The sequence below is a fragment of the Porites lutea genome, chromosome 13 (assembly GCF_958299795.1).
Source record: "Porites lutea chromosome 13, jaPorLute2.1, whole genome shotgun sequence".
Taxonomy (NCBI): Eukaryota; Metazoa; Cnidaria; class Anthozoa; order Scleractinia; family Poritidae; genus Porites; species Porites lutea.
The window spans coordinates 14,732,519-14,797,518 of NC_133213.1; the positions used below are offsets into that span (position 1 = coordinate 14,732,519).

The 65,000-nt window shown below is 36.5% G+C and overlaps 4 protein-coding genes and 1 long non-coding RNA gene across 5 annotated transcripts; 4 read left to right on the forward strand and 1 right to left on the reverse strand.

The window, feature by feature from the left end:
- The first annotated feature begins 5,609 nt into the window (after positions 1-5,609).
- Positions 5,610-6,503, forward strand: LOC140922414 (histamine H2 receptor-like). Its single transcript, XM_073372399.1, has one exon. It carries the CDS (start codon positions 5,610-5,612, stop codon positions 6,501-6,503), a length of 894 nt encoding a protein of 297 aa, XP_073228500.1.
- Positions 6,504-36,157: 29,654 nt separating this feature from the next.
- LOC140922415 (uncharacterized) lies at positions 36,158-37,837 on the forward strand. Its single transcript, XM_073372401.1, has 2 exons — positions 36,158-36,742; positions 36,824-37,837. Exons 1-2 carry the CDS (start codon positions 36,158-36,160, stop codon positions 37,835-37,837), a joined length of 1,599 nt encoding a protein of 532 aa, XP_073228502.1.
- Positions 37,838-37,860: 23 nt separating this feature from the next.
- LOC140922416 (uncharacterized) lies at positions 37,861-39,696 on the forward strand. The gene has a single exon (XM_073372402.1). It carries the CDS (start codon positions 37,861-37,863, stop codon positions 39,694-39,696), a length of 1,836 nt encoding a protein of 611 aa, XP_073228503.1.
- A 17-nt stretch (positions 39,697-39,713) lies between these two features.
- On the forward strand, positions 39,714-40,403 carry LOC140922417 (uncharacterized). Its single transcript, XM_073372403.1, has one exon. It carries the CDS (start codon positions 39,714-39,716, stop codon positions 40,401-40,403), a length of 690 nt encoding a protein of 229 aa, XP_073228504.1.
- Positions 40,404-46,537: 6,134 nt separating this feature from the next.
- LOC140923695 (uncharacterized) lies at positions 46,538-48,754 on the reverse strand. The gene is made up of 3 exons (XR_012164173.1): positions 48,168-48,754; positions 47,834-47,914; positions 46,538-47,366 (listed from the first exon to the last, which is right to left on the reverse strand). It is a non-coding gene; the product is annotated as an uncharacterized lncRNA (long non-coding RNA).
- Between the last annotated feature and the right edge of the window lie 16,246 nt (positions 48,755-65,000).

The following is a 65,000-nucleotide window of genomic DNA, read 5'->3' on the forward strand; positions in this document are numbered from 1 at the left end:
AACTGATGCATTAAATACGAATTTGGTTCAATATAGAGGAGAAGCTGGTCTCCTGGTTTCACAAATTAGCATATCGAGAAAGTTAGCATCCACAAAATGGCATCATTTAGGAATAAATGCAATTTTTTTGCAACAGAAGCCGGGATTTTTTTAAAGGTGTATTGATAACGTTTCATTTAATGCTATTTTGGGGTTGGGGAGTTAGGTTAGATTTTCTTTAAAATGCTTAAATGTTATCAGTATTCATTTGCATAATGAAATGTAAACGGGCAGTGTGCCATCAAAATAAGGTGGAAAAAATCAGAATTCAAACCGACTGCTGTAATTTTCTTCTCTTGTATAACTAAGCGATAGAATTTTCTTATTTTCAAAACACAATCTTACTGCCATCATTATATTGAGTTAAATTTTTAGTTGAAGTGCGTGTATTTTATTTCTCAACGAAGACGTAACGGCGAAGAAAGGTAAAATTTCTGAAGAAGGCAATTTTTCAAAGCCTTCATTAAAGCACCATTCGTTCGCGGAAGTATTCTTAGTTTCATTTATCATTAACTTGACGTGGGGAGAAAGGCAAAGTTTCGAGATAAACAAGCCAGAGAAAGGATGAAAATGCAGTTTCACAGCAAAATGGACACTTAATTAACCAGTATGTTCCTGAAACGATTAATTTCGATTTTAGAGATACTGTTAAGAAGAATTAAATATCTATAGGATAATTTTTTCACGGAAAAAAATGTGTGCGAAACGTAAGGTCGTAACAACATTCCGCTTCCTTCTTGTCTTCGATGTACTGTTTTACCAAAGGAAAGACTGTCCTCTCGAAGGGGACAGCGAGGCTACAATAAACGCACTTTCATCGTAGAAATGCCTCGATACCTTAAAGAACACGTTTGTGGAACGTAGCACCCAATGTACGTCATTCAGCTCCAGAAAACAGCCTGCAGATGCTGGTAGTGAACGTAAACAATTCACAGAAAATGCCTCTGAGGCACTTCAACAGATCATATTGACGCATGCGCAGACAAAATGCCCTCCTGTTCGTCCCTTACATTTGGCTTAGTATAAGTTTCTTCGAGTTCCTTACAAGTGTTGTATCAATACTCTGCTTTATATCAATGATATTTCAGGTACGCAAGCATAATCGGTCAGCGCGCATCGTAGCAAAACAGATACGCTTTAACCATCAGGTGTGTTTTAAAACTCATCACGAGAAGTCTGCAGTAATAATGATGGGTCTTGTGATAGGGGTGTTTGTTGTTTGCTATGGGATGTATCTGCGTTGTAGTTTTCTACTACTATTCCAGACTACGATAACGTCATCGCAATGCAGTGATAAAATCTACAAAATCCCAGCCGTGGTTTTAAACTCGGCCATTAACCCGCTGGCCTATGCCTTTTTCAAAAGAGCCTGAAAGAAGGAGTTGAAAAGACTTGTCGGCGCTGTGTTTAAAAGAAAATAACAAAGTTAACTATAAGCCGACCCGACTTAACATGCGTAACTCTTTCTTGTAGGATGTAGTAATTTTCAAGGAGTTATAATAACTCCTCTAGTGGGGCTTATTCAACTCCTTACAGTGGAGTTATTTTTTACTCCAAAAAGGAGTTTAAAGAACTCTTTTTCAGGAGTAAAAGTGACCCCAGATATTGAGGAGTTAAAATAATCCCAAAAAAGGAGTTATCCTGTACCTAAAATTTTTACTCCACTTTCAGAGTTAAATTAACTCCAAAAAGAGTAAAAACAACCCATGTAAGGAGTCAAAGTAACCCCATTTCGGAGTTATTTTAACTCCAGACTGGGAGTAAAAAGAACTCTTTTTCAGGAGTAAAAATGAGTTAAATTAGGAGTTAAAATAACCCCCAAAAGGGGTTATCCTGTACCTAAAATTTTTACTCCATTTTTGGAGTTATAATAACTCCTCTGAAATACGGTGTATGAAGGTGTGTGAAATGCTTGAGCTACGACTGATCAATCTTTGACTCTTGGACTCAAAGCGAATTGAAATTTGGAAAAATGGCGCATTAGGAGAGAAAACAAGAACCTTTGGACCCTCAAAGAATACAAAATACAAGGGAATTAGGACTTAGGATCAAGGTTCACAGGTGGTGTGAGACGCAAGTTCTTAATTATCGGATAGAACTTTTTAGTTTTACATCATGACATAGAGTATAATTGTGTTCACACCCTGTTAGCAAAGCCCGCTTTGCTTCACTTGCTCGATTTTGGCGAACTCTAGCAAGACTTTGCATCAATCGAGTAACAAAGATAGCAACATGTGCTGCTTGTTGCTTGGATACAGTTTCGAACCCAGCCTTCATAGCCGTGCGCTTTAGACAGCAGGCTCATCGGTTTTGACCATCGGTTTATCAATCTGAAACGGATACTCGCAATCCGAATACCAGTTTGACGAGAGAAAACACGATTGACAAGTTCAGAGGTTCGAGGTTCGGTGACTTCAAAGGCCTGGCGCCAATTTCCGCCGCACTTAAGATGACAAATTAGGCTGCTCGTGCAATAGTCTTTGTAGTCAACTCTGTTAACGGCGTTAGATTCTGTTGTGAAGTATTTAGAAAGTTATTTTTAAGACGGATTTTTCTCATCTTTTAAGTTTAGTTTTGTTTCATCAAGTGGGTCAAGGTTAGTCTAGATTTTTGTCCGCGTCGGTGTTTTCCTGTTTTGATCCTTTGATTTTTCTTGTACTTATGAAATTATGCTTAGCTCGTGAATTTACTTATTGCATTTTGGGATATTCATATAAGCTTGTCGTCGTGTTTGTGATGTTAGAGCTGACTTTGGCTAACTAGTCTCGTTGAAGTTCCTGTGTTTGGGTTTGTTAACCAGAGTTTTAGTTTTTCAGTGGTTTGTACCCTCTTGCCGATCCCAACCATGTAGGTTCTGTCATACCAAAACATTACCCACACCGAGTTCACCGTAATTTTATTCCCACGGTCAGTTAACCCAAACATGTCCAGCTTTGGCTATAAAAACCGTCATTATGTTTGAACTAAGAAGTAGAAGTTGGTAGAAGAAAGTTTGTGAAAAAGTGGAAGAGTTAGAACAGTAAGAAGATCAAGATTGTTAGCAGAAGTCGAAAAAGAATAAAGGCAAGATGTAAATCAGATTCCTGTTACCTCATCGTATAGCGAGCAAGTTGCTCGAACACACCCCTACAATTTCTTGAATTTACTGAACCGAACTGAAAGATTAACTCAGCTCAGTCCTGCAGGTGTGACTGAAATGATAAAAATCGTCTAAAGTGTAAAATGACTTATTATGGAGAAAGGAAGGTAGCTATCAAATTTATCACGTTTTTCTCCCCGGTTACACGAACGTAAGGCTAATTTTCGTTAAAATTCTGTAGAAATCGTGATAAAGAAATAAATGCAATGATGGTTGGTTGGTCAGGAACTCAGTCAACCGCAAATGGAAAGACGAGTTCTCGTAGCTGGAACGATGTTATAAAACGTTGCATGCCGAATGCAATTTAGCGATACGAAATAAAAAATGCAAAAGAGGACATTTAACTAAACGATATTGTTAGTTGATTGGTAAGCCATAGTGAGAACAGTTGTAAAACATCATATCGACTCGACACGCCAGTCGTCTTGCGCCATGTATATTAAAAGGATTATAAAACAACAAGGTTTTATAAATAACTAAGAAAGATTAGACAAAAATTTCTGTGAAGAGGGTGTTTTTTTGCACAGTTGATTACAACTGTCTTGAAAACTTATCGACATTGTGGTTTTAAAGCCAGAGCGCCAATTAAAGGCTTCCACCAACATAATTGACTTTTGCACGAAAAAGGTCTTGAATAAATGTAAATTGACTTGCAATAACGAGTAAAAACGAGACTGCGAGAATCAAGCTCAAGGTTTACAACGGTCCGGGGCCGAGACGAAATTTCTCCTTGTAACATCTCTTTTTCACATCGTGATCAGTATATTCTTTTTCCTTGCATTAATCAAATAATAACCTTTGCGTGCTCTGTTTAGTAGCTGGAGCCTTTTTTTTAAGCCCATTTAATCGTTTGCATGAAATATTTTATAAACTCTTTATTATTAAACACACAAAGAGTTTGGCCATTCGCGTCAGGTGAGTAGCCTGCGTAGCAAGCGTTTCCGTTTTGTTTCAGGTGAGCATAATCTGCGACGTCGACTACACCTTTGGCTGAAAAGTGAAAGAGCTAAGCACGGAATGCATGATTCGCATACAGGTAACGTACAAAGCAGACAAAGTATTTTCATTTTTCATGACATCGAAAGCCATTTCTTCTTCAGCTTTTCAAGCGAAACAGACTACTAGGCAGATTACATGCTGCAGGCTCATATATGTCTTGTTTAATTGATATGTAATTTTATTTTCTCGCTTCTGATTGGTTAACGACAACACCAGAAACTTACCCTGGCGAACAGCTTAGTAACTCGCTGTAAATGATAAGAGACGGTCTTTTGTGCTGCTGAAGTACGAATATACTGTCATTTCATTGATCAAGATTTGTCAGAGGTAGGAGGTGAGAGGTAGTCAGAGCTTGTTTCAGTAACTATAAAATTCACTTGCATCGAGATGTTAAGAAAAGCCGAATACAAAACCTTGTTCGGTCGACGTAACTTGGAATAACCGTCGCAATTCGTAGTGTGGTAATTAATTTGCACTTTTGTCGTAATTTCTGCTGCAATTTAAAATGAATTGAAGATGCATTTTTTTTTAATCAGCTAAGGTCGCGGTTCCATTTGTTAGAAGTAACCGACTAGACTGGTTTTATTAGTTGTAAGAAGAATTCCACTCAAATTAGGACTATCCAGCCAGATCAAAAGAGAAGAAATTAATTCATTAATGTTGAGTTCGGCAGTGGCGAAATTAAGAAAAAATCTCGGAAAAAAACCTGTTACAGAACTTTATTTTCAAAGGGACTGATCTGGTCTATGAGTAACTGTTCTGACTTTTGAAAGAACACCTTATGAGTTTAATAACAGAACCAACTCTTGCTCACGTGACTGACAGGTCACATCGGGCGCTTTCCATTCACTCCCTTTGAAAGTTCCGTAAATTTCGGTTAGAAATCAAATGGAACGGACCATTTCTGTTCGATCCGACCGCAATATTTGGGTCTAGTTTGAAGGTGGTCCACTTTGACCGGTCCGCTCATTTCGGTCGGTCGGACCGAAATGTGCCATTTTAATTGACAAAATTGTTGTCCCCAGTACCACTCTTTTGTACGATCAATGACCAAACGCGTGATGGCTTGGGTCGGGTCGGTATAACCGGAATGTGGAGTTCCGTTAGACACGTGGAACTTCCAACATTTCAAACCAGAGTTTTAGTTGAATAGAAAGCGCCCATCCTTTTAATTACACGGTTAAGTTTGCTCCTTTAACACGCGACAATCCTCATTGTCCTACCAACTGTGTTGCGACAGCTCGGTTAATTACCTACTGGGAAAAACATCGAATAAGAAATTACTAAATTTATGACAAAGTAGGACAATAAAAAGAAATTTAGCCTAGTAACGTACATCTTGAATAACTGAGAACCCCCTGATGTTTTTGCGAAGAGGATATTTTTCTTTCCATTTGTAGTTAATAAGAACTTACCTTAACTGTTTTTGCGGATGGAGACCTGGTTTTGGATTCTTGGCTGGGTTCTTTCGTTTCTTGCCATCGCTGGGAATGGAATAACAATCTACCTCGTCTGCAGCAGAGGAAATCTCCGCACCAAAACCAACGCGTTTATTGTTTCACTTGCAGTAGCAGATTTGTGTGTTGGTTTGGGCGTTATTCCTTCTCTGTTAGCTTGCGACATTACAAACACCTGCTACTGGCCTAAGGTTTTTCCTTCATGGATCGATGTCATAAGGTGGCTGTTTAGCTACTTGTCTGTTTTAAACTTGTGTTCTCTGGTGCTCGACCGTTACATCGCCATCATAAAGCCTTTTAAATACATAACTTTTATGACTCGATCTCGTGTTATTCAAGTGATAACTTCCTGTTGGATAGCGTCATTTACGATGGTTGCGCTCAAAACCGCACTTCGACTTTGCTGTGAGACCCCTCTGACCAGTATCGTTGCAGTTGCGGTTTTAATGATTTCCATGGAAATCATTCCTTGTATTCTGCAGATACTCTGTTTTGTGTCAATGTTACTTCATGTATGGAAACATGATCGGTCAGCACGCACCCTAGCAAAACAATTACGTTTTAACCATCGGATATCTTTTAAAACCCATCACGAGAAGTCTGCAGTAATAATGATGGGTATTGTGATAGGAGTGTTTGTTGTGTGCTACGGAATATATTTACGTTGTAGTCTAGTAGTACTATCAGACACAAATGCATCATGTAAAGATGAACAATACAAAATTCCTGTCTTGGTCTTAAACTCGGCCATTAACCCACTGTCTTATGCTTTTTTCAAAAGAGACATAAAGAAAGAGTTTAGAAGACTTATCGGTCAGGTGGTTTTTAAGAAAAGTAACCAAGTAGAGCCTTCCACTTCAGTACGTTAGATCATTTTTGAAGGACCGAGATCTTAATATTAGTTGGCAGAACTGCCTTTGATAGCGGATTGTGTCAGGTATTGCAGGCGGCAGTTTTTGGGCCGGCAAATCCCTGGCGGTTTGTCTCGAATCATAGTTCGGAAGCACTGGTGTTTAAGGAGGGTACGAGAACCAAACGTTGATAAGAGTCAACCCAGTATATATCAGATGCTCTCTTGAAACAATTCCGAGGTTTATCAAGCCAACGTCCACAGAACTGGTAGACTAAATTTGTAAATTAAAACATTTTTGTTTCAGACCAAGTGACAGTATTTCTTTTTCCTTACTTTATTTTCTAAAATAACTTTTGTAATCAACTCTAGATCTGCTAAGTAGTTTCCTAGAATTTAAACAAACATGGAGTAAACGTTTTTGTTTTTGTGAGAATTATAGTATTTTTTTTCCTTTCCGTGCAAACTGATGGTTAATTAAGCTCAGTCCATACCAGGTGTGAATGAAATATTCAAAACTTTCGAGCCCGATGTGTTTGATCATATTTATGTATGTATTGATATCTATATACAGGCAACATGGAGAGTTATTTCAGATACCCTATGGCGTGGCGAAAAGCCATCTTTTTCTCAGAAATCGCCTGAGGGAGCTTGTACCTTCCTTCACTGTCTAAATAGTCCAGTTTCGAATTCGTCGCGGCCGCCACTGAATGGAAGCACTGAGAACTCGTTTAAACAGTGCTAGCCTTGACATGAGGTAAATATATTCGCAAATTCCAGTCAGAAGAAGACCTGTGTACAACTGTGTCTATTGTTTAAAACTCCAATTCAGGCACCTTCTTCTCGCCGGTATTTATAAATATTTTTCCTTAAAATTGCAAGTTGTAAATTGTAAATTGTAATTTGTTTACCCACGAAGCACTTAGGAGTTCTTATAAACTCGTTTAAGCGTGTCTGTGCGTTCTAGATAGAATTAGAATTTGGAAGTGTTGGTTTTTGAGGAGAGGGGAAAACCGGAGTATCCGGAAAGAAACCTCGCGGAGCAAGGGAGAGAACCAACAACAATCTCAACCCACATTTGAAGTCAACGCCGGGATTTGATCTCAGACAGGAGCCCATCAAATTTGATGGGCTCCTGACCCAGACCACATTGTTGGTGGGAGGCGAGTGCTCCCACCACCGCCCCAACCTTGCTCCCTAACTGGCTCGAGGCTAACCTCAGTCCATACCAGGTGTGAATGAAAAATTCAAAACTTTCGAGCCCGATCTGTATGATCATATTTATGTATGTATTGATATCTATTCTCTATTTTCCAATTCCCCATAATACACTCTGTTTGCCCCCCAAATTTTACATAAACCATTGTTTTTAAATGCTCCTGGGAGTATTGCATTTTCCCAAGAGCATTTTAAGACAATAAGTTATGCAAAATTTGGGGGGCAGACAGAGTGTATTATGGGGAATTGGAAAATAGTCAATATACAGGCAACATAAAGAGTTTTTTCAGATACCCTATACCCGAAAAGCCATCTTTTTCTTCCTACACAAGTTTTAATGTAGTTTTTAATTGCCTTAAGTTTAACTGAGAACAGTGGAAGCTTTTGTAAATAATTTGTGATAATCGTCTTAATCTGCAGTAGCGGATGTAATTTGTATATGTCAGTCTGAAATTTGCTTTTCTTGTCTCTTTAAGGTGGCTCGACTGTTTTTTTTCGACATTAACAAAGGTATCGGAAAAAGATTTACCAGAGCTGTATTGTATGAAGATGAAAATTTGTTATGATGTATGTTTTATCGACATTTCCGGAGTTACCGTAATGAGGCCATTACGTATTTTACTTACCTTTGTATTTCTCAGTAACAGGACTTTTTCTCAGATATCGCCTGAGGGAGCTTGTACCTTCCTTCACTGCCTAAATAGTCTAGTTTCGAATTCGTCGCGGCCGTTAAATAGAAGCACTGAAGACTCGTTTAGACAGTGCTAGCCTTGACCTAAGGTAAGTATATTCGCAAATTCCAGTCACAAGAAGACCCACGAAGCACTTAGCAGTTCTTATGAACTCGTTTAAACGTGTCCGTGCGTTCCAGATTGAACTGGAATTTGGAAGTGTTGGTTTTTAAGGAGAGGGGAAAACCGGAGTATCCGGAAAACAAACCTCGCGGAGCAAGGGAGAGAACCAACAACAAACTCAACCCACATTTGAAGACGACGCCGGGATTTGAACCCAGACCACATTGTTGGTGGGAGGCGAGTGCTCTCACCAGAGCGCCACCCTTGCTCCCCAACTGGCTCGAGGCTAACCCTGTACAAATAAGTCTTCGGCGCTTTTATTCAGCGGTCACGAAGAATTAAAAACTGGACTGCTATGATTTCTGAAAAAGCTCCTGCTACTAAGAAATACAAAGGCAAGTTAAAAACGAAATGGCGTCATTGCGTTGCTATCGCAACTCCGATATTAATAAAACATGTGTTATAACAAATTTTCATCTTTATATAGTTAATAACATCTGTACGTAACATTTGTCTGATATCTTTGTGAATGCTGAAGTCAAGATTGCAAGCGTGCTAAAGCGTGTTAAAATAAATCCTTTTGTTTTAAAGTGAAAGCGTGTCGTGCGCGTGCTTTCACCTTGCACTAAAATCCTGTGGAGGGTCACAAATACTCAAACTTAAAGTTCCTTTTCGGCTTGGTTCGACTTGGTGTTTGCTTTTTCACCCACGAGTTGGTGTTAGTCCATTCGTAAATAGGGTATTCAATTCAATTCAATTCAATTCTTTATTTCACACTATATAAGATATTTACATAAGTGTACGTAGGTAGGAAAATAAAGTAGCTGATAAATAATAATTAACTAAAAGACATTTAGTTAATTTGTGTACAGTGTCCAAAGAAGCAAGAAATGCATTTTTATTACGCCTATCAAAATTTGTCATACTCTTATTCGCTCTACTCAAACGAACGAAAAGATTTTTTCTGTAGACTCTTTTTTGTGGTGAAAGCACTCAGTGTGAGTTGGTTGCAACTTTTGGATAGGGAGGGATTTGGGAAGTTTAGTTTAGTATAGGGTAGAAAATTCAGCTGAACCAGGAGTAAAGACTAGGTGTCCCACTGTGCACTAGGCCCAGTCTGCGCCGAGGTGTTGTCATTCGACACTAGGTCAAACCTCGGCATACATGTGCTTTTATCGCTTGTTATTTTCGCCTTTATTTCTCGGATAAGGATCGTTTAACTAGACTCACATCGAAGGAATAGAACATTACGGAAGCATTACGGATATTTCAGCAGTTTTCAAGGTTACGGATAGAGACACTTGCTTGTTTGTAAGGATTTCTTGTACGGTATTGTATTCGAACGGTGTGCTGAGCGTAGTTGATCGGATCGAATAAAACGTGGAATTGACATCGAATTGACGGCTGTTACAGTTTGACCTAGTGTCGAATCACATGGAAGGAGACAAGGAAGAAGATTTACAAGGGAAAACGGAGTTCCCTGATGAAGAGAAGCTTTGCACTTGGCGCGAAGTCGATATGGATCTCGATACAATCTACTCGTCACCTCGTGCGATATCGCCGCTGACCGGTTTATTGGCTCAAGAAACTCACATGGACGTGCGAAAACGGATTCCTACAGAAAGGGGTAGGCAATTTGAGATTCAAAAGTTGAAGGAAAATCGGAGAACTGCACTTGCTAATTTAACTAAGCAGATGAACTTAGTCTCACCTTTGTTAACGGATTTTGAGAACGAAAAACAAGTGCGTACGGAAGTTGTTCATTTAGATCAGCTATTTGTTAAAGTGCAAGAAGCACATGACGCATATCTCAAGGCCTTAGATAATGATGATGAAATTAAATTAGCTCTTGAATGGTTTGGCACTCGTGATAAGGATGTGCTCCAGCTAAAGCAAAGGATTATTGGCTTTTTGGATGATGCAGATAAGCTACGTGGCGGTTTACGTGATACACACTCAGTGAAATCTAAGTCATCTCGTCGCTCAAGGCACTCCCTTTCCTCGGTAACATCTGCTAGGTTAAAGTTAATTGAAGCGAAAGCTAAAGCTGCAGCGTTAGCGGTTAAGGCATCATTTCTAAAAGAGAAACAAGCATTAAAAATGGCTACTGAAGAGCTTGAACTTAGGCAGCAAATCGCAGAGGCAAAGGCAGAAGAAAAAACTTATGAGAAATTCGAGGAGGAACAAAATATTGACGGAATGAATGAAAACTTGGAAGATGTTGAGGTTAAACTCACTTCTACTACCATCTCACCTGGGGTACAATCTAACGATCACGCTACACTAAGGGTGCCTTCTGTGAAGTTCCAAAGTTCAGCTATTGTTGTTTCAGTAGTATAGTAAAATGGGTAGTCTTGCTCACTGTTCTGTTATTGAGAAAAAACAAACTCAACACACTAAAATCCCAGAATACGCAAAAGACTTTAAAAATGAATGGCTTTACATAAGAGGGATTAATAAGAAGTGTGGGGAGTTTATGAGAATTCTTGGAGACGATGATTCTTTTAAAAAAGTTTTTTACTCTTCAAGAGCAAAAGAACTTATTAAACACTTTAAAAATGTTTTGGAGGCCCAAAAAGTTGGGAAACTTCAAAATATTAGTGATTTTTATTTTAAATATATTGATATTAGTAACATAGAATGTTTAGAAGAACAACTGGATAATTATAGAGATTTATATGTAGATCGAGATAGTTATGAGTTTGATGAGGAATCTTATGATTTAAATATAGATATAGACTTTCCAGGTTTTAGAGAGCTTTTTAAATTGATTAGTTTATTTAATGATAAAATAAAAGAAGAAGAACCTATTTTTAGTTGTATTCCTGATAGTGAAAGTGATAGTGAAAGTGATAGTGAAAGTGATAGTGATTAATGATCTTTTTAATCTTATAACATATTTTTTTGTTATAAGATTACTACTTTACTAAATATATTTATTATTAGAGGTTTTTAATAATATAACCAACTAATAAAAATGGAACCAAGATCAACAGAAACTACTCCTACAAAAGAGGATTTAGATTTTATAGTTGATGATGGTTATAAACATGATGAGGATCCAGATTATATTCCAAAAGAAAAATATGTTGTTACTGGTCCTGAGTTTAAGAGATTAACCAGAAATGCTAAAAAACTTGGTGCAGAATCACTTGATTATTCAACCCAAAAAAATAACAAATACATGGCAACACTTCCAGGTGGAAAGAAAGTTCACTTTGGTTCACCAAAATATCCAGACTACACTATTCACAAAGATAAAGAGCGAAGAGATAAATATCTTTCTAGAGCTACAAAGATAAAAAATAAACAGGGAGAATTAACTTATAATAATCCTGAATCAGCTAATTTCTGGAGCGTGAATTTACTATGGCCAAAAAAATGATTTTATTTTATAATATAATCATAATATAAAATGGAGAATGTTATTTTATCTAATATAGATGAAAAAATAAAATCAGGATTTTATCTTGATAAAATTAGTATTGATGCTGATGGAGTTGAAGCTTATAAAGGAAAAGATAATGTAAGGTTAACTTTTATGAATGGTATATTATTAGATGATGGTAATATGGTTGAAGATGGTGGTGATTATGTTTCTATTTATTTACCACTTCCTCTTAGATTTGATGAAGAATGGTTTAAGAAATATAAAGAAATAAATTTAAATGTAGAAACTATTAAAAATTGTCATTCAGAAGGATATTTAAAAAAGTGATTTAAAGATTAAATAAATATTAATAAAATGCAGTTGTCAAGTTACGAAAATATTACCCAAGAGAATATTATCTTTAATGAAGCCAAAGAGTACAAAGTCAAAGATAGCAAGATTAAATACAAACGTATTCCAATTGAAGTCAAATATCCAAATAACAAAAAAGGACCACTTGTAGTTGAATCTCCAGTTCTTTTCAGTTTTGGTGTTAATGAAAAGAAAAATCAAGAAACAGGTAAATTAGTTGGTTATAGTATTCCAGTATGTCTTTGGGCTAAAGATAGTGAACCTAATAATAAAGAAAAAGCATTTTTTGATGTTATTAATAATGTAACAACTCTATCTCAGAAACATTTAGAGAATGAATATGGACCAGATCTAGCATCATCTCTATCTTCACCATTTTATTATAAACAAAAAGAATTCACAGACAAGAAAGGAAAAAAGAGAACAAAAGTTGATGATTCATCCGCACCAGTTCTTTATGCAAAACTTATTTACTCTGATAAATCAAAGAAATTTCTTTCACTATTTAAAACAAAAGGAAAGAAGGATTTAAATCCTTTCAAATATATTAATCAATATTGCAATGTTAAAATGGCACTAATAATCGAAGGAATATTTATTAGTAAGACTGTTACATCTTTACAAATAAAAGTACATGAGTGCTATATCAAACCATTAAAACCTAGGGAATCTTTACTAACAATTGAAGAGGAAGAGAGTGAGGGTGAAGAGATAACTGATCAAGTAGTTGAAGACTTAATTTTATCTGATGAAGAAGAAGATGAGTAAATAACTATTTTTAATACAAATATTGTATTAAAAATCAACCAAATCCTTCAAACTAACCCATGAGTTAAATTTATCAGGATAACCACTCCATTTTACTAATGCCATTTTCTTTTTATTATCCCTCCTAATAATCTTTTCTATTCTAAATGTTTGTTGTTTTGCTTTTTGTAATTCTTGATTGTAAAAAGAACCTTTAATCTCTTCTCCCATCAAATCAACAATGCTATATGTAATAGGTTTTGTTGGTAAAACTTTATCAATTACAAATATTTCCTCTGTCCAGTTTGGTGTGTAACCTTTATCAAATACCTTTCTCTTATACTTAGAAATTCTAACACGATCACCAACCACAAATTTTGATTTACCAGGTTTTAAGTAAATCAAATCACCATACAAATTAGACCAAACTTTACGCTCATTTTTCTTTTTACTTGCTTCAACAGGAGTCATTTTAATGCTAGAGTGTCTCGAATTATTGTAATCACCAACTAGTTTATCTATCTTATCCCAGTAAACAGTGTTGTTACTCACAGTAAACATCTTCCACATTCTATTTTTCATTGTTTTATTCCATCGCTCAACAACACTTGATTTCTCTTCATTTTCAGTGTGATATAACTTGATACCCTCTCTTTTCAAAAAATCTTTGAAATGTTTACTGATAAACTCAGAACCTTTATCAGTCCATAACATTTGAGGTTTACGTTTACTTTTGAATATGTCCTCAAATGCTTTACTAACAGTTTCAGTTTTTTTATCTTTCAATCCCTTAATCCATCCATACTTGCTAAACACATCTATAACCATTAGCAGATACTTTATCCCTTTATTCCATTTACTAAACTTTTGCATTTCAACCAAATCAGAAGCCCAGATATCATCAATCCCATTTGAGATTACTGATCTCTTTTGAAAGTTTCGTGTGACTGGTTTGTGAAGTTCGTCGGCTAATAGTTGAGACCAATCACTACTCAACGCCGACTCGCGTTTAAACCCATTCCAAGTTTTTGTTTTGTATTTATCATAGTTCTAGCCATAGCATGTCCCCATTGTCTTTTTTTCCAAGGAATGGAATCTAGTGATTTTATCATTTTTCTATCAGCTTCATTTTTACATTTTACTTGTTCACTTTTTGGTTTATTTCCACAAACTGTGTAATCCACATCATGTTGCATACTAACCGCATCAGTTGGTCCTGTTGGTTGTTGGTAAATTTCTAATATATTACCCTCATCATCATGACGTAGTTGATTATGAAGAGGATTACCAGGGCCAGTATAATTATGGCCTGGTAAAACGAAACCTTTACTGGGTGCTACTTTGAGAATAGCATTGTGAATATCTATTCCTCTTCCATCCAACTCTGGTCTATCAGTTTTATATTTATTTTTTGGTCTAACTTTTGTTGATAACTGGTCCATAGCTGTTCCAACAGAATCTTGAATAAATGGAGTGAGTTTATTAATTCCATAATTTACAGCTTTCTTCTGAAGATTTTTATTTCTCATTAACTCGCTTGCTACATATCGCCCCATTTCAACTGCTTTTTTACCCATCCAAGGTAAACCGTAATGAACAAATCCATCAACTGCTGTGCCAACTACTGTATCAAAAAGACCTGAACCATATTTATTTTTAACTTCCGCTAAAGATTTGTATATTTTGTTGGTTCCTAAACCATCATTAAAAAAATCTTTTACATGAGCATATCCAATTTGTTTGCCATTTTTCTTGACAATCATTATGGGATTACCTTTTTTGAGATAAAATTTTTTACCACCGTAACGAAAGACCCTTGTTTCACCCGTCCAGAAATTGGAGGTAAATATACCATCTTCTGAATTAACAACACCTCTAGCAATATCACCAGACCAATAATCTTTAAATGTTTGCTTTGTTTGAGGAAACAAGGTTTCTGAAATTTTTTGACCTACATTTATTCCTGTTTTGATTGGACCAAAAGCATCAAAAAAACCTTTGCCCGCCATCACTGACGGGCTGCTTAGTTTTTTGACTTTCGTTTTCTCTTTTTTCCACTTCCACTTCCACTTTGAGAAGTTGATCCAGTTTTCACATATCTAACTTTTTTATTTCCACAAACTGCGCATCTGCAAAAGAATTGAGTTCTACCTCTTTTATCAGTTTGGTAACCACTTGGCTCTGTACAAGGAGTTACTCTTTTATCTACAATACAATATGATTCTTTCATTTAACATACTGTTTAGATAAATATGACTACTAGATCTAATTTTTTGAAAAGTGAACTTCAAAAGATATACAATAACCTAAATATGAGTTATGAATATGCTGATTTTGCTAGATTGGAAAATGACACTAGATTTATAAAAGTATTTGAGTTACTTATGGAAATAAGTGAGAAATCAAATACTCTCAATAAAGTTGTAAAAGGTAATTATCTGTTTATATAATAAATGGAAGCCAAATTCTTTTCTGAGATAGAAAAAAAGATGGATGTTAAAACACTCAAAGATTTTGAGAAAGAATTAAGAAAAAAAATAGTAAATGAGTTTGAAACTCTTAGAAAGAGTAATGATGATCTTTCTAGAATACTAATGGCTGGTGAATGTGAGATGTGGGGAAAAATTCAAAATGAGGAATATTCTTGGTTGAAAATAGATAGTGATAAAAAGAATAAACTTTTTCGTCTTATTGAAATTTATTTAAAATTTGATGAAATAGTTGAAAGTGTTAAAGATTTAAATAAAAATGTTGAGAGTGTTAAGAAACTAAAGGATACACCAGCGGATAGTGAATAAAACTAATTTAAAAAATATAATTATTATATAAATGGCAAACATGATGGAGAAGAAGTTTTCTAATAAAGATTTAGGAATCGAAATGAATTCTTATATTGACAAACAGCAAAATGTTTGGTTTCGTGGAAAGGATGTTGCTGAGATTCTCAGTTATAGTAAACCAGAGAATGCTATTGAGAGACATGTATCCAAAAACCATAAAATACGTCAAATTACCTGGTACCCCGTTTCGGGGAGTCAGGTCCAGAACCCAAAAAGCTGCCCCGTCAAAACGACGGGTCAGGGTAGATGGTGCACGTTTATCGACGAGGCTGGTTTTTATGAACTTGTATTTAGTTCAAAATTAGAAACTGCCAAAAAATTCCGCGATTGGGTATTTACTACAGTTCTTCCATCTATCCGTAAATATGGCCAGTACAAAATGTTTGACAACCCAAATAACAAAATGTTCAAAATAGAAAATGAGACAGACCTTCACTACAAAGTAGTTCAACTGATTAGAAATTATTATCCAGATTCAATATTAGTAGCTGGATTGGGAGAGAATCAAGATACAGAGAAAAAAAGACTAGATTCATATAAAAAAGGATATCAACGAGGACAACCAGATCTAATGATTCTAGATTATCACAAAGAATACAAAGGTCTATGTATTGAATTCAAATCACCAACTAACAATTACTGCGTATCAGAATCTCAAATAAAGATGAAAGAGAAGTATCGAAATAACGATTACGCATTTATTCTAAGTAATGATTATGATAAGATCAGCAGAAATATACATAAGTATATGGCTGGTGTTCGTATTCCTTGTAAATATTGCCCAAAAGCATTTTGTAGTAAAAAAACACTAAATAAACATTACAAGGTTATTCATAGAATTGAGAAAAATATTTAATTTTTGATATTAATTTTAATATCAAAAATATATTACCCTCCAAAGTATGCCTTTATAAAATCGCTGTTGTCGTTATCAAAATGTGGGTTATGTATTACATCTAAAATACTATTACCCCTTAATTTGTCTCTCAAACAGATAATATAAACACCAATAACCACAGAGAACAGTATTGCGATTTTGTATTTCATCCATTGAGTAAACTATACGTTTTCCAGAAGTATGAAAATACTTTAATGCTTCATTTGGCATTAATAGACCGAAAGGATCAAAGTACTCAACTACATTGTCTATATTTCTATAACAAACCCAATGTGTTCCAGGACCTTGAATATCATCGAGATTAATTATTCCACATTCTTTTTTTATCTTATGAGGTAGTCCATCCCTACTGTAAATTCCTCTAAAATTTTTAATACCAAGTCTTTTTATCCAATCCATAAGGTCAAAGTTGGATAGAGGTTTAATTAGAAAATGGTGCCGAGAATGGGAATTGAGTTGAATGGGCTGTTTTTTCCTAGTAGTAGTCCTTTTCACCTGGATTTGGGCTTTTTTTTTTTAACCCCCATTCCAATTGGATTGTTCCATGTACCGATAAAGGGTGGTGGGTAATAAGGATAACCTTCACCATGTGTTGGTGGGGGAGGAGGATGTGGAACGTAAACATTTGCTGTATTAGATGATCCACTTCTATCAACCTGCAGTCCAGATCCAAACATCTTTGATACCAGGCTAATTGCCATTGGAATTCCAATAGATGCAAGAGTTCCAAGAAATCCTCCTTCTATCTGTTTACGAGTTGGTTTAATAACTAATCGCCCACCAGATTGATAAACTTTATTTATTAAGTCTATTTGTGATTTGGTTAATTCTCCTTTAATACTTGGTAACATTGGGATAAACTGTGGAGGGATTGTAATTCCTTTTCCAAATATTTTATTTAATCCAATTTCTCCAAGTGCAGTAGCAGCACCAGTAGCCAATGCAGGAACAACTTTTGAAACTCCTTTTATCGCATATGGTAGAACTTTTGCTCCAAGAGATGCGAGTGATGAAAATAAGTTTCCACCATGTTTTACAGAACGTCTAATCTGTGTTTTACTTATCTTTATATCTGATCCTGTACCATTTGCAATAGATTTTTTTATTTTAGAAATTTGTCTTTGAGTAAGCATTAACTCATCAGAACCTCGAAGATGAGTATGTTTTAATCGAAGAGTTAGTGGAGATTTATTTAATATTGCAGAAGCCAATTTTGACTTTTGTCCATCTGTAAGCTTACAGCTTACTTAAGTGTTACTCCGTATTCAATATAAGATGTTATTTTATTTTAATATTTAGATAATAAGTGGTTTAGGAAGATCAATTACATCCCATATACTTTTCTTAGGTTTATTATATTTTTTCAATGTATTTTTCATAATTGTATCTTGTTTAGTTTTCAAAGACTTTAATTTTTTTTCTTTCTTAGCATTTTCTGTTTTTAAAGTTTCAAGTCGGTCTTGTAGCTTTAAATTCTTTAATTTTTTGGCTTTCCTAGCATTTTCTGTTTTTAAAATTTTAAGTCGATCTTTAGCTCGTTGCTTTATCAGCGAATGATTTAAACTAGTAACATAAGGCAAAGTTTTTTTAAACTGAGTTTTACTAAATTTTAAATCAACTTTTTTATTAAGTTTTTTTGCAACTTCTACTTTTTTGATTTGGGTATTTGTAAGAAAAACTTTATAAGGTTCTTTATTAGATGTAAAGTCTAAAGTTATAATATTTTTTTCTCCAAATTCTTTTATTTGTGATGGAGTTAAATTTATAACATATTCAAAGTATTTATTTTCTTTTAAAAAAGGATATTTTTCTAAAGTTACTGGTGGATATATATCAAAAGGATTTGCCATTTTTTATTTTATTTTTAGATTAAGCTCGCAGCAATAGTTTTCCATCTTGTTGTGATATTTCTGCTATTCTTTCATGTAAGACTAATGCGTAAATATTATAATCAGCGTTTGGATTAGCAGTTAATTCGTAATGAAATGCTAATTTTGTAACACCATCTTTGATATCCATTTTTTGTTTTGTTAGGTCAAAATAAACAAAAGGAAATAAATTTTTGAAATTACCTATATTAAGTAATGTTCCACCTTGATAATCATTATTTGCGTAGACGTATGACATTACATTTCTAAAAACTCTTGACATATCTGTAGAAGGTTTAAAATGAATATTTGGGTATTCGTTTCCATTTGCAACTTCCAGGTAACAATCTCTTATATTAGCATTATTTGGTAGATTAAAAGTATCATATAAAAATGGATTTGCTGTTTGTGAATCAATTCTTGCCGTGTTAATTCCAAAAACAAATACATGCCTTGGTTTTGAAATAGCATTTGTAATTCTAAAATGTCCTGTCTGTTGCTGTGAATTATTTGATCGCTCTACTACTTCATTCAAATATGTCCATTTGTAAGGTTTAAGATAATTTTCCATATACAACTTTTGCCCTTCTGAATTAAACGTAAGTTTTGGAATAAAAAGTTGTAGTCTTGTTATAATAACTCTACAATTATCAACGGCTTGAAAAATTAAATTTGCATCTTTTTCAATTTCGATATTTAGCTCAATTTTTGTATTTGGAAGCAGCTTGTCTTCCAATGCTTCAAAGAAAGAATATCTATTAAGAGGAATTTCACAGTTTACTGTGGCTGATGTACCTAGTAGTAATTTTCTTTTATGAAAACCTTTATTATAAGTTGCTTTTCTTTTAGCTAACTGATTTGTGCCACTAACTTCAAATTCTCTTTCCTCTGCATTTCTTGATGTATCAAGAAAATAAAATTCATTTGCAGCAACACTCCTAGCATATGAAGGATTATACTCAAGAAGATTTTTAATATTTACAACATGATTTGCGTAGTTAGAGCTATAAACTTCTCGACCATTTGCTAGGATACTTAATTTTTCTATAAATGTGTTACTACCATTTACAATTCCGTTATGGTCAGCAATCGCTAAATTTCCTCCATCTGCCAGCTTATTTACTTTAAAATCCATTGACAGCCTTGCGTTATACCAATCAAAAGGAGTAGTTTCTCCTGTGTTATCAGCAACAAATCTAAGACCTGTTTTAGTTTGATGAGCATTATTTGCTGGGGCTGTATCTAAAGACTGTTCCAGGTCAAAAACAACATCCTCATATCTATCTAAATATTTTGGGTTTCTAAAAGACTTCATTTTATTTTAATAATTATATAATTTTCTCTTACGTGTTGAACCTCCACTAAGAAGGTTAGTTAATGTTTGATCTATTTCTTGTTGTCTTATTTTTTCAACATTTTTATTAAAAGTAACTTTTTTTGCAGGGGGTTGGGTGGATTTTACCTTCCCTTTGGATAAAATTTGAACTATCTTATCACCAGCCTTTTTACCAGCATGTTCACCAGTTTTTGTTGCAGCTGCTGTCACTGCTTTTTCAGCACTTTTTTTAGCAGCTTTTTTCATTGTCTTTCCAAATATTTTTTTACCAACTGATTTAAACACATCCATCATTCCTTCTCCATAAATATGTTGTCTTGTATATCTTCCCAATTCAGGGTCAAGTTTCATTTTAAACTCTGATTGTCGCATCATTTTATTTTAATAGTTATATTACATTGAATGGAGTATCAAAGTCATAAACCAATCTATACCATTAAAATTTACTGGTCTTCCAAGTGAGTCTGTAACATAAATTCTCATTTCATCAATGTGAAATGAAGAAACATCACAATACAATGGCCTTTTAGGTTCAAATGTAAATGGATAAGACCTTGTGAGATTGTCTGTTGGTATTACAGCAATGGTATTTGTATTTATTCCATTTACAATACTATTAGTTATTGCGGTTGTTAATATTCAATACATCAATCGAGTTTGTTATATTTGGTAGTTTTGTTCCATACTCTGTTTTTGTAATAAGTTTCTTTTCAAATCCAATTAGGTCTCCAAATTCTGTTCCTCTTAGATCAAGTTGGTAACTACCATCAAGTGATATGAGAACTCTATAGGTAGATAGTATAAAAGTTAGATTGATTGAATAAGTTTTTTTCCCACCCGAATCTGTTGAGTGATGAGACTTTTGAGACATATATTGATGAATGTAATCATTAATATCTGAGTAGGAATACATTCCATCTGTAAAAGTAATTGTTTGCCAGGTAGATCCATCATGAGTGTATTTGATTTTATTGTTTCCATAATCACTTCTAATATTATACCAAGAGTAAGTCATGGACAACCGATCAAGAGCAAGTTGATGTTTCTTTTCAGGGTCAAGTTTTAGAGATGGATTAAACTTTATAGTAAAATCACCAGGTCTGTTTGTTCCTCTTTTTTCCCTGTTTATTGAGGAAATGTGAATAGCTCGTTCTTCCATTTTTATTTAATAGATATATAAGTTTTTAGTAAATCATTCAGTTGTTTTTTTGAGATTACTTTCATTTGGTTGAGAAGATGTGCTATTTGAGAAAACTCAGGTATTACACCATTATTCCCAGCAAGAATTGAACCACCGAGTAATTCAAGTCTGTCTAGAAGTTGATGCGGGTTGTTAAAGTAAATACCTTCTCCTACCTTATATTTAAGAGAACTTAAGTAATCTTTCATAGTATTTTTATATTTCATTAGTATTCCTTTTTCCATTTTTTTAATTTCAGTTTCAGTTTCATACAGTGGAGATGGATTTTTAGCTTTCTTTCTACCACTAATTTCACCAGTTAGTTGTCTTATATTACCTGTTAAATCAAATAAAAATAGTTCTAAATTATTAGGATTAATTTCAAAAAAATCATTTGGTCTTGGGTATCCATATTCTCTTAATATACCTAGATCATTCCCGTCAAAGTTTTTTTCTAAATTTAAATAACTATCTTTTTTAGAACTTCTACCTGGTATCCAACTTTTATCCCAACCTTCTTCATTATCATAATCACCCAAATCTTCTCCAACATATGGTAATTCTCTCATATCAGCTAACCGATTAAACTGTTCAAAACCTTGAGTAAGAGCAAGTTGATTTTTTTTAAGTTGTGCTATATTTGCGTTTTGCTGCTCATCAATACTTTTTTTAATGCTATCTTGAGATTTAATAAGTGGTTTAAATGTCTCTCTGAAACCTTCCCGAGCATCTTGTTTTTCCCATTTTGTTATTTTTATGGTGTCTCTCACCTGTCGAGTCAAAGCATCAGCTTCAATCTTATTTCTTGCAAGTTTTTTGTATTCTTCTATATTCATTTTATTTAATCAATAGATAAAATGGAAATACCAAATTATGATAGTGGTGACAACTCAAATAAAAAATATAAACAATTATTTCCTTACATGCCATCAAACACATTTCGAATGTTAATCTGTGGAAACAGTGGAAGTGGTAAGACTAATCTATTGTACCATATGTTAATCAAACCACTGTTGTATTACGATGAAATTTATCTTTACGCGCGTAATCTAGAACAGGATAAATACCAAAAGCTAATTCAAAAAATGAGGGAGATAAGTCATAAACTGGGATGTGAAATACTTCATGTAAGTAATGATGAAATAATCCCAGCGTCAGAAATGGATTACGAAGACAACCAAAAACTTGTGATATTCGATGACTATGTTTGTGATAAAAACCAGAGACAACTGATTGATTATTTTATTCAAGGACGACATAAGAATTGTTCAGTGGTGTACCTCAGTCAATCGTTTTATAAAACACCAAAGGACATTCGGCTGAATTGTTCTCATTACTGCCTGTACGAATTTCCATCATCGAGGGAGTCTAATAGAATATCATCTGAGTTGGGAGTTAATAAAGAGGTTTATAAAGAAGCAACTAAAAAACCGTATTCATTTCTATATGTTGATAAACCAAAAAAACGTATTGCAAAAAACTTTACAGATTATCTAAACAACAAATAAAATGCAGCAACCTGTAACAAAGAATTATGTTTATGATCTTTGCGATTACTTAAAAAAAGATGAAAAAATTTGTATGAAAGGAGATCTTGATCTTGATCTTGGTGGTAATAAGATAGTTAATATTAAAGAACCACTTTCAAACTTCGACACAGTAATTGAAGAATATTTCGATAAACTCTTTACTTATTTTAATGAAAGAAAAGATCAATTATGTAAACAATAATTAAAAATGGGAATATTTAACGAACAATCTTCAGATCATACCTTTGCTAAGGGAATACAAGGAGCACCAGGAGTTGGTTTTAATCTAACTTCAAGTGGTGATTATGATATGATAAATAAAAAACTAAGAAATGTTGGCGCACCTAGTGTTAATTCTGATGCTGCTACAAAAAAATATGTTGATGATAATTCCACTGGAACTCCCTCAACATCACGACTAACAGTTGATTCAAACATTGATATGAAGGACCGCTTTCGTATTTTAAACCTCAAACATCCGGTTGACTCAGATGAGCCAGCCACAAAACAATACTCAGACAGTCGTTTTCTTGACAGAAATGGTTCACGAACAATGATTGGCAATCTAAGCATGAATAATAATAAAATAATTAAACTTGGCACACCAACAGCTAATGATGACGCCGCAACAAAAAAATATGTTGATGATAATTCCACTGGAACTTCCTCAAGACTAACAGTTGATTCAAACATTGATATGAAGGACCGCTACCGAATTACAAATCTTGTCGCACCACAGGATTCTAAAGATCCAGCAACAAAATATTACGTAGACAACACATTCCTTGACACAGATGGATCTTACCCAATGAAAGGAAATCTTAATATGGACAACAATCGAATATTAAATCTTCCTGCTCCAAATGGTAGTAATCAACCAACACCATTAGCTTTCACAGATTTGAAGTATCTCCATGTTGCTGGAACAAATAAAATGACTAATAATCTAAACATGGATAATAAAAAAATAATTAACCTTAGGCCACCAACAGCCTCCACAGATGCTGCAACCAAAAAGTATGTCGATGATAAAACTTCTTCTGGTGGAAGTAGTGGAAGCAGTTTAGATTTAAGTAATTATTTGAAAAAAGATGGTACAGTAACTATGACTGGTAACCTTAATCTTGGAAGTAACAAAATAGTTGGTCTTGCAACTCCTACATCAAATACAGATGCTGCAACTAAAAAATATGTTGATGACAACACAGTTGCTCCAGATTTAAGTGATTACTTGGAAAAAGATGGTAGCGTTGCTATGACTGGTAACTTTAATGTTGGTAATAATAAAATAGTTAACCTTAGTGACCCAACCATAAATAAACAAGCTGCTAATCGCGGATGGGTTCGTAAACAAATAGAAAGATTTGATCATCATTCTGGAGATGGAACAAGTGGTGTATTTACTATAACAGATCCAGCTGCGGCAACAACTTTATATTTACAATATATCTCAGGTTCATCCTTTGATGATTTTATTTTTACAACATCAGCACCTGGTCAACCTCTTGTAGGGTGGGCACCAACTGCTAACACATACATTAACAAAATAGAATTTCAATTTGGTTCGCGAAATGTAAACGTTGACTTTTTGTGGTTTATTCCCAGAGATAGCTCTCATTCCAATTCTAATTTTTGGGTAAGTGGAAATCGCACTGGCACTTGGTCATTAATTATTCACAAGTCTTGGAGTTATGATATGTCAGGAGTAAGACTAAGAACCCATAACAATTCAAATCACACAGCTATCACTTGTCGGCTATTCACTGATCTACCCAAAGCAATAACCAAACCACTTAAGAGAATAGAAATAAACACACCTAAAATTGTAATAAGTGGGGTTGTAAAAGCTGATGTCAACCTTGGTGATAATAAAATAAAGAATCTGGGTGTACCAACCCAAGACAATGAAGCAGTAAACAAAGGTTATGTCGACAATCTAGTTCATCTTACTGCAGTTCAACCAAGTCATTATAAAGATGAGTTTGCTTATCTCATGTCAAGTGGATCTCAATGGACTGATGAAATAGATGTAGGAGCTAGTTTACTTATAAAAAGTATACGAGATTTACCACCAAACAAAGGTAATTTTCATGACTATAACCACAAAGTTATTTACATGAGTATAATAAAAAATTCTCAAGGTAAATATATTTATAAGATGGGAATAAATTTTTACAGACTAACTGCAAATACTGATTACACGTTGTGTTTGGAAATACTCAACACTAATTATAATCTTTGGAATAATACTCAAATAAGTGTTGACAAAGGAACTTCAACAGGATTGTCAATTGGAAATGTAATTGTAAAAAAACTATCCCATAAGTATACTGATCCAAAAGGGCAAATACAAACTATGTACTACCACAGAATAATAGTTAATTTCCGAAAGTTGTCATCTGGGAATAAGTTCTTTCTTCACATTTTGGTTGATATTCTTCGTGGTGGATATAATCTGAATGCATATCCGTTATTTTTTGAAGGAGTTTACATCATTGCTTATGGAATTGTGGGTACATTTAGCAATATCGATCCAGATAAAGTTTACGACTATCACACCGCATTTGATATCAAACCAACAGAAGTGGTGTATAATGTTGATATAAATGCAAATCAAAAAAAAATATTAAACATTAATCTCGATAGAAGCAATAACAATAGTGCTGCAACAGTTGCAATGGTAAAAGAACTACAATCAGGGACAAAAGTAGTTGACACACTTGTTTAAAACGGGTGCTTTTAGTAAACATTTAATTCATCTATTATTTCATTCTTTTTAAACGCCGTAAATCCCCTCACCCCCCGAATCAATGTTGTCTGAAGTAAAAAAAAGACTTGAGGGTCCAAAATTCAACATTGATTTTGGGGGGGAAGGGGTTGGGGTAGACAGGGGAATGGGATAAGTATATCCACTATGCAAAAAGGGGCCATTTTACGGAAGTGTGCCAACACTTTTGTCCCTCATTGTCTGAATGCAAAATTGTGCTACTGCACACAAGTTGAGCCGTGCATGACACTGATTTTAACTGAAATTAAAGAAATCAAAGACATAATTATGTTATTGGTGGTGGGGGTGACATTGACTTATTCACGACCGAATTATAGGGCCAATTGGAATTACGTGATGACGTAATAAAAGGGCTGCGATATCCAGAATTAACGTCGATATGGTTTACAAGCTAAAAACTAACGCTGAAACTCGCGCACATGTACAACTTTTGATGAATTTCAAGGGTACGCGTACTGAAAATGTTTTTAATAAAGTGAATATTTCTCGTTCTTCACTTTATCCGATGGTTAAGGCGCAAACAATCACGGGTAGGGTAAGGATTGACACGTAGTGGGGATAGTCACTGGCCGGCCACGGAAATATGGAGCGTTAGTGCGGAGCGGCCGTCACTGCGTTCAATATCGAAACTACGGAAAAGTGAAGGTAAATTCATGGCCAATTCAATAAAAAACTAAGGACAGCGTAGCAAACATTGCGAGTGTCCACGAAAACAATTACTTTCAATCCCACCTCGTGACACCATGAGTGACATGATAACGCAACGCAAATAGCGTGACATGAGCGCATATGTCTGTGTATTTGGACTGTATTTCTCAAGCGAAACCCTGTGTTTTTGTCTATTGTCGGCAGAGAAAATGAAAAGAGAGCTTTGAAACGTGAACTGGTATTTGACTCTCAAAGAAAACGACAGCTCAAACTGAGGAAAACACTGCTTCCTTCGTGTTACAACGGTTAACCACGTTTCGGAAAACGAAAAGTAAAATGAGTCTGTTATGACCTCTTAATGTCCATATGTATTCTCGTGGTTAACCGTTGAAACTCCTTATTTGCACCACATCGCTGGAATTTTTCTTGCCAAGAATACGTATTGCGAAGTACTTTCTACATAGCGGAATCTTCTTTTGCCTTTCGTGAGGAATTAGCGCATAAAAAAGGAAAATTTTCCAGCGCACGGCCGTCATTGATCACATGTTATCCCGCTTTCCTTGTCATCAAGTGAACTTCTGGGCAAAAGTAATTGCTGTTTTGGCGATGACGCAAACTGGTGTGTCTATCTTGAAAACAATTTCTTTGGTATTCTGTGATTTACGAGCTGGGAAATGAAATAGTTGTCCATCCAACATCAATAAAAAAATTATGCCACTGAATAAATGGCAGGCGGTCATCTAAAATCATTACAAAAGTACATTCCAAAACCTGGTCTAACCTGTTCGACGCCTACCTACGCTAAAGGTTTGGATCACTTAGGTTTGAAAAGGTCTCCAAAAAAAACACACATCTATATATATAGGACATAGCACAAACGGCTGGCCCATCATTTATGAGGTTCATAACCTGTATATTGTTCACGTCCTTTCACTAATGGCACAAGTCAATGTCAAAAATAATGCATGTCCCCTCAGTTACTCTGCAGTACTTCATTCGCTTAAGTTAATCATTTACCAGAACAATTTCCATTGTACCTTAGTGTTTCCATCCTTTTTCCACTATTGATAATACTTGTGAAAACATTACATCCGCTGCAACGGCATTGATCATAACACAAATGATTTCCTCTCGACCCCACAGGGTATCAGGAACGCGCGCGGAAGTACAAGATTAAGTGATGACATACGCTTCGTACATTTTACTCTACGTATACTACAAATCAGGACGAAACTTTACAAATTGTTGTTTCTAAAAAAAACAATTTGGCCCATAGAGTAACGTCATCGCACAAAAATTCAGCAGCGTCAAAAATCTAGCCGGAAAACACAGATACATATTTCAGACAATCAGGGACAAAAGTAGTTGACACACTTGTTTAAAACGGGTGCTTTTAGTAAACATTTAATTCATCTATTATTTCATTCTTTTTAAACGCCGTAAATCCCCTCACCCCCCGAATCAATGTTGTCTGAAGTAAAAAAAAGACTTGAGGGTCCAAAATTCAACATTGATTTTGGGGGGGAAGGGGTTGGGGTAGACAGGGGAATGGGATAAGTATATCCACTATGCAAAAAGGGGCCATTTTACGGAAGTGTGCCAACACTTTTGTCCCTCATTGTAGCTCCTTTTACTAAAAATGTTTTGTACAGAAAATATTTTGATGAAGTTTTTGATTTTACTGATGCAAATAATTACAAATTAAGTAGAGGAGTATCTGGTGTTGTTTTTAATTATTTGAAATCTATTACTGGTAATTCTATAAGAGATATTGGTATACCTAATAGAACCATAGATGATATAAAAGAAAAAGGTTTAAATATTAATAATTATAATATTAGTTTTTCTCCTCCTATTGGTATTACAAAATATACTTTATGTATTGTTTTTACTCATTGGAGAAATAGGAGTTTTACCCTAACTAAATATTTATCAACAAACAATAATATTTTAGTAAAATTGGATTACAATAAATCAAACAAAAAAGTAACTTTAACTGTCAACAAAACAACTCAAAATTTTACCATGCTAAGTAGTTTTAACGAAAAATTTATTGTTTTATGGTTAGCAGAAAATCTTACTGCAAATGTTACAAAAGTTTCAATAAGTAACTACAGCGGAACATTAACTATACCAGCTGTTAATTACAATGCTAATCAACTTTGGGAGTTTACAACTGAAATGTTATGTAATGTAAAGAATAAATGAAAATAAATAGTAGTAAAAAAAAGAGTATTTTTGAATTTAATCATATTGATAAATCTTTATCAGAAGAGCAAATAGAAACTATAACAGACCTTTATAAACATTACCATAAGAAACATTGGTGTTATAAGAAATCTTATAAATCTTATAAATTTCTAGATAATTTTTTTACTATTTCTAGTTTATCTCTTATTGCTGTTGGCACTATCACAGGAGGGTTGACACTTAATCCTATTATTCTTGGAGTAATCAACGGTGCAGGAATAATTGTAGCTGGAATTACAAAAAAGAAGGATTTTAAAAAGAAGATAGAAACAACAAAACTGGCTTATACTACTTATGAGAAAGTGCTTGTTGAATTACGATCAGCACTCAGAGGAGATGAGTGGAAAAAGGAAGAGTTTATAGATCGTATTAAAATTCTAGATGAAATGATAATTGATGAATGTCCATCGAGTGTGGATAACTTTGTAGAGAAGTATAAAGATAAATTTGAAAATATAGATTAAATATTAGTGTTAATATTTAATCATAAATTAAGAATATAACTTTTTCTCTCTTAAAAGTTTTTCAAGTGATTTAACATCTTTTCCATCAAGAAATTCTTCCAATTGTTTTTTCTGTTCCTCATTCATTGTAAGGTTATACCCCTCAGCAAAATATGCATTTTCATCTATTTCTCTTTTATTAAAATAAAATTGTTCTGGAGCATGAGTTTTTTCAAGTGCCTCAACCAATTCTTTTAGTTTTCTTCCTATTACAGGATCTTCAACTTCAACATAAATTTTCATAGGAATGTATTCATCAGTATCTAGTTGAATATATTTTATTAGCTCGTAAAAACGAGTACTCTCTTGGTCTTTTTTCAACTCCTCTATTATTTTAATTAGGTCCTCAGGTTCCTCAGGTTCCTCAGGTTCCTCAGGTTCCTCAGGTTCTTTTGAGTAATCTACTTCCTCAGCAATATTAGCTAAGAATTCTCTTTCTTTTAGTGATGGATTGTTAAGGTCAATAAATCCAAGTATATCACCTAAAGATCTTTCCATTTCAACCAAGTAATCTAAAACAGATGGATGAAGTTTGTATAAAACTTCACATATATGTTCTAGATTTAACAACGATCTAGGATTAATTTGTATACGCATTTTTTATTTTTTATATAGATAAATAATATTTTCTGTTTTGTAATGAGTATCATTAGTCAATAATTTTGGTTTTGTATCTGGAAATTTTTTTTAAATGGTCGTAAACAGGACTAATACAACAAGTCCTATGATCTTTATCTCTTCTTTCTAATGTTCCATATCCGATGCGACCTTCAAATACTTGTCCATCAGGAAATTCGTAATAATAATAAATTATTTCTTGTGGTAAACCTAACAATCTTTTACGTTCTTCCATTTTTAAAATGTAAAACTCTTTTCTTAATTTGTAAAACTCGTTTATTAATTCTGTGAGGTAATCATTCTTTGATATTCCATCTGGTGGATTAGCGTCTTTTAAGAAATATTGAAATATATTTCCACAATTAATTGAATCAAATATTTTTTTTGCTTCAAATTTGGGTGTACCAAGAACTCGCTTACTCATTTTATTAATAATATTTTTTTTTTAAACCTTTATAACAATTCCACCATTTTTCATAAATCTCTAAAGTTAGAGGACTAATCTTAAGTTCAATAAGTTTATACTTTTCACAACCCATCTCCTCCAAATTTTTTTTAGTTAAATAATTAATATTTATCATTCTCTTTCTGAAGTATTGCTTGTTTAGTATTTCCATGATATTATTATCTATTTTTGTTAGTTTATCGTAAAGTTCACATTTTTGTTCATCAGTTAGGTTTATTCTTTTAGAAATTTCATTTACCTTTTTCTCATAGTGGTATTTCCTATGGTAAATACTCTTTTTTCTATAATGCAACCTATCCAAATCTTTTACATCAAATAATCCTAATACATGACCGTTTTCTGCACCACATTTTTCACAAATTTTGAGGCCAGTAACTATTGTAAAAAATTCAGTATTTTCACAATTTAAACATTGTGCTTTTTTACTAACTTGCTGAATAGGTTTTTTATAATTATGAAGTATATCTAAATATTTTTTTATTTCTTCTTCTGTATAAGTCATTTATTATTTAATACTTTATTTACTTTTAAATAATTTTTTATCTAAAAGCCAAAGTATGTACTTTATCCTCTAAAACAATGCGCTTATCATCTTTATTACTTAGAGCTATTTTGTTAACTTCTTTAGAATATATATCATGTTTTTCACTTCTTATTATTTTCATACTTCTCATTTCTTTCTCTCCTGTAAATAGACATTTAACATAATCATCAAAATCTAATTTCTTTTTCACAACATTTTTTTTTATTCCTTTACACTTTTTGACTTCCCTTTCCTCTTCAATTCTGAAACTGTAAAGTTTGGGGCGCAATCCAACAAAATGTGTTATCTGTTTTCCTGCTACTTCATCTTTAAACATTCCTATAACTTTTTTATTTACTCCTGTTGGTATTCCAGATTCATGATTGGAAGGATAATCAGATGTGTCAAACTTGCTTAAAATATCAGGACTTATATCTTTATAAAAATCTTTTGTATTAATTAGATAAATAAGACTATCCGTAGCTGTAAACAATAATTCTGCTTTTTTACCATATTTCTCTTTAATGTATGTGTAATGAAAATTGAACATTAGTGTTTTTGATAAATCTAAAATTGCTTGACCAACATATACTGGTTTATTAAAATAAACTTCAGTCCTTTTCATATGAACTGCGATAAGATTGCGATCAAATATTGTTGCTCTTTCAAAGTTTGGACGACTTGTTAATTTTGCAGCTTTCTTACGATTATCCACCAGAATTATATTTTGTCTTTTTCTTATGTTTTCTATTGTTTTCCCAAAAACACTATTGTTCATTAATTTAAAAAAGTCTTTCTCAAAATTGTTGGCTGCACGCATTCTAAGTTCAGTATTTTTTCTGATATATGGTTCCATCCAAGGAGACTGATAAAATGATATTCCTCTATGAACAGCAGTAATTCTCATACCCAACTCAAGACATTGTCTAAGAGTACGATAATGCACAACATAGTTTTTTCTTGGTTTGAAATGACTAATTAACTTTTCAACACCATTTACATTCATCTTCTCTGGTGCTAGAGGATAGTCATTATGTGTTTCCCATAGGTTAGGAGGATACTCTAAATCAACTTCAAATACATATCCTTTTTTCCCTTTATTAAACATACTATGATTTGTTTTCTCTAGAATTTCCACTACCTTTTCTTTTGTTATATCTTTCATCCATTTAAATCCATGTGTTGGGAGTTGTTGAGACATTGCCCAACCGTAAAGATTGTTTGCGTCGAGATATTGTATATAACTAGACTCCTTATCAGGATTGTAATCTTTCATATATTTGTTATTCGCTTCCGCATATCTTTTTGATATGTGTGTTATTCCACCACGAATACCTTGCTCAAACATCATTAACATATCATAATCATACAATAGTTCTAATTATTGACCTGTTTCTTTTAGACAAGCATCCCATGCTAGACCGGGGGATGTATAATAATGTGCTGGATCCAGATTGTAATGGTGGAGACAAGTTTTTCTAAAATTCTCAAATACATCCGCCAAAAGTAAAACATCAGACTTTAAGTAAAGATCGTGATAATCTCTTATTGTTTCGCAATTAAAAGTATTCCAAACATTAATAGCATGTTGATAATCATCATCTGATATACCTTCATCATTTAAGTAGGAGTAAAATTCTTCTTTGGGAGGTAGCTTTTTTTCAGATAGTTTTTCTAATGAGGAAACATAATCATAAGGATAAACTCCCTTACGAGTTAGTAAATCTACATTTTTCTTAAATACATAATTTGTATTATGAAAATCTTCTTTTGATAAATTTGAAACAAGATTGGCAAGTGATGTTTGAAGAAACTTGAATGAATCTAAAAATCGTACTTCAAAATTCAATGAAACCATTTCTCCAGTACTTTTATATTTATACTCATCAACTTTAATCTTTTTCGAAAACGAAATATATTTTTCCTCTGTTGATGGAATACAGTTTAAATCACCTTGTAAACAAGCAAGTTGCTTTATAAACAAATGTGCGTCATAACCTTGAAGATTATGAAATATAACTGGAAGAATCATTGGCTTCCTACACTTAAGATTACATTTGTTATGTGCAGCTCCACGGTATTTTCCTGTAAAATGACAATGATCTCTAACTTTGTCAGTTTTTAATTCCATCTTACAAATGTGGCAAAAATTCTCTTTATTAAATGATATTTTTTCTTCTTTTGTTAAACAAAGAGGTTTTGGTCGAAGATAAAAATCATTATAAATACTTTTAGTTACTTCTTCGAGTTTATTTACAAATATCTCAGCTACATTATCATCATTATTGTTTTTTGTATAAATAATTGGTTTAATTTTTATATTTGGTACTATTCCCTTAATATACAAACAAAATCCTGAAGGTTCATGCTTTTGGTAGTTGAAAGTATAAGAATTCTCTGGGTTAGGGCTGCAATTATTTAATGGTTTAGTAAAGCATTCAAAATCTGCATAAACTACAAAAGGAATAGGAAGTTGTTTGTAGTAATTTTTGAAATTTAACATTGTTTTTGGTTTAGGCATTTTGACAACCACTGTTTCATTATTTGAACAATATAAAATATGTTTTTGTAATAATTCTTCTTTAGTGTAATGAGTAAAGCACTTTTTACAAATAAATATTTTTTCTTTACTTTTGGTTTTTTGAGACTTAATCAAACGATTAAAATTTTTAATTAGAGTATAATGTGAAACACCATCTTCTTCATATAAAAATAAGTCAATAGTATTTATACAGTCTTTCTCTGTCATTTTCAAAGGATAAAAAATATAATTATCAACTGAAAAAGCATTTATTCCTGGAAGTTCTGGATTAAGTTTTTCAAATTTGGAAATATCTTTTAATTTCATAGGGAAAGTAATTCCATTAGTGTTAAGAGAATTTTCATACTTTTTCAAATCTTTTATTCGTGAATCATTATCTTCTCTTGGATAAAGATATCTTAGTATACACCAAAGAAAACATTTTTCATCTTTGTTTTGAATATTAACTATTGCTTTTTTATTTGATATCCAATCAGGAAGAGGAATGTAAGACGACCCATTCGTTGGATTATATTCAACAGTATGAATTTCAAGTTTATCAACTTCTTTAAAATGCCATCCACTTCCGGCTTCTTGATAAGTTTCAATATTTGCGTCAATAGCATCTTTACATATTTGAATTAATTTGTCAACATCTGTTGATTTAATATTAATATGTGTTGATGTATGAAAGTAAGCTTTATATTCTTCTATTCCTATAACACCTTCACTTTGTGAAATATTTTGTTTTTCCATAATACAAACCAATACCATCTTAAATTTTATATTTCGATGATATGTAAAAAAATCTTTTAAATTTTTATTTACTCTTTCAAAAAACTCCATTGGAGTAAGACCAAAAATTCCTCGAATAATATATTTAACAGCAAAGCCTTCAAGAGATGATTTTTCTCTTTCAAGTCCTAATTCATAATGTTCAAAAATGGCACGCTCAAGAGCTTTACGTAAATAAGGAGGAGTATCTTTGGGAATCTCTCTACATTTTATACATTCCTCAAAATACTCATCAAATGTTTTTATTTTTTTCTTTTTATAATGTTGAGTCTCCACAACGGGGGTTTTAGGTTTTTTAATTTCTTTTTTTATATCAATACCTTTTCTTACTTTTTCTCTTGCTTCTACCAATTTTTTATATTGTTTAATTAATCTTTTTCTTGATCCTAATTCCTTATAATCTTTCTTAAGTCCTTCTTTTTCTGCTTCTATTAAATGTTTTATTTCATCTAAAGACAAATTATTAAATTGTTTATCTGTAACAAGGGGTGTACTACCCCACGAACCATTTGCTTGGTTAGACATGACGTCTTATAATCTTATAATTAGATTATAAGACTTTAAGCTTTTTTAAATCACTTTCACTTTCACTAATACCTTCAAAATCACTTTCACTTTCAATTTCACTTTCATCAATTCTTCTTCCCATTTCTCTCATAAATTCACCAACACTATCACTATCACTATCACTATCACTATCACTATCAAGTTCTTTCTTATATTCTAAATAAAGATCATCTTCAAATTTTTCTTCATATTTAATTTCAACATTGTTAGTAAAGATAATAAAATTCTCAAAAAAATCTTGAAATAAATGATCTATAAAAAAGTAAGCAATAGAAGCGTTTCCCATACAAAAATATAGGTCATTTCTTAGATCAATTATTTTCTCAACAGCACTTAATTTAAACTTTAATTTACTAATATTTTGAAGTTTCCCAACTTTTTGGGCCTCCAAATCATTTTTAAAGTGTTTAATAAGTTCTTTTGCTCTTGAAGAGTAAAAAACTTTTCCAAAAGAATCATCGTCTCCAAGAATTCTCATAAACTCCCCACACTTCTTATTAATCCCTCTTATGTAAAGCCATTCATTTTTAAAGTCTTTTGCGTATTCTGGGATTTTAGTGTGTTGAGTTTGTTTTTTCTCAATAACAGAACAGTGAGCCAGACTACCCATTTTACTATACTACTTGGTTCAACGACCACTTCTGTAACCACCCCAGCTTTAGTCAGTGCTTCTATTATGAACCCAACTGCCCGACCCTTTGTTCCAAAAAGTGTTCCCATTAAGGAAGAAGAGTATAAGGACAAGTACGAAACCCCCACTGATTATAAGCTACCACATGTTAAAAGGGAATGTACGTGCAGTTTCGGAAAGGATTCAATTGCAAGCTCTGTGGAAGGTACAGGGTTAGATCAAAACTATCTTGACATTCAAAGGAAGCAGGCTGAACTTTCAGAAATGATTGTTACCCAACAGGCTAGGAGTCTCCTACCTAGTCACAAGCCACCTACGTTTTCGGGAGATGTTATGTCATACCCAGCATTCATAACAGCCTTTGAAGCTCTCATAGAATCTAAGGTAGATGATTCTAATGAGCGCTTGTACTTCTTGGATCAATACACTAGTGGAAAGGCCAAGGAACTGATAAAGGGTTGTTTATAAATGAAAGGCGAAGATTCGTACAAGGAGGCTAGACGGCTTTTGAAGAAACATTTTGGTGACCCATACAAGATTGCAAGTGCATACATCGCCAAGCTGTCGAGCTGGCCCGCTGTTAAGCCTAACGACGGAACAGGGTTACAAGAATTTTCTATTGTCCTTGAGCAAGCAAAGAACGCCATGACAGGCATGCAATACATGAACGACTTGAACACGGCCAATGTTATGCGCCAGTTATGGGAAAGGCTGCCGCGATATCTACGTAGTAAGTGGACAGAAAGAGTTAACAGGATTAGGAGTGTCAAGGGACAGACAGCTAGCTTTAATGACTTTTGCCAATTTGTATCAGAGCAAGCCGATTTAGCGACAGACCCAATCTATTCCGAGGAAGGCATAAGTAAACCGATGAACGCAGTTGACAAGTACCATAAACAGAACGAACGCAAACCCAAGAGAGGAAGGGTTACCAACTTTGCAACAGGCTTGGCAGGAGAGAATGCAGGTGGAGGAAATTCTCACCCCATCAGCTGTACATTGTGCTCTAAGGCGCATCATCTGGACGAATGTGCTGAGTTTCTCCGCTAGTGGAGCGGAGAAACTTTATCAAACGGAAAGGCTTATGCTTTGGTTGCTATAGTTGTGAACACATTGCCAAGCTTTGCAAAGGTAAAAGAACCTGTCAGATCTGCAATAAGAAACACCCAACGTCACTCCATGATTACAGTTGGAAATCAGAAGAGGTGAAAATGGAAAGTGGAAACGGCCAACATGAGAAACCGGAAGCCAGTAAAAAGAAAACGGAAGAGCGAGTCGTTAACGTGTGTACTGCAATTTGCAATGTGACAGATGCCGGTGATGTACCAGTTGCTATGGGTATTATCCCAGTATGGTTGTACCACAAGGACAATCCAAACAATAAGATATGTGTTTACGCCCTCCTTGATAATGCCAGTGGTGGAACATTCATTAAGGAAGACTCGTTAAGAAGGCTTGGTGTTAAAGGAAGTGAAACCAAACTTTTGCTCACTACTATGCATGGTACCCAAGAAGTCGATACTAAAGCGGTAGACGGGCTAATTGCTTCCCACTTTCAAGAAAACGACGTTATCGTACCCCTACCGAGAACCTACGTCAGACAACGGATTGCAGCAGATCGTGATGAGATTCCTCGTCCCGAAGAGCTGCAAGGATGGTCACATTTGCAGATGGTTAGGAAACACGTACCTCCTTACATGGAAGACGTAGAAATAGGACTCCTGATCGGACTAAATTGCCCTAGTGCAGTGCGACCAAGAGATATTGTTTGCGGCAATGAGAATGAACCCTATGCAGTAAGATCACTACTGGGATAGCACGTAAACGGTCCTGTTAACCAAAAGAGCAGTAAACAAGTACATTGTAACCGTATTCAGATTCTTAAGAGCAACACAGAGGATAACGTGAATGGGTACATCATTGCTAAGACAGAGACTAAGGAGCGGCTAACCCCTCAAGTGGTTTCTCGAATGTTTGAGGTGGACTTTGCTGAAAGGGAGCACGGAGTCGCATTATCAAGAGAAGACCGTCAGTTCCTGAAGATTGTAGAAGATGGAATCCATCATAGAGATGACATGCATTACGAGATGCCTCTGCCCTTTAGAGAAAAGAATGTACAGCTACCCAAAAACCGTCCTCAAGCAGAGCAACGCCTGCACGGCCTTAAGAAGAGACTCCAAGGCGACGCAAGGTATCGTGCTGACTACGTCAGATTCATGACTGAAATCATAGAGAAGGGATATGCTCGAAAGGTCAAGGTTGAAGAGCTACCCCATCAAGAAGGAAAGGCCTGGTACTTACCTCACCACGGGGTTTACCACCCCAAAAAACCAGGCAGCATACGCGTAGTATTTGACTGTTCAGCTCGTTACCAGGGTGAATCGCTGAATGGCCACTTATTGCAAGGGCCCGATCTAACAAACAAGCTCACTGGGGTGCTCACAAGATTCAGAGAGGAGAAGGTAGCCTTCATGGCTGACATAGAGAAAATTTTTTTTCAAGTCAAGGTTCCAAGGGAAGATCAGAACTTCCTTCGCTTCTTATGGTGGCCAAATGGAGATTTAACTCAAGAGCCTCAAGAGTACTGCATGACAGTGCACCTCTTTGGAGCTGGTTCATCTCCAGGGTGTTCTAACTTCGCCTTGAAACGTACAGCCGAAGACGGTGAAAGAGAGTTTGGTGCAAGAGCTGCCGAAACATTAAGGAAGAACTTTTACGTTGATGATGCTCTGAGTTCGGTACCGACAGAGAAGGACGCTGTAGAACTAGTACAAGCTGTTAAAGAGATGTGTGCAAAGGGAGGGTTCAAACTAACGAAATTTGTCAGCAACAGTAGAAAGGTGATGATGACGAACCTGCTGAAGACAGAGCAAAGGAGATCAAGGGCCTAGACTTAGGCAGTGACAAGTTACCAATGGAGAGAGCATTGGGTGTAGAATGGTGCATTGAATCGGACGCATTCAAATTCAGGATAGAGTTGAAGGACAAGCCGTGCACCCGTAGGGGTATACTGGCAACTATAAGCTCGATCTTTGATCCTCTGGGGCTGATTGCGCCCGTCGTCCTTGTTGGAAAGCAGATACTTCAAGAGATCTGTCACGGAAAAGACTGGGACGAGCCAATCGAGGGAGAAGTTCTTGCCAAATGGGGAAGATGGAGAAGTCAGTTACCGCTATTAGGGCAGCTGAACATCCCAAGAAACTTTCAGCCCCCTGATTTTGGAAGCATTGCCACTGCTCAGCTACATAATATGTCAGATGCGTCTCAAGTCGGGTACGGACAATGTTCTTATCTCAGACTGGTTGATGAAAACGGAAGAATTCATTGTTCTCTTGTTATGGGGAAAGCTCGTGTTGCACCGTTGAAGACAGTCACTATTCCAAGACTTGAACTAACTGCCGCTACCGTTTCAGTAAGGGTTGCAAACATGCTAAAGGAAGAGTTAGACTATGACGGACTCCAAGACTTCTACTGGACCGATAGTAAGGTTGTCCTCGGGTTCATCAACAATGAATCTCGAAGATTCCAAGTGTATGTTGCAAATAGAGTGCAATTCATCCGTGACCACACTTCACCAGACCAGTGGCGCTACGTGGAGTCTGGATCCAACCCAGCAGATGAAGCATCGAGGGGGATGAGCGCTAAGGAGTTTATGCAAAGGTCGCAGTGGATTAAGGGCCCAGACTTCTTGTGGCAGACGGAAGATCACTGGCCTCAACAAGACTCATACGAAAACGAGGTCGACCACAATTCTCCTGACGTTAAAAGGGTTACCGCTAACGCGACAGTGATTGAAGAACATGAAAACATGTTAAGCAGATTCAAAAGATTCTCCAAGTGGCAAGTCCTAAAGGGCGCAGTTGCGCTTTGTATGGAATACAAACGACGTCTCAAGATGAGAGCCAGTAAAGCAGACAAGAGACCTCTAACTGTTGACGGTCCTCAAGTTAATGGACGAAGCCGTGAATGTGAAGGTTGCCCGGCTACTTCCTTTATGGTCAGAGACCTTGAACAAGCAGAAACAGAAATTCTCAAGCTGGTGCAAGCGAATTATTTCGATAAAGAAATCAAGATTCTGAAAGATTTCCAAACCCAGACCGGAAGTGTGCCTAAAGATCGTCATCATGATAAGGAAAGGAAAGCAGTTTTGAAGAAAAGTAGCAGCCTTAATGCCCTTGACCCATACCTGGATGCCAGCAGAATGTTGAGAGTCGGAGGACGGATAAAGAAGGCTAACCTCTCAGACAGTCTTAAAAACCCTGTCATCTTACCGAAGACTGGTCATATTACAGAGCTGGTCCTCCGTCACGCCCATGAGAAAACTCACCACAGCGGAAGAGGTCTCACCTTAAACGAACTTCGTTCGAGTGGTTACTGGATTATGAATGGAAATGCTGCGGTCAGACACTTCATATCAAGGTGCGTCACGTGTCGACATCTCCGTGGTACTTTTCGAGAACAGAAAATGGCCAACCTCCCAAGTTCCCGTGTTGAACCCGCGCCACAGTTTTCATACTGTGCAGTGGGCTACTTTGGTCCGTGGTATGTCAAAGAAGGCAGGAAAGAAGTTAAAAGGTACGGAGCCCTATTTACTTGTTTGGCCAGTCGTGCGGTACATATCGAAGTAGCCCACTCCATGGAAACAGATTCATTCTTACAAGCATTACGGCGCTTTACCTGTCGTAAAGGACCCATAAGAGAACTTCGCAGTGACCAAGGGACTAATTTTGTTGGGGCCGAAACGAGTTAAAGGCAGCACTTCGAGAAATGGATGATGAGAAAATTAAGGCAGAGTTGCTTAAGGAGAACATTGATTGGATCAGAAATCCTGCTACTGCAAGTAATTTCGGAGGCGTTTGGGAACGACAAATTCGGTCCGTGCGGAACATCATGGCAGCACTTATGAAACAGCATGGTCACAGCTTAAACGACGAATCGCTGCGAACTTTGTTATGTGAAGCTGAAGCTGTTGTCAACAGTCGTCCTCTGACTACCGAGACCTTAAGTGATCCGCTCTCACCGTTGCCACTATCACCAAGTACCCTTCTCACTGGTAAAACCAAGCTCATTCTCCCCCCTCCAGGAAAGTTTCAACGAGAAGATACTTACTGCAAACGTCGATGGAGGCGCGTACAGCATATTGCTAACGAATTCTGGAATAGATGGAGTAAAGAATATCTTCAGATCCTACAGTTGAGACAAAAGTGGACACACAAGAGAAGAAACCTCACGGAAGGCGACATTGTTCTATTAAAGGACAACAATTCTTGTAGGAATAAGTGGCCTATGGCTAAAGTGTTTACCACACGTCGTGATGATGAAGGCCAAGTCAGATCGGTGACTGTTCTAACCGGAACTGGATCAGTATTGGATCGACCAGTCAATAAACTTGTGCTGTTGCTAGAATCACCTAAGGATAGACCGGGAATCCCCGACGAGGAGCCTGAGGAACTGTGATGTTACAGAAACAGGATATCTAGAACGCTTAGCAATTCTAGTATTCTAAACGAGTTAGAGTAAGATTTGTTTTGGTTAAAATGACAAACATTTTAGGGGAGCCATGTAAATGCTAGGTGTCCTGTGCACTAGGCCCAGTCTGCGCCGAGGTGTTGTCATTCGACACTAGGTCAAACCTCGGCATACATGTGCTTTAATCGCTTGTTATTTTCGCCTTTATTTCTCGGATAAGGATCGTTTAACTAGACTCACATCGAAGGAATAGAACATTACGGAAGCATTACGGATATTTCAGCAGTTTTCAAGGTTACGGATAGAGACACCTGCTTGTTTGTAAGGATTTCTTGTACGGTATTGTATTCGAACGGTGTGCTGAGCGTAGTTGATCGGATCGAATAAAACGTGGAATTGACATCGAATTGACGGCTGTTACACCCAGTGTCCCAACGGCACATTACCACCCGAAAAATTTCCCCATGGGGAAACCCTAAAAGAGTAGAGGAGCAACCTCGTCCCCAGGGCGCTTTTCCCTGGCTTTGGAGGTGGGGCGGGAAAAGGCCCTGGCATCGGCCGGTCACATGACCATCAAACAGGCAGAATTTGTGGGTGTACTATGTAAATTAGCGTATGATCGCATACGATAAACAAAGCATCGAAGATGGCGGGTAGACCAGAGTTTTTATCAGTGCTTGGCCGGGTCAGATTTTTCCCTGAGTAACGGTAACTTTCCATCGATTAATTTTTAACCTCTTTAAGTAAAATGCTTCGAATCTATCCTGAAAGGCCAGGATATTATTGAAGTGTCCTACCTACTGAATCTGGCAAGTCGATGCTATTTCACAGCACTGTACCGTTCTCGCCACGATAAAGCCGGAACAACTAACGTTGCTCTTGTAAAAGCAACTAAGCACAAAGCCAACGCGGCAACTAATGAAGTTCGCGTGGAGAACCGAAGCCATGGTCGTGCCTGATCACAAAGTGGCAATAACAAAACAGCCCAAACACTGGTAAGCTTTATTAGTCGAAAGCTATTACCAAGGAAGGAAATAATACGTCGCGCTCCAGTCAAGACTCATATTACCTTTATGAAAACACCAAGCTCGAGTCTACTGAGTCACAATGCAATTATCCGGCATAGTTGATGCAGCTTCAGTTTAAGCTGCACTCTATTCTTATAATTTTGGACCTGTTAATCACTATCCGTGATAATTTAACATGCCTGCAAAAAAAACAAACAAGCTGGGCCAGCGTGATACAACATTGCAAAAAAAAAAACATTTCATTCACGGACTAAAGAAAATCGCTTTGTTATTTAGATCCAAAAGGCACTTTAGAGAAAACTACAACCCTTATTCAACCGTAATAAAAAGCTTTCCGCTTCAAAAGAGGTCAATAAAATGCTCTTGTATCAGAGGGCAAATCCTGCCGACCAGAAACAAAAACCATAGTAAATCGATATGTGTGCAATGACCGGTAATGGGTTCATGATAACCGTCACGAATATAGAGATATTAAGTGACCACTAAGCCCACTATGAGAATGTTGTAGTAGCTGTAGTTGGTGTAGTAGCAGTAGTTAGTGCATTAGTTGTAGTTGGTGTAGTAACTGTAGTTGGTGTAGTAGCTGTAGTTGGTGTAGTTAGTGTAGTTGGTGTAGTAGCTGTAGTTGGTGTAGTAGCTGTAGTTGGTGTAGTAGCAGTAGTTGGTGTAGTAGCTGTAGTTGCTGTAGTTGGTGTAGTTGGTGTAGTAGCTGTAATTAGTGTAGTAGCTGTAGTTGGTGTAGTTAGTGTAGTTGGTGTAGTAGCTATAGTTGATGTAGTTGGTGTAGTTAATGTAGTTGGTGTAGTTGGTGTAGTTGGTGTAGTGGGTGTAGTTGGTGTAGTAGCTGTAGTTAGTGTAGTAGCTGTAGTTGGTGTAGTTAGTGTAGTTGGTGTAGTAGCTGTAGTTGCTGTAGTTGGTGTAGTTAATGTAGTTGGTGTAGTTGGTCTACTTGGTGTAGTAGCAGTAGTTGGTGTAGTAGCTGTAGTTGGTGTAGTTAGTGTAGTTGGTGTAGTAGCTGTAGTTGGTGTAGTAGCTGTAGTTGGTGTAGTGGTGTAGTTGCTGTAGTTGGTGTAGTTAATGTAGTTGGTGTAGTTGGTGTAGTAGCTGTAGTTAGTGTAGTAGCTGTAGTTGGTGTAGTTAGTGTAGTTGGTGTAGTAGCTGTAGTTGCTGTAGTTAGTGTAGTAGCTCTAGTTAGTGTAGTAGCTGTAGTTGGTGTAGTTAGTGTAGTTGGTGTAGTAGCTGTAGTTGGTGTAGTGGCTGTAGTTGCTGTAGTTAATGTAGTTAATGTAGTTAGTGTAGTTGCTGTAGTTGGTGTAGTTGCTGTAGTTGGTGTAGTAGCTGTAGTTGGTGTAGTTGCTGTAGTTGCTGCAGTTGCTGTAGTTGGTGTAGTTGATGTAGTTGGTGTAGTTGGTGTAGTTGCTGTAGTTGGTGTAGTTGGTGTAGTAGCTGTAGTTGGTGTAGTTAGTGTAGTTGGTGTAGTAGCTGTAGTTGCTGTAGTTGGTGTAGTAGCTGTAGTTGCTGTAGTTGGTGTAGTAGCTGTAGTTAGTGTAGTAGCTGTAGTTGGTGTAGTTAGTGTAGTTGGTGTAGTAGCTGTAGTTGCTGTAGTTGCTGTAGTTGGTGTAGTTAATGTAGTTGGTGTAGTTGGTGTAGATGGTGTAGTAGCTGTAGTTAGTTTAGTAGCTGTAGTTGGTGTAGTAGCTGTAGTTGCTGTAGTTGCTGTAGTTAATGTAGTTGGTGTAGTAGCTGTAGTTGGTGTAGTAGCTGTAGTTGGTGTAGTAGCTGTAGTTGGTGTAGTAGGTGTAGTTGCTGTAGTTGGTGTAGTTGGTGTAGTAGCTGTAGTTAGTGTAGTAGCTGTAGTTGGTGTAGTTAGTGTAGTTGGTGTAGTAGCTGTAGTTGGTGTAGTAGCTGTAGTTGCTGTAGTTAATGTAGTTGGTGTAGTTAGTGTAGTTGCTGTAGTTGGTGTAGTTGGTGTAGTTGGTGTAGTAGCTGTAGTTGGTGTAGTTAGTGTAGTTGGTGTAGTAGCTGTAGTTGGTGTAGTAGCTGTAGTTGGTGTAGTAGCTGTAGTTGCTGTAGTTAATGTAGTTGGTGTAGTTAGTGTAGTTGCTGTAGTTGCTGTAGTTGCTGTAGTTGGTGTAGTTAATGTAGTTGGTGTAGTTGGTGTAGTAGCTGTAGTTGGTGTAGTAGCTGTAGTTGGTGTAGTTAGTGTAGTTGGTGTAGTAGCTGTAGTTGGTGTAGTAGCTGTAGTTGGTGTAGTTGGTGTAGTTAATGTAGTTGGTGTAGTTGGTGTAGTTAATGTAGTTGGTGTAGTTGGTGTAGTTGGTGTAGTTGCTGTAGTTGCTGTAGTTGGTGTAGTTGGTGTAGTAGCTGTAGTTAGTGTAGTAGCTGTAGTTGCTGTAGTTGGTGTAGTTGGTGTAGTAGCTGTAGTTGGTGTAGTTGGTGTAGTTAATGTAGTTGGTGTAGTTGGTGTAGTTAATGTAGTTGGTGTAGTTGGTGTAGTTGGTGTAGTAGCTGTAGTTAGTGTAGTAGCTGTAGTTGGTGTAGTTAGTGTAGTTGGTGTAGTAGCTGTAGTTGCTGTAGTTAGTGTAGTAGCTATAGTTGGTGTAGTAGCTGTAGTTAGTGTAGTAGGTGTAGTTGGTGTAGTTAGTGTAGTTGGTGTAGTAGCTGTAGTTGGTGTAGTAGCTGTAGTTGCTGTAGTTGCTGTAGTTGGTGTAGTTAATGTAGTTGGTGTAGTTGGTGTAGTAGCTGTAGTTAGTGTAGTAGCTGTAGTTGGTGTAGTTAGTGTAGTTGGTGTAGTAGCTGTAGTTGGTGTAGTTAGTGTAGTAGCTATAGTTGGTGTAGTAGCTGTAGTTAGTGTAGTAGGTGTAGTTGGTGTAGTTAGTGTAGTTGGTGTAGTAGCTGTAGTTGGTGTAGTAGCTGTAGTTGCTGTAGTTGCTGTAGTTGGTGTAGTAGCTGTAGTTAGTGTAGTAGCTGTAGTTGGTGTAGTTAGTGTAGTTGCTGTAGTTGCTGTAGTTAGTGTAGTAGCTGTAGTTGGTGTAGTTGCTGTAGTTGGTGTAGTAGCTGTAGTTGCTGTAGTTGGTGTAGTAGCTGTAGTTGCTGTAGTTGGTGTAGTTGGTGTAGTAGCTGTAGTTGGTGTAGTTGTTGTAGTTGGTGTAGTAGCTGTAGTTGCTGTAGTTAATGTAGTTGGTTTAGTTAGTGTAGTTGCTGTAGTTGGTGTAGTTGCTGTAGTTGGTGTAGTAGCTGTAGTTGGTGTAGTTGCTGTAGTTGCTGTAGTTGCTGTAGTTGGTGTAGTTAATGTAGTTGGTGTAGTTGGTGTAGTAGCTGTAGTTGGTGTAGTTGCTGTAGTTGGTGTAGTTGGTGTAGTAGCTGTAGTTAGTGTAGTAGGTGTAGTTGATGTAGTTGGTGTAGTAGCTGTAGTTGGTGTAGTTAGTGTAGTTGGTGTAGTAGCTGTAGTTGCTGCGGTTGGTGTAGTAGCTGTAGTTGCTGTAGTTGGTGTAGTAGCTGTAGTTGCTGTAGTTAATGTAGTTGGTGTAGTTAGTGTAGTTGCTGTAGTTGGTGTAGTAGCTGTAGTTGGTGTAGTTGGTGTAGTTGCTGTGGTTGGTGTAGTTAATGTAGTTGGTGTAGTAGCTGTAGTTGGTGTAGTTAGTGTAGTTGGTGTAGTAGCTGTAGTTGCTGTAGTTGGTGTAGTAGCTGTAGTTGCTGTAGTTGGTGTAGTAGCTGTAGTTAGTGTAGTAGCTGTAGTTGGTGTAGTTAGTGTAGTTGGTGTAGTAGCTGTAGTTGCTGTAGTTGCTGTAGTTGGTGTAGTTAATGTAGTTGGTGTAGTTGGTGTAGTTGGTGTAGTAGCTGTAGTTAGTGTAGTAGCTGTAGTTGGTGTAGTTAGTGTAGTTGGTGTAGTAGCTGTAGTTGCTGTAGTCGGTGTAGTAGCTATAGTTGGTGTAGTAGCTGTAGTTGGTGTAGTAGCTGTAGTTGGTGTAGTAGCTGTAGTTGGTGTAGTAGGTGTAGTTGCTGTAGTTGGTGTAGTTGGTGTAGTAGCTGTAGTTAGTGTAGTAGCTGTAGTTGGTGTAGTTAGTGTAGTTGGTGTAGTAGCTGTAGTTGGTGTAGTAGCTGTAGTTGCTGTAGTTAATGTAGTTGGTGTAGTTAGTGTAGTTGCTGTAGTTGGTGTAGTTGGTGTAGTTGGTGTAGTAGCTGTAGTTGGTGTAGTTAGTGTAGTTGGTGTAGTAGCTATAGTTGGTGTAGTAGCTGTAGTTGGTGTAGTAGCTGTAGTTGGTGTAGTAGCTGTAGTTGGTGTAGCAGGTGTAGTTGGTGTAGTTGGTGTAGTTGGTGTAGTAGCTGTAGTTAGTGTAGTAGCTGTAGTTGGTGTAGTTAGTGTAGTTGGTGTAGTAGCTGTAGTTGGTGTAGTAGCTGTAGTTGCTGTAGTTAATGTAGTTGGTGTAGTTAGTGTAGTTGCTGTAGTTGGTGTAGTTGGTGTAGTTGGTGTAGTAGCTGTAGTTGGTGTAGTTAGTGTAGTTGGTGTAGTAGCTGTAGTTGGTGTAGTTGCTGTAGTTGCTGTAGTTGCTGTAGTTGGAGTAGTTAGTGTGGTAGCTGTAGTTGGTGTAGTTACTGTAGTTTGGGTTAGTTGCTGTAGTTGGCATGTTGTAGTTGTTGTGGTTGGTGTATTTCGGTGTAGTTGCTGTATTTTGGTGTAGTTGGTGTAGTTTGTCATAGTTCCTGTAGTTTTTGTAGGTATACAAGATTTTATTTTGACAGATATTAACCAAAAATACGTAAATCGTAACTTACGTGAACACCAAAAAAAATTGTTTGGTGTTCTTCGGTTGTTCTTGCCTGGTTAATACAGATTTTTATTTTTGTTATTGTTGTTTTTGTTTGTTTAATGAAATAATGTCTCTTTGTTATCTCGCTTATTTTGAATATTATCATAATTGATTAACTTTCTTATAAAGCTTTCAACCGGTAAAATTATTTCGTAGATTTGTTTTGCATTGTTTTGGTTAGATGATCGCAGCAATAAACACTTCATTGGTATATTACCTTAAAGTTTCGGAAAGTAACGAGCCTCCCAAAGAAGCAACCCCCAGAAAGTTGCGTTAAGATTTCACAGATGTTAGGAAACCCCCACTGCCGGAAATTAACGAGCCCCAAAAGTAGCGACCTCAAAATTAATTTTCCCTTTATGCCAGAAATGACGAAAAAAGTTTGACACCACAAGCTATATTTAACTGATTCGTGTTTTATTTTTATGACTATATTGGTTTTTGATTTTCCATTTCAAAGGAAAATACATACATGTAACTATCATAAACTGATTGTACATTGCATTTTTTCCCGAAAGTGTTTTCTTGTTCTTTCCTAGATATCCGTACATAATTAGAGGGAAACCGTAATAAATCCTTTTTCCAAGAACAAAACTAGTAAACGATATATTTAAGGCAACTAGTCTTTACATATGCATATGCTCACAATTAACTGAAAAATAGAACTTAAGCCTATCTGTGTATGTGTACGGTACAGGTTTTTGTACCATTGATTCAACAATTATTTAATTGCAACCATGCCTTATTTCGTAATCTAAGTTATTAATTATTATATGATACCAATCACGTCGTTTGTTTGCAGTTTTTAAAGGGGCCCAGGGCTGCTACATATTCTTTGGCCTCTTAATCACCAAAGTGGTGATACGTTTATGACAAATACAAATTAATTACAACTATATTAGCCACGAGTAGGAACCATCAGTATCTGGTTTCCTCGCAAACAGATATTCTTCATCATAGTTCCATTTTTTTTTTACTCTTGTCACGAGGGTTTTGAAGTTGGCACAAAGTTAGCCATATTTGTTCTATTAAGAATTACAATTGTAACACTTGCACGCTTCACCAATTGTCGTCGTATGAAAATAGTAGACGTGCCTTTTTAGACTTCTTGCCTAAATGAGGAAAAATCAGAAGCATTTGATAAGCTACAGATTGACCCCAGTGCAAAGATAAGGTACGAGCTGGTAATAAATCCATGGTCAATTTATATTGTCTATTTATTAATTTCTGATCAAGCAATACGACATTAACCTGCTTTTGCTCCCTGTCGATTTATTTATTTCAACCACGTTATCATTTTTTAATCAAGTCTGCCCATTCTTAATTTGGCACGAAACAAATCAAATTCCTGTTGTAGTCGCTGTTATGTGTTATACTTTTTTCTGCTGATTCTATTATGCTTTTTATTAGGTACTTGTTCCGACTTCCAGTGAAAAAGGATCATACAGTTGAAACTGAAAATATACCTAAGATTCTAGAGTTCATTTTAAGAGAGGGTTTATTTTTCAATGACTAAAATATTTTCGAGTGATTTATGCAATTCAAGTACAAGAACTATTCAGTTCAATGTATAATTTACCTGAAACGCCCGTTTTTGCTCTTTTTGGGAAGCCTCCCATTGAACGTTTTCTTTTCCATGCGTGTAAATCCTTCTTCACACCTGAAATAAATGACAGGTTGAGATTGCTTTGTGTATTATAATCAGTAGATATACTTGACAGCCGTCGCGATGAAGCAAAACGTTGTAGACCTTTTGCTGTTTTTGAAAATTCCCTTAAAATTAAACTATCAGTTGAAGTCCATTATCAGGGTTAGCACCTTGCTAGGCGCGTTTATAGGCGAGCCTTAAATTTACATTTACGTGAATAACAAATGAGAATGTCATCTTAAAAAAAAGAAAAATTGAAACGTACGAAATAGTGTTGGCTCTTTGACCTCTCCTTCCACTACCTTCATTTTTGATGCAGTATCAGCAAAAATCGTATCTATGAGCAAAGGAGAGTTTGAATCAATCTTACTGAAGGGATTAAAGGTTTCGAATTAAGTTTGGCGCACGGTCGTTGTTTGACGGATTCATCATGACTTTCTTTTTTGTGAATCATAAGACGCAACTAAGTCGGCAAACAATTTTCGAAGACTTGTTCACATTTTAAACCAAAGTGAGTTTTAAAAGTTTCATCATTGACATAACAATGGAAAGCAGTCGGTTGGTTTTTTTCAATAATATTGAAAGTTTTATATAAAAATGTATATGATATATATTCTCGGTCAATGAAAATAGTTCCTGACCACTGATGGAAGAAAAAAAAAGAAAACGCCTCAATCATATCACTTGCTAAATTACCTTTAGGAGAATTAGCTAAATTATCTCCTGGGCGGCGGGCATCTACTACATCTTCGTCATCCACAACTGAAGGTAAAAATAAAAATGAAATAAGCTATTTTAGAATGGTTGATAACTGACCAAATGACCGAGACATTATTTTCCTGTTCGGCGTTAGTTTTTTTGCTAGTACATTATTAACGACTAAGACGCTCTCTTTATCTTACGTAACACTTAAAATTATTAAAGAGACCTATCAGGGAGAAAAAAATGTAATCAGAGGGAGAAGACGTTGCTACACGCCGTTAGCAGTTTGCATCACCACAAACATTTGTTTCTCAGCAAAAACAAATGAGACTGCCAAATGAAAGTCTAAACAAATGTTTTCTGACAAAGACGATCAGCTTGCTTTTTATACATATCTATACGGTCATGTTTTCGTCCAAAAAAGTCAAATATTAAGTAAGGACTTTAAAAACTGAAGGAATGCAAAAATTTGTCTTGTTTTTATTAAATAGCCACTGCCAATGGAAGTTATTGGAATTTTCTTCTCCTTTTCCCAATTTTTTTTTTTACACAAGAAATGTTTCAGTTTAATGACTTACGCTTCTGAGTTGACTCTTGGATTTCTTTAGTCACCGTTATCCCATCTAGAAATGAAGACCAAATTGTTCGTTACCTCAGTATTCTCAATTTTAAAATATTTGCAACATTATATAAGTAATATTAACAGTGATGATGATATGATAATAATGATAAGGTAAGTTAGGATTTACTGTACCTACAAATGATTTAGTTAGTTCCATACACTTTAGATTTTTCAGAATCCAAAAATTAACTGATTTGCTTCACGAAATTCAGTGTCCCTCCATGTAAACTAAAAAGTAAACAATCGTACCTGAATTGGATTTTTCCGGCAAAGACTGTTCACAAGTTCCGTCCTTTGAAGGAGTTAACGCTAGCGTTGTAAGACAAAGAGAGAAATACATATAGTTCCAGACTTCAGAATTTTTTTTCTCACTCTATTGCGTTTTCGTTTATAAAAAATAACAACACCCATCAGGCATTCGCTGCAGAAAGTCTACGAGCGGTAAAAAGGGGCTTTACTGAACGAATGTTTAGAACTTAAAAATTTAATTCAATGTCAAAATTTCGTATGATTCTAAAGCTTGTTGATAATTCATCAAGAAAAATATAATGTCTTTATATTTGATAGGCTTAACTTTACGTCCATTTTTTTAGACCAAAATAACCCCAAATCTAAATATTACAGTGCAAGAACTAGAACACCGAAAGATTTTGAATCCGTTGAAATAAAATTAATTGCCTTCGATTTGTGACTTTCAACTTGATAAAACACTACTGCTCGTCTATTTAAGCATTACATGAACAATTCTGCAGATCTCGAACTTTTATCCGGGAAAACCCTCATCCTCGATTTGCACAATTCTGTAGCTTACACCCACTGTTATGGGCCTCAAAATTCACATGCCCAGACATTTTCGAAGAAAGGACACTTTTGTAGAAACGAAATATGTTCAAACAAACCGTAACCTCTTCATAACATAAAAACGCTGGTAAAGATGTACCTTTCTCCAGGCAATCCCTTTCCTCGTCATTGAAGGCATTTAGTGAGAGAAGAGTTGTTCTAACACTCTTGCTCGCAGGGTTTGGTTTTCTGGCTTGGCTACCTCCGAGATTGCTTCTTTTAAGATGGCTGTGAAGGTTATCAGGATTATAATCCTTTCCCTGATAAAATCCAGGCATTATCACCAGGCAATCTGTACCTTTTGATCTACCCATTTTTACTGTTTTTAGTACCTGTTATCGTGTAAAAGACAAAAAATAGAAAGAATCAAATTACTGAGAAACGAAAGGGGATATACGCAGATAAAAGAGATGTTAAAGAGATCATTATAAATCTTATTGGGCTTGTATTGTATAAGAGATGTGCTCTACTTTTTTCAAATTGGACAGATTTTTTAGGGTTAAGATCCTCAGGTGTTGGCGGGTTGTATCGCAAGTAAGTTGTAGTTTTGATTTACTTGAAAATCATATCTTCTCATATTTCAATAAGCTAGACCGCAGTCTAGGGACAGATTCGTAAAAAGGATTGCAAGCAGTCAGTACCTCTGATATCGGTGTGTGTATGATGAATTCCTTCAGATCTTTCTTGAAGGCCTGCAGTACATTAAGGGCTTTAGGGACATCCTTATCGTCCCCACCTACTTCGTTCAAAATTTCACCGGGCTGGTTCGCTATTGCAAACGGAGCCACAGTCTCTTCAAAGAACTTGTCGAGAATTTTTTTGTGGTTGTCACCAAACAGTTCACTACTAATCTGAAACAAAATGATACATAAACAACAATAACAATAATATAGTCATGATAATAATAATGGTCGACAAAACGGATAACAGGGTAGAAATTATAGATATATTTGTGCCGTGGGACGCCAATATTGAGAGCATTAGTACTAGCAGAAGCTTTTGAACATTATAAAGACTCCTCAAGGTCAGTTCAGTGTAACCGTTACAATGGAATACAATACATTAACTACAGCAACTACAGCTACTACACCAACTACAGCTACTACACCAACTACACTAACTACACCAACTACACCTACTACACTAACTACAGCTACTACACCAACTACACCAACTACACCAACTACAGCAACTACAGCTACTACACCAACTACACTAACTACACCAACTACAGCTACTACACTAACTACAGCTACTACACCAACTACACCAACTACTGCTACTACACCAACTACACTAACTACACCAACTACACTAACTACAGCTACTACACCAACTACACCAACTACAGCAACTACAGCTACTACACCAACTACTGCTACTACACCAACTACAGCTACTACAGCAACTACACTAACTACACCAACTACAGCTACTACACTAACTACAGCTACTACACCAACTACACCAACTACAGCAACTACACCAACTACACCAACTACACCAACTACATTAACTACACCAACTACACCAACTACAGCTACTACACCAACTACAGCTACTACACCAACTACACTAACTACACCAACTACAGCTACTACACTAACTACAGCTACTACACCAACTACACCAACTACAGCAACTACAGCTACTACACCAACTACACCAACTACACTAACTACATTAACTACACCAACTACAGCAACTACAGCTACTACACCAACTACACCAACTACAGCAACTACACCAACTACACCAACTACACCAACTACACCAACTACATTAACTACACCAACTACACCAACTACAGCTACTACACCAACTACACCAACTACACTAACTACATTAACTACACCAACTACAGCAACTACAGCTACTACACCACCTACACTAACTACACCAACTACAGCTACTACACTAACTACAGCTACTACACCAACTACACCCACTACACCAACTACACCAACTACACCAACTACATTAACTACACCAACTACACCAACTACAGCTACTACACCAACTACACTAACTACACCAACTACAGCTACTACACTAACTACAGCTACTACACCAACTACACCAACTACATTAACTACAGCAACTACACCAACTACACCAACTACAGCTACTACACCAACTACAGCAACTACACCAACTACAGCAACTACACTAACTACACCAACTACATTAACTACAGCAACTACAGCTACAACACCAACTACAGCTACTACACCAACTACACTAACTACACCAACTACACCTACTACACTAACTACAGCTACTACACCAACTACAGCAACTACACCAACTACAGCAACTACAGCTACTACACTAACTACAGCTACTACACCAACTACACTAACTACACCAACTATAGCTACTACACTAACTACAGCTACTACACCAACTACACCAACTACACCAACTATATTAACTACACCAACTACAGCAACTACAGCTACTACACCAACTACACTAACTACTCCAACTACAGCTACTACACCCACTACACCAACTACACCAACTACACCAACTACATTAACTACACCAACTACACCAACTACAGCTACTACACCAACTACAGCTACTACACCAACTACACTAACTACACCAACTACAGCTACTACACTAACTACAGCTATTACACCAACTACACCAACTACACCAACTACATTAAGTACAGCAACTACAGCAACTACACCAACTACAGCTACTACACCAACTACAGCAACTACACCAACTACAGCAACTACACTAACTACACCAACTACATTAACTACAGCAACTACAGCTACTACACCAACTACAGCTACTACACCAACTACACTAACTACACCAACTACACCTACTACACTAACTACAGCTACTACACCAACTACACCAACTACACCAACTACAGCAACTACAGCTACTACACCAACTACACTAACTACACCAACTACAGCTACTACACTAACTACAGCTACTACACCAACTACACCAACTACTGCTACTACACCAACTACACTAACTACACCAACTACACTAACTACAGCTACTACACCAACTACACCAACTACAGCAACTACAGCTACTACACCAACTACTGCTACTACACCAACTACAGCTACTACAGCAACTACACTAACTACACCAACTACAGCTACTACACTAACTACAGCTACTACACCAACTACACCAACTACAGCAACTACACCAACTACACCAACTACACCAACTACATTAACTACACCAACTACACCAACTACAGCTACTACACCAACTACAGCTACTACACCAACTACACTAACTACACCAACTACAGCTACTACACTAACTACAGCTACTACACCAACTACACCAACTACAGCAACTACAGCTACTACACCAACTACACCAACTACACTAACTACATTAACTACACCAACTACAGCAACTACAGCTACTACACCAACTACACCAACTACAGCAACTACACCAACTACACCAACTACACCAACTACACCAACTACATTAACTACACCAACTACACCAACTACAGCTACTACACCAACTACACCAACTACACTAACTACATTAACTACACCAACTACAGCAACTACAGCTACTACACCAACTACACTAACTACACCAACTACAGCTACTACACTAACTACAGCTACTACACCAACTACACCCACTACACCAACTACACCAACTACACCAACTACATTAACTACACCAACTACACCAACTACAGCTACTACACCAACTACACTAACTACACCAACTACAGCTACTACACTAACTACAGCTACTACACCAACTACACCAACTACAGCAACTACAGCTACTACACCAACTACTGCTACTACACCAACTACAGCTACTACACCAACTACACTAACTACACGAACTACAGCTACTACACCAACTACAGTTACTACACCAACTACACCAACTACACCAACTACAGCTACTACACCAACTACAGTTACTACACCAACTACACCAACTACAGCTACTACACCAACTACACTAACTACACCAACTACACTAACTACAGCTACTACACCAACTACACCAACTACAGCAACTACAGCTACTACACCAACTACTGCTACTACACCAACTACAGCTACTACACCAACTACACTAACTACACCAACTACAGTTACTACACCAACTACACCAACTACACCAACTACAGCTACTACACCAACTACTGCTACTACACCAACTACAGCTACTACATTAACTACACCAACTACACCAACTACAGCAACTACAGCTACTACACCAACTACAGCTACTACACCAACTACACTAACTACACTAACTACACCTACTACACTAACTACAGCTACTACACCAACTATAGCTACTACACTAACTACAGCAACTACAGGTACTACACCAACTACACTAACTACACCAACTACAGCTACTACACTAACTACAGGTACTACACCAACTACACTAACTACACCAACTACAGCTACTACACCAACTACTGCTACTACACCAACTAGACCAACTACACCAACTACATTAACTACACCAACTACACCAACTACAGCTACTACACTAACTACAGCTACTACACCAACTACACCAACTACAGCAACTACAGCAACTACACCAACTACACCAACTACACCAACTACACCAACTACACCAACTACAGCTACTACACCAACTACAGCTACTACACCAACTACACTAACTACACCAACTACAGCTACTACACCAACTACAGTTACTACACCAACTACAACTACTACACCAACTACTGCTACTACACCAACTACAGCTACTACACCAACTACAGTAACTACAGCAATTACATCAACATTCTCATAGTGGGCTTAGTGGTCACTTAATGCCTCTATATTCGTGACGGTTATCATGAACCCATTACCCAATGACCTCTCAGTGTAAAACAAGCGGCCCAGTAAAAATTTAGAACCTTCCAGAGCATAATCTACCTAGCAGAGGAAAAAAACTTATTGGAACAAGCAGCATTTTGGCATGAGGTAAAAGTCGTGTAGGCCTACCACCCCCTTTTATTGCGGCTCGTCCACATCGAATCTTTTGTCTGGCATATTCATTGAAAGACGCTTCGCTTCGACGGCTGATGCGAAGACGGCGGTGAAAGTTGAACGCATCGCTTTACAGAATATTCTGAGTTTATATCAGGCGGCGTATTGTCTACAGATTGAGCTCCCCAAATAAACTGACCCATTTTGTTTACGAATGTAACGCCACCCCTACGTAACACATAACACTGCGGATCGTCCTTAGAAATTTTACAGCATTGCCACATGTTTTATAAACTTTCAAATACAGATCTTTAGATAAGCCGGCCTTGCTGCATATTCGAAGATTATAGCGACTCTCATGAGAACCATCATGAGAACCATCATGAGAGAGTTCATGAGAACCATCATGCATTAGCCTGCAAACTAGATTTCTTGTAGAAATCTTCGTTGAAGCGGACATGCTTTCCGCCATTTCGATTTCACTATAATGCATAAATTATTTCTATTTGGGCATCTTCTTACATGATTTACCTCAATCAATCAACCAATCAAAATGATGGATTAGCCAGCCGATGCCAGGGCCTTTTCCCGCCCCACCTCCAAAGCCAGGGAAAAACGCCCTGGGGACGACGTTGGTAGAGGAGATGGCCACCGCTGGAACGGTACATTGAAAAACGCTACATCACAAAATTTTCCAAATTAAGCGATAACGAACACTTTTACCTTTAACAATGTATTAGATTCCAAAAATTTATTAAAACATTTTGTTGCTATTTTATCATCAAACACACGAAGAAACGTAAGGTATTTAATATATTTTCGTCCTGATGCAAATTTTTGTTATAGCACAGCGCAAGACAAGTTATTACGACATTAATTAGCAAATTATTACAAATACAGCGTTTTCACTCACGTGGCCAGCACCCATGCAAATTTATTGGAACAAAAGAGAGCGTTTACATAAGAAAAGAGTCCAGTCAACTCCCACAGGATTGGTTGGCACGCCAACATGGCCGCCGTTTCATTGTTTTGGAACACCAATATGGCCGCCGTGACGTCAAGTAAAAACGGCCCATAGTAACCAGTTGACATGTGTCCCTGATATTTATGCAACATGTTGGTTATATTCCACAGTTGATAAGAACTTCCTTTAACTGTTAAGAATGGAGACCTGGTTTTGGATTCTTGGCTGGGTTCTTTCATTCCTGACCATCATTGGAAATGGATTTACAATCTTCCTCGTTTGCAGCTGACAAAATCTCCGCACCAAAACCAACGCGTTCATTGTCTCACTTGCAGTAGCGGATTTCTGTGTTGGTTTGAGCGTTATTCCTTCTCTGTTCTTTTGCGACATTACAAACACCTGCCACTGGCCTGAACATTTCCGATCTTGGGTGACTATTATAAGGTTGTTGTTTAGTAACACGTCTGTTGTAAAGTTATGCCTCTTAGTACTGGATCGTTTTATTGCCATCGTCTATCCTCTAAAATACATTACTTTGATGACGCGCCGTCGAATTACCCAAGCTATTTTCCTCTCTTGGGTTCTAACAGTTAGTGATAATGTGCTAAAAAATACCCTTTGTATTGTTTTATATCAAAACTATACCTGTCCTTTTGCAATTTGGGTGATGACCATAGTTTTTAAGATTCTTCCATGTGGTATACTGATACTCTGCTTTGTATCAGTGATATTTCACGTACGCAGACATGATCGGTCAGCGCACACTTTAGCAAAACAGTTACGTTTTAACCATCAGGTGTCTTTTAAAACCCCTCACGAGAGGTCTGCAGTAATAATGATGGGTCTTGTGATAGGAGTGTTTCTTGTTTGCTATGGGATGTATCTGCGTTGTAGTTTTCTAATACTATTCCAGACTAGCACTACGATAACCTCATCGCCATGCCATGATGAAGAATACAAAATTCCTCTCTTGGTTTTAAACTCGGCCATTAACCCGCTGGCTTATGCCTTTTTAAAAAGAGACATAAAGAAAGAGTTTAGAAGACTAATCGGTCAGGTGGTTTTTAAGAAAAGTAACCAAGTAGAGCCTTCCACTCATCGTTAGATCATTTTTGAAGGACAGAAATCTTAATATTAGTTGGCAGAACTGCCTTTGATAGCGGATTGTGTCAGGCATCGCGGGCGGCAGTTTTGGAGCCCGCAAATCCCTGGAGGTTTGTCTCAAATCATAGTTTGGAAACACTGGTGTTTAAGGAGTGTACAAGAACCAAAGGACCATAAGAATACAATCCAGTATAAGTCAGGTGCTTTCTTGAAACGATTCCGAGGTATATATATGAAAAAAAGACTTGTTGCCGCTGTATTTTAAAGAAAATACATCAATTTTAACTAAACCCTACCACAGGACGCGTGACTCAATTTTGGAGGATGTAGGACTTAAAAGACGCTGAAAGGCTTGAGAAGAGACTGCCAGATGGATCTCTGACTCTTGACTGAAAGCGAATTGGAATTTGGAAAAAAATAAAATAAACAGGCGTACGAGGAGAGAAAACAGTCAAGAACCTTTGGACCCTAAGAGAATGTAAAATATTAGGGAAAGGATTTAGGATCAAGTTCACTCAGTGGTGGGAGGCGAAAGTTCTTATCAGATGGAACCTTTAATATCACATCGTGAGAGTATATTTTTATGTTCACATCCTGCAAGCAGACACTTGGCTTCACTTTCTCCATTTTGACGCACTGTTAAAAAAAAAATACTCCGCATGAATCGAGAAAGATCATTTTTGAACAGGTGAATTAGCTAGTAGTTTACATGTATTTATCTTCCAGATGCAAATTATTCCGATCAATTTAGCTTAGCCTGAATAAATTGTTTAATAACGTTAGTACGATCTGCATCGACCATACATAGGTCTGAGTACTTTTATTTCTCATGACGAGAAAGGCTTTCGTTTTCTTTAGCAAACAAGTTTCCAAGCTGTTTCTTTGCTTTGAGTTTAACTTCTTGTAGCATCTCATATATATGTATTTTTTTCGACAGTTGTCATGCAATTTTACCTACTCGCTTTTGATTGGATAGCGAAAACGAAAAAAACTTCTTCTAATAAATTGCTGCCTAACTTTTGGCGTAATTTGTAACACCTGTCGCACTTTCTAATAAAGAACTGTCACAAATAAGAATACAATGACCTCGCAATTACTTAGTGAACCAAGTTGACAATAAGTTGACTTTGTCCCGTTTGACTGACAAATGTTTTAGCGCAATTGCCACGTGACGGTCCCCGTTTTCTCTAGCTCTTGCTAACTTAGGAATACGTCAATTTGATAAATGTTACCCTGCTTTTTACGCAAAAGCGTTATTGCGGGCTACAAGAGGAACCCGCAATCCTAATCTCCAGGTTGTTATTACGCATGCGTCGCATGTATGTAGCCAGCATTAGTTTGGACTTCCAGTAAGAATGAAGGGAACGCACAGAACGCAATTTGACCACGCGCGTCTCTACCTTCTGACCCTCGTAATCTGATCACGCGCGTATTGACCATATGTCACGCGAAACTTACGCAAAGCACAGCGATGGAGCAAAAGCGTTTTGACCTTCGATCGTTGTCGCCCGCACTCCCTTACCTTTGGTTATTACTAGCTACTAGTTATTTCGCATGCGTCACATGTATGTGGCCAGCATTCGTTTGGACTTCCATAAAGGATGAATGGAATATACAGAAGGCAATTTGATCACGCGCGTTTGGACCTTGTATCACTCGTAATCTGATCACGCGTGTTTTGACTATCTCTCACATGAAACGCACGTAAAGCACACTTAAGCACAGTGATGGATAAAAAGCGTTTTAACCTTCGATCCTTGCCGCCCGCACTCAGTAACCTTTAGTTATTACTAGTTTATAATCTATAGTTGATAAGAACTTCCTTTAACTGTCAATACGGATGGAGACCTGGTTTTGGATTCTCGGCTGGTTTCTTACTGACCATGACTGGAAATAAATTGACAATCTTCCTCGGCTCATTTGCAGCAGACAAAATCTCCGCACCAAAACCAACGCGATTATTGTTTCCCTCGCCGTGGCAGATTTAGCTAGATTTCTGTGTTGTAGTTGAGCGTAAGTCCTTCTCTATTTTTCAGCGACATTGCGGCAAAAACGCCTGCTACTTGCCTCAACATTTGCCCTATCTTGGGTGAGTTTAATAAGGTGGCTGTTTATAGGAACACTTCGGTTGGAAACTTATACAGTTTAGAACTAGTTCGTTTGATTGCTATCGTCTATCCTCTAAAGTGCAATTTCTTTAATTCATGACTCTTCGTCGAATTATCCGTTAGCTATTTTCTTGTTTTGGACTATAACATTTGTTTTTGTGGTATTTCGGTTTTCATTTCGTTTTAGTTTAAAAACGAGTCTTGTCACTACTTCTTTTAACTTTCTGTATGTAATTTCACTCGAAATCCTCCCATGTGCTCTGATTATAACCAGTTTTGTGTCAATTATTTTTAATGTAGGCAAGCATGATCGATCAGCACGTACCTAATAGCAAAACAGTTACGTTTTAACCACCGGACCATCAGGCGTCTTTTGAAACTCTTCACGGGCGGTTTGCAGTAATAATGATGGGTCTTGTGATAAGAGTGTTTCTTGTTTGCTATGGAATGTACCTGCGTTGTAGTTTTCTAACACTATCCTCATCACGATGTAATGATGAAAACTATAAAATTCCTGTCTTGGTTTTAAACTCGGCCGTTAACCCGCTGGCATATGCCATTTTCAAAAGAGGCAGTCATAAAGAAGAAGTTTTCAAAGAGAAAGCTAACCAAGTGAAGCCCTCCCACGTATGTGTTTGACTCATTTTCTACACTGTAGGTCTTAACATTAATTGAAGTAGAATAAAGAGAGTGACAAGCTTAGAACTGGCCAATATGTGGCCCTTTTGGACTCCCGCTGAATTGAAATTTAGTAACATGGTACTTAACCATTTAAGCCCCAATTCTCCAAACTGATCTCCATAGATTTCCTTTAAGATTAAGTTGGTAACCTAACCACCGACCTTCCAACCGCTCTCACAGAGTAGACCACCGGGCCATCACGATTTATCAGGTCAGTTAGGGTTGAATTCCACTGACACGTAAGTTTTCCGTGCGAACGCTGGTAAATTTTACGCTCTAAATAAACTAGAGGCAATGTATGACTTCCACTTTTACTTTTCTGCGTGGCCTTTCATACATCTCCTCTATTTTTTTTTTACGCGCGTACGCACGGAAAAATTACGTGGCAGTGGAAATCCAACTTTAGTCTTAAAATGTCCGTACTAACCCGTTGTCCGTATAAAGCGGGCTACCAGAGAAAAAAAACGCCATTTACGGTCACATGTTGTATCTATATATAGACATTTTAGCGAGAAAACGTTCGATTTAATTTCTTAACTGGATCGATCTTCAACCAGTTAGTTTCATCCTAAAGAAATCTCACGATCATTTGTCACAGTGCTTGACTTAGAATATAATTACTTTTTTAAGTCATGACTTAAGGTGTTTCGATACAGTTTTTCAGAGGCCATACATATATTTTTCAATCGTCTAAAAAGTGGTTTTTTCCTTGTCCGATCGCTACAAATTTTCACCAGTAATTTTGTTATGCATTGAAATTTATGAAAATGTAATTTTAATTAAAATCGATATTACTATGACAACAATAAACAAACAACTTTGTTATTGATAAAAGCCGAATTTTGTGTGATGTAGTAGATTCGTAGTATTTACCAATTGAATACATTTTGTATACTACGTATTTTCGTTGTTTGAAATGTATTCCCTATCATTAAACTACTTATAAGCAGTTATATTTCTTCTTGATACAAATTGACTGTCACGGCTCTGCACAATACAAATTATCATGACATTCATCAGCACCGTTAGTAAAAATAAAAACGATTAGAACCACGGGGGGAGGGGGGTGGTACTCCCTATAATGACCTATATGGGGGGGGGGGGGGGCTCCGCCCAAGAGGGGTACCTTTTCATGCTTTAGTAGGTAAATATATGAAAGGGCAAGGGTTTCATTAGTTTAAGTATAAGAAAAACTATGAAAATCTGTCCTTTTGGTCTGTAATAGAACCAAAAAAAGGACGAACAGATATATTTTGTGGATGTGGAAGAGACAAGAAAACTACCTAGTTCCGGGATTGATTTATATTCAAAAGAAGGAGCAAATACAGCAATTAAAGTCTAAACTAGGTATGTGAGAGGATTACTATCTGTCAGTAGAAGGTATATAAAAGGGGTAATTGGTATATAAAAGGGTAAGGGGGATTGGACATCGCGGCACAGCCTCCCTGTATAAAACTTCGTTGAGTGCCCTCCCCCCTCGGGATAGTAAAATATAAATGCTACTCTGATATTTATGCAAGGTGTTGTTTATAGTCTATAGTTAATAAGAACTTCCTGTAACGGTTAAGATGGAGACCTGGTTTTGGATTCTTGGCTGGGCTCTTTCATTTCTGGCTATCATTGGAAATGGATTTAAAATCTTCCTCGTTTGCAGCAGACGAAATCTCCGCACCAAAACCAACGCGTTTATTGTTTCACTTGCCGTGGCGGATTTCTGTGTTGGTTTGAGTGTTATTCCTTCTCTGTTTTCATGCGACTTTACAAACACCTGCCTCTGGCCTCAACATTGGCTGTCTTGGGTGACTTTTGTAAGGTGGTTGTTTAGTTACACGTCTGTTGTAAACTTATGCTTCTTAGTACTGGATCGTTTTATTGCCATCGTCAATCCTCTAAAATACAGAAGATTACTTTTATGACTCGCCGTCACATCATCCAAGTTATTTTCTTCTCTTGGACTGCAACAGCTGGTTTTGAGGTGCTTCAGTTTTCACTTCGTGTTAGTTTAAAAAGGAGACTTGATGCTATTTTTTGCTGGCTGGATGTAATTTTTCTCGAGTTTCTCCCATCTACGCTGCTCATATTCAGTTTTGTTTCAATGATAGTTCGTGTACGCAAGCATTATGGTTCAGCACGCACTTTATCGAAACAGCTACGATATAATCATCAATGGGTGTCTCTTAAACCTATCACGGCGAGAAATCTGCTGTAATAATGATGGGTATTGTGATAGGAGTGTTTGTTATTACCTACGGAACGTATTTGCATTGTAGTTTTCTAATACTATTCGACACTACTGGAATGGCATCATGCGACGATGTAAAATACAAAATTCCTGTCTTGGTTTTAAATTCGGCAATCAACCCCCTGGCTTATGCTTTTTTCAAAAGAGACGTAAAGACAGACTCTACAAATATGATTTTAATGAAAGGCAACCCAGTTAAGCCTTCCACGCACGTGCTTAACACGAGGAAGCATCTTAGTAGCTCCCTCGTATGGAAAAGTACTTACAGTTCTCGGAAATGTACAGTCAAAAAATCTCGATTTGCTGCATACTCAGAGCTTAGAGCGGCATGCTTCCAGAGCTGGCAAATCTATGGCTCTTTTCGGACTCCAACTGAATAATTACTGAAATTTGGAAATTGGTATTTAAGAAAGGAGTAAGACCCATAGGACCCTGAGAATACTCTTCTTAGAGAAAGCTCGAAAGGACGTCAGAAAATACACCTAACGTGTAAGCGACGCTTAGTTTGAGATTCAATCCCAGTGTTTATCATATTAAGTGGTAGGATACAAACGTTTAATGGCAGAAAATGAACAAACAAACAAATAAACAAAATGGCAAAAGAGAAGGAGAATCGCAAAATAGCTGTTACAGGCCATTTGTATTTCATTTGTGCATAATTCTGTATAATTTTCTTCTTTGCAATATACTTTTGAATCTGTATGTTATATAAATGTTTTATGTTGTATCCGTAATATATATATAACAATTATTCACCGAAGTGGAGGTGGCTAGTCCTGGATATTTACCGAACTGCGAAGCAGTGAGGTAAATATCCAGGACTAGCCACCGACACTGAGGTGAATAATTATTTTAGTATATACTAAAACAGTGAGATAATTGAGCACAAAAATGATGATTCTTAACTCAAATACTGTTGCCAACGATTACAATTTTGGCGCGTAATGACCGGGCGGCCGCGGACGTCGCTTTTTTTTGCCGACAATTAAAACTTTTGAAGGCATTTGTTTAGCTCTTGCGGGGAAATTTCTTCAAAAGGAGTTGTGAATTCCTTTTGTATTTAAAATCGTTCTATAAAAAAGATTATTAAATTTAGTTTTAAGCTTATTCATGAACTACTCAACTAAATAAAGTAAGCAAGACTTAAACTTAATTTGCATTTGTAAACAAAAAACTTTTTCACCGGTTTTATCGATAAATTCGTGTCAGAAAGACAAAGCTTTACCTGTTGAAACTTCCAATCCGAACTTTGTCACCTTCTTCGTGTATTTCCGAAACAGCTTGCTTGATTAGTTGTGAAATGTCTTTGTTTGTTTACGGCAGCAAACCGGGAAGGCATTTTGCTCGCAACTTACGCGAGTTTGGCGTCGCTCGCTCGGAGGAACTGGAGGTGAATCAGTGAATAGTGCAGGATATTCACTGATTGAGTAGCCAATCAGAGCGCGCGAAAAACACTATCCACTGTTTTAGTATATACTAAATATATATATAGATATGTAGATTTGAACTAGGTCAAAAACATTTACTTGCTACTCAGAGTTTCATGCTTCATGAGAAGCAATCATCAGGCAACTGCCAAAAAGAAACAATACATGGTGTTTTAGAGTGATTTTGAAAGAAACGGTAGCGATTCATAATAGGCTGGGTTACATAGCAACGGATAAACAATTTTCAGTAAACCGCTGGAAAAAAAAATTAATAATAATAATAATAAAATAAAATAAAATAAAATAAAATACGTCTTATAGGCTTAAATAATCACGTTATTTAGAAGAAATTTCTTTGCATGCCTGCAACTTGATACGAGTTCATTTCTGTTGTTCAGGGTCGCCATATTCGGTCTACAAATTATATAGTACTTCTCCCACAGACATAAATTACACTTCTTCGTTACATTTGAATAGGATCTTGCATGTCTAATAATCCGCCATCTAATTTGGTAGTCAGTTTTCTTGTCTTTCAAGCCCCATACGTACTTGCTTAGCTCAGTGGAATTTCTATAACGTTCATTTCTAAAGGAGCAAGTGTGGTTTCTGTAACGCGATTTGAATGATGTGTCACAAAGACCAATGTAAGTTTGCTTCGAGTGCGATGTCGTGACTTCTACTTGGTATATGATATTCCGCTCGTTGCAATTTCCGTCCATAGGGCAGGACCTTTTGTCGCGGCAGTTGAAAGTGTTGATAGTTTGAACTGGTAAGTTTGATGACCTGCTAATGACGGCTTTATTGTGGTTCGAGATAATGGCTTTTACGTTGTTCATGCAGCTATAGCTAAGTTTGAGAGTGTTCCGGTGCAAGATCCTAAGATTTTTCAAAATCACTCTAAAACACCATGTATTGTTTCTTTTTGGCAGTTGATTGCTTCTCATGAAGCATGAAACTCTGAGTAGCAAGTAAATGTTTTTGACCTAGTTCGAGTCTACATATCTATTCAAAGCTCTGGTAAACCCATTGAGCACTTTAGTTGATGATCAATTTGAATTTCGTCATTTCATTTATACATATATATATATATATATATATATATATATATATATATATATATATATATATATATATATATATATATATATGTTGTGTAAAAAAACGGTACCGTAAGAAAGCTGTTTTTTTACACTGATATATATTTGTAAAAAAACAGCTTTTTTACAAAAAAATATATTTTGTAAAAAAACGGTCCTACACTAAATGTTGCTGGCGAATTCAGCTTGCGTTTATATTAAAGTTGTTTAGCCTTACAAGTGTTTTCGGGCTTATTTCTCGATCTCTAAAATAAAACACGCATTGCCGTACGTTACAGACGTCTTTATAGTCCCTAATTCTTACAAACGAA

What these genes read in the sequence shown, in the direction of transcription:
- LOC140922415 (XM_073372401.1), top strand. Translation starts at nt 36,158, where the DNA reads ATGGAAAGTGGAAACGGCCAACATGAGAAACCGGAAGCCAGTAAAAAG. An exon ending in ATGAGAATGAACCCTATGCA is followed by an intron (nt 36,743 to 36,823) that starts GTAAGATCACTA and finishes AACCGTATTCAG; the next exon opens with ATTCTTAAGAGCAACACAGA.
- LOC140922416 (XM_073372402.1), top strand. Translation starts at nt 37,861, where the DNA reads ATGGAGAGAGCATTGGGTGTAGAATGGTGCATTGAATCGGACGCATTC.
- LOC140922414 (XM_073372399.1), top strand. Translation starts at nt 5,610, where the DNA reads ATGGAGACCTGGTTTTGGATTCTTGGCTGGGTTCTTTCGTTTCTTGCC.
- LOC140922417 (XM_073372403.1), top strand. Translation starts at nt 39,714, where the DNA reads ATGGATGATGAGAAAATTAAGGCAGAGTTGCTTAAGGAGAACATTGAT.